Source organism: Homarus americanus, unplaced genomic scaffold (genome assembly GCF_018991925.1).
Source record: "Homarus americanus isolate GMGI-L3 unplaced genomic scaffold, GMGI_Hamer_2.0 scaffold16430, whole genome shotgun sequence".
NCBI lineage: Eukaryota > Metazoa > Arthropoda > Malacostraca > Decapoda > Nephropidae > Homarus > Homarus americanus.
Window position 1 is genome coordinate 93,108 of NW_024729259.1, and position 72,089 is coordinate 165,196.

General features: G+C 41.1%; 3 protein-coding genes across 7 annotated transcripts in view; all 3 read right to left on the reverse strand.

Moving 5' to 3' along the window:
* Positions 1–4,960: 4,960 nt before the first annotated feature.
* On the reverse strand, positions 4,961–15,629 carry LOC121866522 (monocarboxylate transporter 12-like). Its single transcript, XM_042366289.1, has 6 exons — positions 15,547–15,629; positions 11,936–12,231; positions 11,396–11,666; positions 7,231–7,875; positions 5,899–5,994; positions 4,961–5,112 (listed from the first exon to the last, which is right to left on the reverse strand). Exons 2-6 carry the CDS (start codon positions 12,206–12,208, stop codon positions 4,961–4,963), a joined length of 1,437 nt encoding a protein of 478 aa, XP_042222223.1. The 5' UTR covers positions 12,209–12,231; positions 15,547–15,629.
* Positions 15,630–37,856: 22,227 nt separating this feature from the next.
* On the reverse strand, positions 37,857–59,556 carry LOC121866363 (upstream stimulatory factor 2-like). Of its 2 annotated transcripts, none has more exons than XM_042365981.1 (5): positions 59,419–59,556; positions 54,161–54,306; positions 53,473–53,682; positions 50,077–50,309; positions 37,857–39,894 (listed from the first exon to the last, which is right to left on the reverse strand). In XM_042365981.1, exons 1-5 carry the CDS (start codon positions 59,448–59,450, stop codon positions 39,664–39,666), a joined length of 852 nt encoding a protein of 283 aa, XP_042221915.1. In that variant the 5' UTR covers positions 59,451–59,556; the 3' UTR covers positions 37,857–39,663. The 2 variants fall into 2 exon arrangements, with proteins under 2 accessions (XP_042221915.1, XP_042221914.1); XM_042365980.1 differs by having other exon boundaries at positions 54,092–54,306.
* Positions 59,557–68,605: 9,049 nt separating this feature from the next.
* The window catches only part of LOC121866364 (lachesin-like), a 13,598-nt gene continuing 10,114 nt past the window's right edge, over positions 68,606–72,089 (reverse strand). For 2 of the 4 annotated variants that reach the window (XM_042365984.1, XM_042365986.1), the window contains exons 8-9: positions 71,626–71,751; positions 70,797–70,934 (exon numbers count right to left, since the gene is read on the reverse strand). In XM_042365984.1, the coding sequence (XP_042221918.1) occupies positions 71,630–71,751 (122 nt within the window). In that variant the 3' untranslated portion in view covers positions 70,797–70,934; positions 71,626–71,629. Of the gene's footprint in view, positions 70,935–71,625; positions 71,752–72,089 lie in introns of all 4 variants that reach the window. The other 2 variants (XM_042365982.1, XM_042365985.1) reach the window with 1 other exon arrangement.

Consider the following 72,089-nt stretch of genomic DNA (forward strand, 5'->3'; position numbering starts at 1 on the left):
CTGAACCGGAGAAACCCACGACTCCTGGGGACATTCCCGATGGCAAAGAGTAATGTCTATGCTTTTCTATCCCATTCCGTTTGGTGTTCTATACAGTATTTTTTGAGCATTGATTTGAAAGTTTGATGGAACCGTTCCAAAGTAACCTTGGGATTGTGGGTGTGTCGAAGATGTACAATGTCCACACCGAGGTCTTTCATCACCTGTTTGGTTATTTGTCAAATTTGATGCCCCTGATCGGATTGGATCTCTTTAGGAATGCCCACTGAAGTGAAAAGGTGCAAAAGAGGTTTGATTACATTTTTTGAAGTGATGCTTTTAAGGGGAAAAGCCTCAGGATAACGTGTACTGGTATCCATAACAGTGAGCAGGAATTGATTTCCTTTCTTAGTCTTTGGTAATGGGCCCACACAATCCACAACAATCTTTTAAAATGGTGTAGAAAATACTGAGATGGGCTTAATGGGAGCTGCTGGTATACTTTCATTTGGTTTTCCTACCAGTTGACAAATATGACAAGATTTTAGGTACTTTGACACATCCTTCCTAAGTCCAGGCCAGTAATAGTGTTGGAGGAGCTTTTTATATGTTTTCGGGATTCCCAAATGTCCTGAAATACCATCATGGGCAAGGGCAATTAATGCTGGTCTAACTGAGGAGGGAATTACCACTTGATGTATTTCAGACCACGTGTCTAGATGGGTAAGCTCAGGGGGTCTATAGGCCCTTATCAAAACCCCTTCCTGATAATAAAAACAAGGAAGGGTGTTAAAATCTTTACCCTCAACTGCTGCATGATGAAGTTTATTCAAAGATGGATCAGATTGTTGGGCTTTAATGAGCTCATCCTTACTAATGGTCTTATTGTACAGATCTTCTGTGGGTAGGAAGATATTGGAGGTGGTATTAGATGAAGAGGGCCCATTTCGCACACTCTGTGACCGGGTGACAGCACAAGATGGGAAAGGATGAGGAATAGTTTCTTCAAGGTCAGTGGTGGAGTTGACAGGTAAGGGAGAGTCGACTGTCTTTATGTTGGGAAACACTAGATCTCCTACCAAGTCATTACCCAATAATAAATGAATGCCGCTCACAGGCATTGGATCTTTCCTAATGGCTACTTGCACTTCCCCAGTAATCAAGGGACATTGGAGGTGCACTTTAGCTAAGGGATAGGAAGAATGGGATGAGAGATCTGAAATTAGAACACTCTCATTAGTAAATGCGGTAGATATATCAGGAATGACGTTAAACAGGAGGATAGATTGTGCTGCGCCCGTATCACGTAGTATACGAATAGGGGAAGAACGAGACCCCTCTATGATTGAAATTTTTCCCTCATAGGTGAATGAAGAGAAGAGATCCTGATGGGGCCTCTTCACATTGGTATTTGCTATTATTTGGACTTGGGATCCAGGAACTACTTAGCAATTGACACTTTGGGTGTTTCTAAGCAATTCTGGATCGTATGGCCTGCCTTTACAGTAAGAACAAGTAAGCTGGTTTATCGGGGAGTAGGTGTGGACCTCGACTACCACTCACGTTCCAAGGTTATCATCAGAGAGGACTCAACAGATGTCGGGAAGTACCACGTTCTCTACTGCCCAGTGACTCCACCAACAAAGCGGGGTACGCATCAGCCAGCTCAGCAGCACGCCCCTAAATTAACCTCTCCACGCTCCTCCACATGCTTCAAGATGAAATGGCATTCTGTTTTCCACCTCCAGGACTACCAAATTTAACAAATCCTGAAATGGAGGTCTCTGTAGCCTCTAACCACTTCTTAAAACCTAAGCTTTTCTTGAGCAAACTCAACAAAGGTGTGTGAAAATGGTTTGGTTAGCTTACGAAACTTCTGCCGGTATCCATCTGGCGTGATAGCATAAGAAGTGATGATATTCTTTTTTACATTATCATAGTCATCAGTCTGGTCTTAACAGTTATAAGCTCTACGAGCCTTACCACATAATTTAGGAACTAACACCGACACCCACTGGTCCTTTGGCCACTCATTCTTCCCGGCTATTTTCTCAAAAGTCCTAAATGACCCGTCCATATCGGATTCATCAAACCCGGGAACAAGGGAAGAAGCAGTAGCAGGGTTAAAAGCAGCTAGTTTCTCTCTTAATGCCACTTCTTTTGATCTGAACTCCGATGTTAAGGTGACTTCTATCTCTCTTACCTGTAGTTCTTTCAGTCTAACCTCCTGCTCCAACTTGGCCCGTTCCATCATTTCCTCATGCTCCAACTTGGCCTGTTCCGACCTTCCCTCATGCTCCAACTTTTGCTCCAACTTGGTCTGTTCCAACTCGAGTTCTTTCATTTTGATTTGGAACTCGAACCTAGCTCGTTCTAGTTCTAAGGCGTCTATTCGTTGCGTTTCTTCTTGAGGGCTAGCCAGACCTGAGGCAACTTCTGAGTGAGGAGGGGTGGTGGATAGTGGTTGAAGTTTCTTGGACATGGGCGTTAATCTGTCAACAGCGGATTCTTTTAAAACTTCTTGTTGAACCAACACTTCAATCACATGATTTTTTAACATTTCCTTAGTCAGTTGCTGTGAAAATGGGATATTGTAATAGTTGGCTATTTCTTTCCATTCTTTCTTCAGGATATTAACACGTAATTTAGCTACGGAAGGATTTTCAATAAAATCCTGGAGATCAAAACCTGAGGTGGCCATTGTTAAGAAAAATAGGATAACTTAACTAATGGTCCAAAGATAAGCTAAGTGGATAACCCTAGAAAATATCACGGCAGTGGATAACCAGAAAGTCCCGAAAACTAACCAAGTTATACCTAGGGAAATTACACTTATGATTATTGTTCTTCTGAGAAGATCCTTAGATAAGGATAAGAGACTTGAAAGAGGTAGGGCGTATTACGGCATAAATATAAAGATCCGGATTAACAACCCTGATATACTTGAAAGAGGTAGGGCGTATTACGGCATTAATATAAAGATCCGGATTAACAACCCTGATAAATGGTATGATTGACCCTGAATGAGATAATGAGAAGAACAATAATTGAGGCTTTATAATTATGGGGTCCTGGTAGAGCGTGGCGTCCCAAGATATCACTTCACCGTAAACTAGTGACTATGGAACAACCTACTCTGGAGTGAGGGTACGGCATTAAACAGATCCGGATTCTTCCCTACACTCGATAAGACTTACTACACGACTGCCACGTGTAATAACAGGTAAGCCTTATGACACTTGGAACCTAATATCCTACGTCTGTCACTCTTACTGTACGATAATACCAATATATGCACACACATATGAAGGAAACTTTAAACCACCGTAAAGCAATTGTGAACAGAAGTGACTGGGAGGAATAATTAACACTGAGTAACAAGGGAGGAAGGAATATGGTACTTAAGGTCGTATCCTGTCACGGTCGCCATTTGTTACGAGTTGGGGATTTAGAATATAGTTATACGTCTACCCAGATCCCAACAGGTAACAACAATAAAAAAAAACAAAGACAATCGGACTATAAAAGGGTAGACAAAGGATGCGAGTTTTCGTTGTATATAATAGAGTACCATAAATCCCTTAACAAAATATTCAGCTTATAAATTACCCTTAACCAAACTTAACCTAAACATTAACAGTATATACATATTAATAAACATAAAACAATCTTGAAGCAAGTGGACGTGGGGGAGTTAATACAACATATAAGTACTTAAGTGAGGAGCTGAGATGGCTGACGAGTAAGGCTGAGTATTGTAGAAGACGGTAGGTAGTCACTGCACGTAGGTTTAGAGGATAGATGATCCTGTGGTCACTTCCCAGAGCCAAGTGCCTCTCCTCGAATTGGAGCTGACAAAGAAGACTTTGAGGAGGTGACGCAACCCAGGATATGGAGAAGGGAAACCTCGGAGTGGTAACTAAGACGAGTCATACACGTGTCTCGTCCCTAGATGGCGTTGCTCGTGGTGGTGGGTAGGTAGATCAGGACAATAGATGGCGTGGTTCGTAGTGCGGGGTGGAGGGGTTCGTAACACTATACAGACTTCTCATCAAGCTCTCGAGTCCTAGTTGGTAACATGTCATAGCTAGAGATATGAGCCCACTTTGTTATTACCTCATTCGATTTTTGCAACGGGAGACGCGTCTACTGCTTTTACCTCTGATTGTGTGTATGTCCCTTCAGGCTTTGCTGAGTGAGTGTGTTGGTTTACGCTGTTGATATATTTTTCCCGTGCATTTTGTCTAAGTTCATTCACGCGTTCCCGGACTACAGCGAGAGAAGCTTGAAACAGTTTGATCATTTGAGGTGTTCTGAAGTGTTTGTAACCCTTACCAGTCGGCCTGGCTATAGACTTAAGTCTATTCCTGTTATGCTAACCACGTTCCCTCCTCTTTTTGGTAGAGGCATTATTGGGGAAGAATGCAATAAGTCCCAGCTAAAAGATCGCCGTGGAGACTTTGGTAATTGCCAGGCTTGTAATCTTTGTACCATAGATGAAGTCTATGAACTGGTTTTCATGTTCTTGCTTAACTGTGAGTCTACGTCTGTTAAGTTTTTTGCCAGTGGGGGGTGGCATTGGCTACATGTATATTAGCTTGGATTGGTTTGTGATCAGACAAAAGATCTACATCAGAGTTATGAGTTGTGTATGATAGACTAAAGCCAACACACTTGTCTAGAGCCCCACCATAGACGTGTGTTGGTTCACTATTACCAATGAATTGAACATCTTCAGATGTGCTTAGTAATGAGATAAGTCTCCTACCATTGGTGGTAGTGGTGGGGTCATCTAATTTTTTGTGTCTAGTATTCAGATCACCAATTAGGACAGGGGTTCAGTATATACGAAGTCTGAGATCAGTGTATTGAAGCTGATCTGAGGCGTTTAGCACGTCGAGTGTGGAGTTGCCCAAGTGGATAGTGATCCCATGACATTGAAAGTTGGAAGTATTTTTTGATACGAGAGGTCCACGAGATTTCAAATCTGGGTGGACTGACGTGTGTCGAGGGACTTGTGGTCATAGCGGACGGCGGCCGGCATGAAGACCCAGAGCAAAGAGCAGCAGGCGGCCAGCCCGGCCAACACCCACATGCTGACGGCGTAGCTGCCACTGACGTCCCGGATCATGCCTGGGGAGAACAATGTGAGTGAGTGGCTGCCTGTACCACCGCTATTAGTGAACCTGGCATCAACTTGGCGAACTTATGAGGATCTGGCAGAGATAAAGATCTAGACCCAAAAGTATTAACTCTAAAATATTTGAAATGCCTCCACTGCATTTAGCTGCACTTTTTTTAATGTTGTTTATCATTAAACTAGCGAGCACAAAATAAGATGCGGGAAAAGTGGTGACTGCCAACTCTGTTAATGACTCGTAAATACCGTGATGTTCTTTATATCACCACTAAAATAGTAGCCCGTTTAAAACATTACAATGAAATGCACTGGTTAACTATATGTGATATTTTTGGACATATTAAATGGTGTAAACCTGGTGTAAAGCTGTAGATACTTCCATCTCTCTCACTGAAGAATCGAAGGAAGTACTGTATATTCCCTGAAGTAGGGATATAATCATGTAAGGAGCGATAGAAACCGGGCAGTGAGTTCATAAGATATCAAAGTCGTCTTGGTGATGTGAATGTGTAAATCGATGTAGCATCTTTGCTGTTACTCACGATTAAGATTGAAATAGTCTTTCTACTGGACTAGAGCCGAGCCATGTGCAAAGATTTATACATAAAATTTAATTAGGCATGTCCATGGCTCTATTGACCGCCCATAACATGATCAGAGTGTAGTACTGTGCCTTCAGCTATAGAACAGTTCATTGTGATAACAGTGACTGCTCTGGAAACTTGAAAATAATTTTAGTGGAAAAAAAATGGAGGAAGCAGCAGGCATGAGTGAGGGACCATGACTGCTGAAGAGGCCCATGTAGCCGCCCACGCCGCACCCCCACACGCCCATGATCACCATCTGCCACTTGATGTCCTCTACTACACTGAACGCTGGAACATAATAATGACAACTGGGTGATATTTAGCATGAATATGAAAAAGAAGATTAAGTAACAAGCTATATATCCTAGGCACTAATGTTACAAAAATTAATTCCAGTATTTTATGAAGGAAAATTATCTCCAGTTATCATTTTAATAGCATCACTGCTTTTATGCTTTAAAGTTTGTAACATACAGTACTTTTAACATACAGTACTTGTGAAATGAAGCATGGGAATCACACTGATTTAAGGCGATGTTTTGAAAACTCGCCAACTTTGAAGCTACGTTCCTTCAGATTTGATATTTGTACGTAAGTTTAAAAACCAATCATTGAGTTATATTTTTGTTGTGTGGTGTGGTGATAGAGCTGGGGAAGGAAATGTATCCACGAAAGAGTTTACAGGATACTACGGAGTCGGGTGTGTCGTGTCGTGTCGTGTCATCCGTCAGTAGTCTTTTCATCGTTTGGACGGGTTACTTCTTGAAGGGATTTCTGCTATAGGGCATCTTGAAAAGCAGAGGAGTTCGATAATTGGCTCGGCAAAAATTTGGCAGCCACTTTTCTTTCATGGAATTCCCATAAATACCGTCAGTGCATTGCATAGTGTATAAATTTTGCTTGCATTTATCAAAGTTTTAAAAGACTGCTCTGGTGCCCAATAAACGGATTTTAACTGGATTAAGAAATAGCGTTTTTATTCTGGTATGGTCATCATGTAAGGCAAGGGGCGGGGGACGCTTGGATTATATTAGGTGTTTGTATTGAAGCAAACAGACAGACATGTAAATTTTTGTTACAGTTGCGTCTGACATTATTACATCTCGTTTGAAACCTGTTTCTTGGTAACACTGTGACGTGGACTGCTGCATTGTGTGCTGGATCAATGTAAACATGCATGACAATTTTATTGAATATTCATCTATCTATCTATCTATCCATCCATCTATCTATCTAACCTCGACGTCTCCCGGTGTCTCAGAGGGATGACAGGTACTGTATATCTTGAATATTAACAAACAACAGACTTTCTTTAACCTAAGTGAGGAAACCTTTTATTATATATTGGTATAGCTTCGTTGTTTAATAGTGACATTATTGGCTTATTTGATAATTATTTTCTTTGTTAACATAGTTTTACCTATTATTTAGTCAGCTTTTTTTTTAAGTTATCGTAAAGAATTAAAAAAAATATAACATTCATGCTATCTGGTGATCATCTGCGAAAAAACATAAGCGACTCACCTATTATGGAACCAGCAAGGATAACGCTGCTGATCGTGCAACAAGCCTGCATGTTGAACCTGGGCCAGTCTGACAGCATGGACACAGTAAGACGGGCCATCAAGTTGCACACGGCCCCTGTTGTCATGCACAAGCTGGCTGTCTGGAGGGAGTGACCCGCTGCTTGTATAGCGAAGGGCATCAAGGAAAAGAAGTTGAGCCAACAGTTAAGAGTGAGCATCCCTCCCACAGCGATGATGACGGCTCGAGGGGACTTGAGAATGGACAAGTTGGACACAGAGTTGAGACACACACGCACGATAAAACTGTCTGAGATATTACATGATCTCTTTTTTGCTATTTTGTCTACATCTGAAGACAGTACCTTTGGATCGTCGATTTGTATACTAGTGCTGGGCTTTGCTTTAGCCTGTAGAGGACGGAATAGGGAGGCGCCGACGCAGCAGTGAACGTTTATAGCGGCTAACACAAGTGTGGCGCCAAAGAAGCCGAACTTTTCTTGTAGGAACCCTATAAGAATTGGTCCCAGCATCTGCCCCAGGCAGACACCAGCCATCATGCAGGCATTGGCCACGCCTCTCCGCCTCGTGAAGTAGTGCGGGATGATGAGGAAGCAAAGGGTGTTCAGGAAGCCATAACTAACTCCTAAAGAAAAAGACTAATTAAATTTATTATCCCAATAATGCACGTTTATAGCCACTGTACCCCAGCAAGGAGAGTTCACTGAGCCTTTCCTGGTCAGCCTTGCTTATAAAACTCTTACAGATAAAAATTATCGTAACTAAACAGATTATACAGCTGACGTATGTTGATTCATTATTAATCTTAAATTTTTCCATATTTTCCTTTTTGTTGCAATGTTGTTGTCAGCTGTACGTATGATTAAATTCCTAATAAAAATAGCTTTTGAATACAAATTGGTATGGTACACTGGGAAACCATATTCTCTAGCCCACCTGGGTCGGTGCTGGAGGTTAGTACACTAGTACAGTGTCCTTTCTGGACGGGTGCCCACTCTAACTATCACGAGGCAACACACGCACGAACAACACACTCATAGTCTGTATAGATGATATTATGTATAAATATTGTATATGGCATTTTATACTCTGCATTATCTTCATTATATATGAACACGAAGAAAAAATTACCATAGGTTGTAGTTATGAAATTATGAATGGAAATAAACACTTCCAAACCACCCAGTGAATCCACATGTCGTTTACAGCGCTTGTGGCCAGACCACGATGATTCCACCACACCCCATCTATATCTTTTATTTCCCATCATTCGCGTAACTATATGAAAAATCGTGATAAATTTAACTACATATTTCAAAAACCTTAAATTACATGTGGATCAGTCACTCCTCATTTGACATACTTATAGTGTAATACTTTGACCATCCCATCTGGGCACATGGAGGCCCACGGTAACTCTCACGGGGCAACATCCTTGCATTTGTTGAGAAGAGTTATATATATATATATATATATATATATATATATATATATATATATATATATATATATATATATATACTTTCCCTCACCCTAGCAAACTAGTTAACATAGCATAACCAAACAGCCTCGCAAATACCAATTGGTCTGTATATAATGTGTGCGCACGCGCTAAAATGACCTAGTATATTTTACTAATGTCTCATTGTCCATGGGTATTCTTACAGTTTGGCTGTGAGTTTTCCATTTTGTCTACCTGCCAGTTCAACAGGACTACTAACCATCCTCCCAGCAACTCGTATGCCATCCCAGACCCACAGCCTATATGTAGTATGATGCAAGACCGCAGTCCAATACATACAAGTCAGGCCGTCAAGCGTTGGTTTGAGGCGCACCCGCAGATTATTCTATTGGACTGGCCCCCTAAAGGAACCGATTGTAATCCAATAGAAAATCTATGGGCGCATATGGTTGTTGAATGGGATGTTGAGGAGAAAACGAGGGAGGCAGTGAGGAGACACACACATAATGTGTGGGAGGGAATAAGGAGGAGGCCGAACATCTGCAGCAACCTGGTAGATTCCATGCCCACCAGATTGCATGAAGTTAAAGCAGCAGACGGAGGTTGGACACGGTATTAACCTGTGGTCAAGAATTAAATCTCCGCCCACGACGGTGCCTTGTAGGGGGTGGCGGGGAAATTAGCTCTCTGGTGTAACCTCGTTAGGGCCACATAGACTTCGTTTCCTAACTCTCAGGAATTTATCCAGGTATTTTACTATGTGGTTTTACGTCACTTCGCATAAATATGCTTACAAAATCTATGCATTAATATGCATAACTCTTGGGAATCTGTCCAGACATTAAATATATGTTATATACTACAATAATCACATATATATGTTTACAATGTTTATGCATAATAAATGTGAAAAATATTTTTGGGGTTTCAATTAACCAATAGTCATGCCGACAAAACAATCTTGATGCTCTAAGTGCATGTATGTGTTAAATAACGAGTAACTGATCCACATTATCTTGGTAAATAAAAAAATGAAAAGCAAGCACTTAGCCATATGGATACAGTTACACGGAAGAAGAGAAATAAGGATGAACCATGGTTTTGATGGAAACAATGTGCTCTGGGACGATGCTCGCAATGACTAATGGGAGAAACCTCTGTATTAAACATCTTGCCTACTAAGGATGAAGCTTAATGTTACAGAAAACACACACACACACACACACACACACACACAGTGTAACTTTGTGTGACGCGTTGTCTGACTTGGGGTGGCTTTGAGAGAACCATACACTTGATATTACAATTTATGTATCCTTCCTGTCCATGATTTACAACAATAACTGTAAGGAAAAGGTTACAATATTATATTAATAACACTGTCATGTATTGATACTATGACTAGTTACCAAGATACAGAGCACGCTGAACATAACATGATAATGATAGTGAAGCCTGGAAGGGTTCATATCATAACGTGTGTGTTCGTGCATATGTTGCCCCGTGAGAGTTACCGTGGGCCTCCATGTGCTCAGGTGGGATGGTCAAAGTATTACACTACAAGTGTGTCAAATGAAGAGTGACTGATCCACATTTAATTTAAGGTTTTTAAAATATGTAGTTAAATTAAACACGATTTTTCATATAGTTATGCGAATAATGGGAAGCATCGTGGTCTGGCACACACACACACGCACACACACACACACACACACACACACACGTTGTGTGGAGTCACTGGGTGGTTTGGAAGTGTTTATTTCCATTCATACTTTCATAACTACAACCTATGGTATTTTTTCTTCGTGTCATATATAATGAAGATAATGCAGAGTATAAAATGCCATATACAATATTTATACATAATGTCATCTATACAGCCGTACTATGACTGTGTTGACTGTGTGTGTTCGTGTGTGTCTTGCCTCGTGATAGTTAGAGTGAGCCCCCGTCCAGAAAGGACACTGTTCTAACCTCCAGTACCGACCCAGGTGGGCTAGAGATTATGGTTTCCGAGTGTACCTTTTCTATACCATAGAAAAGAATATTCTACCTGGGAAGGCTTTATAAAATGTTGTAAGGAAGGAGTTACGATGACGCCAATTTCCATAGTAACAGTGACCGTTAGATGTGTTGGGGATGCTCAGTCTGCCTCTGTTAGGGGAGCCAGGCTTATAATGTGGCTTCCCATCACCTTCAGCCGAGTCACAGTTTGCTATATTCCTAATTAAAAGTAATGAAAAATGGAGGAGAGTATGGATAGTGTTGCATCATAGCCAGGAAGTTTGAATTCCTCGAAATGACGAAGGTATAGAGTGAGGTTCATGTTCATAGCACATGTGAATAGTTATAAGGAAGATAAGAGTGATGTACTTTTAAAGTATTTTATTATATATTTTTACTAATTATGCAGCTATGCATCCTCTCTTCCTCGTTTTTCTTTTGACGGCAACAGCCAAACACGAGGGCTTGTTTCCTCCAGGATTAGGAGCATGAAACTTTACTTTCTTAACTTGATTATTGGCCTGTCATTACTGTGGTGAAGGCTTATGAACTGATCTTTATATATGACCTATAAGGGTACACACCATTAACAAGTAGCTTTGAATGTTTCAGAACTGTTTGTAAATAGATATGGGTCTCTTGATGGGTTACTTAAAATCTTAACCTCTTTAAGACTCACCGCTGAGGATGGAAAACGAGAATAGGAGGAACCAGGCAGAGGTGGCGAAGGCGGAGAGGACGATGGAGGAGAAGTACACGAGAGCCCACACCATGGCCACTTTCCTCCAGCTGTACTCCTCAACCAGGGGACCAAGAAACAATCCACAGGTAAACCAAAGAAGCGTCTGGATGTTGAAGATCCAGCCGATAACGGTGGAGGATGTGCCCAGCTCCAGCAGGAGGGGGGAGAAGACGATGCTGAAGCAGGGACCCACCATATTGATCATCATCTGAAGATAAGAAGAATTATTAGTAAAACCAAGCACTGTACGGAGGCAATTGTTCTCATTTCCTCTTTCGATTAATCGTATATCCTGTCACTAACTCAGACGGGTTACACGTGATGAATGTCGTATTGATCATGAATGGTCATATGCCAAGGAATTAACACTCTTTAATTAAGCCTAATTCTCGTTTCTCCTCTATATGTGTTAAACATATAAGATACTATAAGCTAACCAGACTATAGATGTAAAACAAAGCCTCGCCCACCACTCACCATAATGATACAAGCTCCCACAGCGACGGCCCAGTAACAATGAGAGGTGGGTGCTTCACTGCCCTGACCTGACCTCTCCTCCTCCCAGGGGTCACCAGTCAGCTTCTCGCATGACTTTTTGATGTTAGTTTCGTCATTTTTGTTTCCTAGTCTTTCTTGATTCACTTCATTGATATTTTCTGTTCTTAGTCTTTGTGTGCACCTCAACAGTGTCTCGTGTTCACTGTGTTCATCACTGTGCCTGACGACTTTCCCTGTTGCGTTTTTTTCCATTTTGCAAATGTCACCGAGTCAGACTGTAAATATAAAGACTGATAATTATATAAGACAAACATTACGGCAAGTTATCATCTACATCTCTAAGAGGACATGTCGACTGCTGTTTGACACACTTTGGGCAGATCAAGATGTGGACACTCCCAGTACTCTGTGTAGCAGCGTTCTCGTTTACACGATCAGTCTCGAAGCGTGTTTTAGAAGCATGGTAACGAAGCCGTGCTCGGGCAGTGATCGTGTAGACGGCAACACTGAACCACCAACCTTTCCCGGGCAGTTACATGTGGGAGCCTAATAGTTGCGTGGCCACCTACGTGTGTCCCTACCACTTATAGAGTCATTCATTTCTGTATCCATCCTGGAAATATGTGGACGTACTTTATCCAAGTATGTGTGGTACATTTCAGGGGTTATGCAAATGTATCGCTGCACGTCCTGTGTCCCCACGCTGCATTTCAGCAAAGATTTGGTTATAAGTACCACTCGATTTGTTCCTTAACCAGTTTTTCACCCACACAATCCGTTTTCTTGTTTGTTTTTTTCTTCAGTATCATCCCAGCGGCCAAAACATACAACAGTGCGGCCGTCCATAGCCGACTCGTCTGTCTGGGAGCCATGAACCTCTTGCCCAGCAGTCTACCACACACTGACCGGTAACGACGGTGTGGCAGTTCCGTGTAAACACACCGTCCACTAAACAGTGGTTAATACCCTGCTCTGACCCCTTGCTTCGCCACGGATCCAATGCGTGCATGACCACCATACTTGGCAACTGATCGTGTAAACGAGCCCTAAGATGCCAGCTCATTTCAGTGACTATTAATTTTCCCCAAGTGGATTAATATACGTCTGAAAACTTCATCCACAACAGACTAAAATAACGGAAGTAACATATGTCAAATAAAAGCGTATCAGACATTAGAGAAAAAACTAGAATATACACAGAAAAAATACTTCGATACTCCTGCATCCACATAATGAACGAAGACAAAAATATAGTTCTTTAGTTTATTCAAAGATGTCGTGTAGTACAGAGACCAAGGTTTGGCGAGTGGTACTTGATAACCCTGGCAAGGGTTAAGTTTAACCTTATCTGCATCCACCTATGGCCGTCTATGCACAAAATATATCCTTCCTCTACCATGTAAAACATAAAACAACACATTAATATAATCTACAAATAAACACAAATGATACAAAAGTAGAAACTAATGAATAAACTCACCTATTATTGTATCCTAATTCCACTTGCTAATCTGAATTGACAACAACATAACCCATATAACACACTGTCATGATGGTAATGACGGCTAACCTGAAAACCCTAAGGACTCATATTACCTTAAACGTCCACAAAACTATCTGAGTCCCCCAATGGAAACGTCCTCAGTTTTCTGTTTCTTTGATGACGTCATCGAGATGTCGTCTTTGACTGAAGGGAACCTTTTGAATCTGCTCCTCGGGTTTGTAGCAAGGCCCTGTATGTTGGGAACTGCTGCCATCCAACCTTTTGTAATAAATTTAATTCTTGCCTTTGATAGCCCAGTCAGAGCATTGTTTGTGAAGATAATAGTAGGCAATGAAACTGAGTTCGTAGTCTCAGTTTCAAACGTCAGTGTACAGTAAAGTAATTCAGCGAAATAGTTAAGTAGGTGGAATCCACGACCTAGTTTGAGTGAGAATGTGGCGGGCATTTCAACTGTTAGTAAGTTGACTCGTCCCTGACCCACACAGGTAGGTCATTCCACTCCCTGTTGTAATTCGCCATTCTTTAAGTAATTTGACCCAATTAATAGTTGATTGTGCAAATGTTAAAGTAACGTAGTTGATGTGCTTTGAGTGAAGTAATGTTTACATCCTTAACGTCCCTTTGTAACGTGATGTCGTTATCACCGTTAGTAAGTGCCTCGTCCCTCACCCACACAGGTCCCTAACGCAGCCTAGGCCGTGTCTGTAGCGTGGATGTTGCATCCACTAGTCTGGAGAGATGTCTGAGGTCCAGTAGGATCAGTTATCTCCGTGAGTCCCGACCGTCAGAAGCTCCAGTACTACCTATGGGCCCCATAGCTGGCCAGTCTGACCCTAACGCTCGGCCCACGGGGTGACCCTGGATCACCAAGCCACGAACCACTACCAGCCCCCATCATTGGTGGATGAGTGCCTAGCTCAGTAGGGCTATTTGTGTGGTTGTGTTATTCCACTGGGATCTTCAGAGTTCGTTGGAAGGTGCCCCGTGGTGGCGGGACCCCATGGCGGTCACTTGAGTATCACTCCTGGCGATTGAGTGCTGTATTGGCAGTTGCCCCTGGTTTTAATGGTGCTAAGGTGCTTTAAGAGTTTGTGTGTTATTGTGTATGTTCACCCAGTCGTGGTGTGAGTATTTTGAGCCTGAAGGCATGGTACCAGGAGTTCGTCTTTTGGTACATATAACTTTCTCCTGCATCCATTTTAATGTTTGAATAAATATTGTATTTGTATGTTGTGTCTATTATTCACCTACAGTGTCCACCGTTATTTCTTCCCTATTGCTTGATACTATAATTACATATACCCATGGGCCTACCTCTCACGTCGCTCTACCAAAGGTTACAATATTCAAGTAAAAGATGTTATAAGAGGCACAGGCCCTTATAAAATGGTGGAAGTGTTGTATCCTAATTCCACTTGCTAATCTGAATTGCCAACAATATAACCCATATAACACACGACACACAAAAAACTCCTCACTATACAACAAACACACCCACAGAGATAAACACAGTGATGCTCATGTTAAGTGATAGATCGAGAGAGGCTCCCCAGTCCACCTATATAGATAAGATTAAGTACGTAATGTCTCAAGGAGGACAAGTTTATCACTGAATTTCGCCGTAACTAAATTTACCAAGAGTGTGACAAAGTATTGTGTGTGTCCTGTCAACCCAATGGGCAGCTGGTCTCGGAGCGTCTTGAACGTTTTATCTCTGTTCTGTGAGTAGAATCAATACTTTTTGATGGACTTGCATTTTGTGTATCCTATTGTATTCCGTCCTCCTCCCCAAGAGTGACCAAGTGCCTTGTTATACTGACCGTACTGCTACTAGTTTAATAATAATAATAAATAATAATAATCAATAATAGTAATCAATAATAATAATGCCAATAAGAGTTCACCTTCACCTTTATAAAACCACAAACTCATGCCGTCGCTTCCCGACGTCATTAACTTATCCCATTTCCTTTTCATCTTCTGATATCTTACCACTGAAACCATTTACAGCATACGGAGTACCTAATTACCCTCATCTCACGTCATCATATAGTGGAAGGAACAACCCTGGTGTGTTTTTACTAACTCTAAATAGAAGCTTCTTGTCTTAGCGTTTCCTAGCGTCCTCGGGGAGGGAGGGGAGGACGCCGAGCAGCCACAGTGCACACCAAAATACGACTGGTCAGCCTTCTCGGTCTCAGGGTCACCAAACGATAAAATAATACTGTATCAGATGATTGCATAGCATGATTATACATCTTGACGATGATTTACACTAACTACCACGATTACACCTGAGATTTGAGAAGTGGTTGGTGACATGTGATGACCACAATACTCACATCCCAACACATCTTTTTGTTTACCTTCTTGTTGCTTTCTCTTGAATAACTTGATCTCAATGACCATGGACCACTTTTTTCCAAAAACCTTAACGCTGGAACAGACCCATATATGTGTGTATGTATCTTCAAGCCCCTTAACTGTATCCGTTTTGCACCTATGGTTGTAACAGACACGTCCTTTTATTAAATATGAGGTAGATACAGGTATATATAGTTATTACTAACCTAACAATCTAACCCAACCTTTACTTGTGTAATCTAGGTGTTGTTTGGTTGCTATAACAGTAAACGTCTTAGTGAAACCAAGCAAACTATGCCAGAGACGAACTTATTTCCAGTTGAGTTTTAAGCCTAATTGGGGCGAGTATCCTCATTTGGCGTGACTTTAAAGACCAGATCAAACATCGCGGCTCATTTTTCGTGAACAGTTTAAGATCTTTGCTACAATTCCGCTAGACTCGTTCCTCCATTAATGTATCTATAGTATATTGTGGTATCGGTGGCCTGAAGATTCTGAAACTTCTATTGCACTAAAAATTTGAACCGAGGACGTAAAAGGTCTTCCCTGGAAAGTGAAGTGGAGGTAATGTGTCAGGAAATATCTTGAGTAGTTCTATTGAGGAAAGTAAATGGATAGTGACGGAGCATAATGTATGGTGGAGGCATAGATCTCCCTGTGTTGTCTGCATACTTGGATTATTTTGAAACATAGGAGTTAATTATGGTTTTATCCTTAATTAATATTGTGAGTGATAAATGGGGAATCAATAAATGTTATGATTGTTAAAAATCACTGTAGAGAACATAAAATGGAGTACTTCTGGACAACATGGCTGCCAACATACAATAACAAATGTGGTCAATCCAAGATGGCGCTTGGCTCTACACGGTAAATTAAGAATATATTTTAAATACTTATTTATATTATATGAATTTATTAGGACAAAATTCTTACAGTACAATCATACATATTGAATATATAATGAGGATTGCAAATAAATTATTGGTAATATTGTACTTACTGTATTAAGTTATTTCCAATGTAGTCCTCGAAGCGTGATAAGGTGGCTAGTGTAGAGCAGTAAAGATCGGGAGGCATCGTGTGGTGAGCCGAGTGAATGTTCAGAGCATTTGAAATTTTTGTAATGTCCCATTTTTCTTTGTTTTTTGTACTTTCACAATTGTTGACAGTATGTCTTCATATGATCTGCCCAGACACTACAGACTATGGTTATGACTTCCCTTCCAGTCAAACGTCAACATCAACATTGTACAGTAGGTGCCCTTCAGTGATCTCACACGGCCTGTCTCTTCACAATCAGGGAGAATAACTTTTAATATTTTTAAACCAATACAAAAATGTGTACGATATTCTCTACAAATATAATATTGAATGTAAAATTAACATCAGGTTTTGTACACAGGTCAACAATTAACTCTCAGAAATGGAATGGAGGGTTGATACTTCAGGTGGAGTGGGGTGGGGTAAAGATTCTTCAGGTGATCCGTTAAAACTGGCATTGTTGCACTGGACGGCGTGGTTGGACGGACATGATTTGAGAAACTTGTTACGGTCGTAGCGGACGGCGGCCGGCATGAAGATCCAAAGCAAGAAGCAGCAAGCGGCCAGCCCGGCCAACACCCACATGCTGACGGCGTAGCTGCCAGTGACGTCCCGCATCATCCCTGGGGAGAAAACGCGCAAGGACAATCTGAGTGAGTGACTGCCTGTACCACCGCTATTATTGAACCTGGCATCAATTTGGCGAATGTTTTAGGATCTAGCAGAGGTTACAATTTCTTTTTGTCACAAGGAATAAAAATATATCTTCGTAACATTTAACATGTCCATGAATGCCCTTTCTGGCGGATTTACTAATTTCAGGGAAACCATTTTCCCCTTGTTGGTTTCAGCTGTTAGGCTTAAGATTTTTGTATCATCTGCCATTATCAACACGTTGACACCACTTAACAGCGAAACAATTAGTGAGTATAATAAACTTATTTCCGAGCCATACAGACAAGAACAAGCTAAAAGCATTAAGAGACTTCATGTTGTCTGGGATCTATAGTTAGAGCGGAGTTTACAACGGGACACTCGAAAGCAAGGAGTCAGGAAGGCGAAAGCTCACTCTAACTACCACCATTACAAGTAACTGGCAGTCTTCTTGAGAAACGACGTCACCAAGGCTGAAGTGTTGGTTTTCCTGATCACTTATGTTGCAGACATCTAAGCTCAAGAAGGTACGGACATAATCAGCACGTGCTATATCTATCGTCCACATGAACAAGGCTGCCACCCGTATGATCTTGCACGCATCCAGGCGGGGTTATTCCAAGATAAAGATGAGGACAGTAGATTTAGACATCGTGGTTCTTGCTGTTACATACGCCACAAAAGCGAAAATTTAGGATCTATGGGTTGCCCTTGGCACTGGAACTCATTACCCTTATATACCAGTACACACCATTGTTTGTAATATGGGACCTACCATGCGTATGGCACTACCATTCTTCCACTCCCTAACTGACCGTGACACCGTTTCACAATTGAGAAGCATTGGCAAGAAAAAGCCTTTAAACTTGGTGACCCTTCCCTGATACCACAAAAATTTTCGCCACATTGTCCAACCAACGTGATAACATCTCGGAAGAAGTGAATGTCATTGAAAGATTTGTAGTTCTTCGGTGTGCCTAATTTTACCTCATATCAAAGTCAATTAAAGTAGACAAACCTTATTTGCCTAAGGAAACAGATTGATAACAATTATACCACCAACACAGGCCGCTCTCCACCAGCGTGTCAGTAGAACAGCGTATCAAGCTAGCAATGTTTGAGGAAGACTGGCGATGACAACCCTCTTCTCGTGGATGGTCTTCACTATGGACAACGTAGCCAGAAGCTTTAGATGTAGAAGTAAAATATACAAGTGTGTAAAGGATAGTCTCCCTTGCACAGCTCTATGATTGTGCAAGAACGTGCAGCACAAATTTTTAAAGGGAAGTGTGATGAAAATTTCTAGTAACATGTTGAACTTGAAAATAATGTCTAAACATTATGAAAATTAACGTAGTGTAAAGAATAATGTAAAATAATTAGCACATACATTTTGTTACTCCTGCTCTGAAACAACGTATCTAGTTATGGTAATCTCATTAATATTCTTCACTGACAAGGACACTGCGTGAACCTTGACGACTCGCCTCACAGTTACGGTCCTTTGCACATCACATAATCAAGTGCCGACTACCTTACCTACGATGGGTCCGATGCTGATGGAGCCAAACCCAATGAGCACGAGTGTGGCGCCCATGGTGGGAGCCATTTTGTCGAGGCCCATGTAATGAACCATGATCAAGTTGAAGAGGCCCATGTAGCCGCCCACGCCGCACCCCCATCCGGCCATCGCCACCATCTGCCACTTGATGTCATCCACCACACTGAACGCTGAGTACATAAGACAATTTTGTTATAAAAAAGTCAAAGCTACAAGCAACGCATTTTATATACTTACACCGAAAATTTTATTTATTCTGTCTGTGTGTGTGATCCCAGAAATCAGTCATGACAACTTTGTATCCTTACATGGGAGTATTTTTTAAAGGGAATTTTCTCATGATTTCTACTTGGAAAACTCATCGTATTTCTATAATATTCGAACCAATTTGTTTCAGATTCAAGGTATAGAATTGCTTTGCATCCCTTGCTACTCAATTTGTTTATAGGCGAAATGAATGCTACTCTATATGTTCAGTTCATCGGCTCAAGTTAACATTACTTATATTAGCCCCCAGCTTATTCCAGCTTATTATTAACCACTCTAACGCTAACCTAACCCTCTTCAGGTATCTTTGGGATTTTTAATCTTGTGAAGAGAGTAATTTGAAACTAAATCTGGTATTATAATATTATTCTCTAATGATGAAATAAACGTATCTGGTCAAGGCCAAGTCTCAATGCAAATTCAAGCGAAATTATCATCACAAATCTAGAACAGAGCTTAGCGTCTTGTTCCTCATTTAGTGATGTTTAACAGTTGTCAGTGGAGTGGTCGCCTTCTGACCGAAAATAGAATGGGTCGCTTATATTTTAGTGCCGAGTAAGTGAAGCATCAGTGCGGTAGCGGTGCTGTCTCCTACAGGACCCACTCTCACTTTACATTATCATATGTACATAAAGTTCTGATTATTGTATAGTTTTGTTTAGTTTTGTGTATCATTGATAAAATATCCGAATGTCAATAGTTTTTACCAAGATTACTTTTCAAAATCCGTCTGCATTTGAGTTCTGTAGTTTGTGATGGTTTAATAGGGAGAGATGATGCAGTCTTTATCACCCATCTGTGATCCAAATATGGGACAAAGGTAATTTTTACTTTCCTAACGAGATCATAAACACAGTAAGAACCTCGTGGTTTGGATCATTATAATAAGCGATGTTCTGAAGGTTTCTTATTAATCGTGCCAATTAATTTTCCAAAGCAGATCAGACACTTCCATCCAGAAAAGGATTGTATAACCTAAGTAATATACCGTAAGAGGATATGAGATGACTCGCTTACCTATAGTGGAAATAACAATGACGGCGGTGCTGGTCATATAACAGGCCCGCATACTGAACCAAGAAAAGTCTGACAGCATGGACACCGTTAGACGAACACCCAAGTTAAACACGGCCGACACTGTCATGTACATGCTGGCCGCCTGGAGAGGGTGACCCGCTGCTTGTATAGCGAAGGGCATCAAGGAAAGGAAGTTGAGCCAACAGTTAAGAGTGAGCATCCCTCCCACAGCGATGACGACGGCTCGAGGGGACTTGAGGATGGACAAGTTGATCACAGAGTTGCGACACACACGCAGGAATACATTATTGGAGATACTGCATATCCTCCTCTTTGCTGCGTTGTCACTACCTGAGGATTCTACCATCGGATCATCAGTGTGTACACCTTTATTAAGTTTTACCTGAGCCTTCCTAGGACAAAGGAGGGAGGCGCCAACGCAGCAGTTAAGCATGATAGCGCCTAAGAGGAGTGTGGCGCCGAAGAAGGCAAATTTTTCCTGCAGGAACACGATAAGAACTGGTCCAATCATCTGTCCCAGGCAAGTGCCAGCCATCATGGAGGCGTTGGCCAGACCCCTTCTCCGAGTGAAGCTGAATGGAATGATGAGGAAACAAATGGCAGACAGCATCCCGCAGCTGAGCCCTGCGACACAAAGATAAAGTAAATTGTATGAATTAACATTGGATGTGTTCATCTTCACACGTTAAATTCCATAAAAAAATCTTTTGTTTTTTAGTCAAGCATAAAGAAGACATCGAAGTAAACACTAACCGGTCAGGATGGAGTAGGAGAAGAGTAGGAACCAAGCTGAAGTGGCGAAGGCGGAGAGCACAATAGACCAGAAGGTGAATACGGAACACACCAGAGCCACCTTCCGCCAGCTGTACTCTTCCAACAAGGGGGTAAGAAACTGTCCAGACAAACTCCATATACACTGCAGGATGTTGAAGATCCAGCTGATGAAGACGGAGGTGGTCTCCAGCTCGAGCAGGAGGGGAGAAAAGATAAAGCTGAAGCAGGAACCAACCATATTGATCATCACCTGAAGAGATTAAGACAGACCTTAGAAAGTGACTATAAGGTACCACCGTTTTACTGCAGCAACAAACACAATTGCCATCATTATGGTCGAGGGTTGGCGCCGACAGTTACTCCCATCAAACGTATTTTCGACTTTATTATTCCTGCCAGACTTTGTAGCTTTTAACTTCATTTATCCATCACAATCTAGTTGGTTCATGGAAGACAAATGTATCAAAACAGAAACAATATTAAGGTTACGGTAACTCTGAACTTCTGCAATGACACGACTCGTCATTGATATTTCATCCACTCCCACCTCATCCACCCATCACTTACCATGATGATGAAAGTTCCTCCGGCAACCCCCCAACAGATAATGCCGGATTCTTCCTTGTCCTTCTCTGTCTCCTGCTCTCTTACGGGTTGATGTACTTTATCGTTGTCTTCTACTATTCCGTTGTTTTCATCACAGGAGGAACGAGCATTGTGTCTTGGGTCGTTATGTGTTAATGTCATCTCTTGAGAGTGGCTGGCCATGGTTCTCCCAGTAGTGATGGTAAAATGTCCTATCACAATATTTTAAAAGCTCGACAACTTATCTCCTCACTGAATCTTAAGTTATGTAGAATAATGACTGAAAGAAAAAACAAAACAAGATATTAGGGAAAATTATTCAAATGATAATACTCCAATGTAATACATACCAGCTGTATTGAGTTACAGTGATCCATAGATAAAAGTACACACTGTACTCTCACTTTGTGTCCGAGAGAACATGTTCAGGAATCATAGGGTGGCTCCTCTTCTGTCCAACTGTTAGATAGGGCGGAATCAAATGCATTTCATCTTATTAACTCTCTTCCTTTAGTTGATTATATGTCTTCCCTTTCTCTTCGCCGCAGTGTTAGGACAGGCCAGGAATCCAATGCTCTGTTTGTTCATTTGAGGGATAACAAGCATTGCATTGACTGGGATAATGCCTCCTCAATATTACCATGTAATTCAATTGATAGTAGGAACATCATGGAATCTAGTCTTATTAAACATACCGAAGCATTCAACATGAATTTGAGTAACGGCATGTACAAGCTGGACAATTTTGTAATTAAGAAGATTTGTGATCAGGTGAGAAGGCCGGGTCACTTGACCATCTGACCTGACCACCAACCGTTGTGTGCTATTTAAAGATTAGTAGGGTCATTACCTAATACCTGACCATTGTGGACCTGGTCTCACCCTCCTCTGCATATATACACCTTGATTTGTATTACTCTCTCTCTAGTCTGTACTCACCCCTGAAGATGTGAATTACACGAAAGCGCTTGGGAACTTCGGGTTTTCTTCTTTCCTTGTGGTTATCAGCATATATATATATATATATATATATATATATATATATATATATATATATATATATATATATATATATATATATATAAGATACAGTACATCTGGCTAGACAGGTAACACTTGTCCAGGCGATATCTTAAGACACTTTATAAGCCAGAAGGTCAACTTTCAACACGACCATGTAAATCAGGCGAAGGTTTTTTATTTATATTTAATTCATAACACGGCATGGGTGGCGTTGTGCACTAAATATATCCCAACTTGTTATTTTGAAAATTTGTAGTCAAGTGAGCAGATGAAGGTGACAGTCCTTCAATATTTGATTTCTTTTTAGCATCAACCAGAAGCTTAGAAAACAGAGTTGGTGTGATCGTGTAAACAGGCTTCACACAGAATGTGAATAAGAGGCACCTCGGATGTATTTGTAAGCTTGAGGGCTATGCTTTAATTCGCAGTACTCATTGACCTGAGCCATCATCTTCAGTGGGTTAAGTAGTCCTCTGGGGGTTAAGTGAACACAAATTAGAATTACTATATAGAACAATTCGTCACTCACCATGACTTTTCTGAGTCCACCAGGACAAGCGTGGGGCCAGACCACCTAGCCAATCTCAGTCTGGTGGCCCTCCTTTGGACATATTTAATCAACTGGCAGTCTCCAGCATATCTCAAGGGGATTATCAAGCTCGTTGCACAACTCTTCACACAATGGGAAGCACACTGTCAGGGCCACAGCGTCAGTGATGAATCAAACAATTTTGCCTCAAACGTGGGAAGGTTGTTCGGATCCCTTCTTGTGAACAGAGGGAAAGAATCGATTTATTTCCTCCGCCTTGCCCTGATCTGAGTCTACGTAACTTCCATCTTCAAGTCTCTGATCTGATACACTCACGTGTCTGTAGTTTCCATTTTTCATTAGGGTTAGACTTGGTCTCGTGTGTGTGTGTTACTTACAAAGTGCCTCTCACATAATTCAGAACACATCTTTACTTCTTCATCTCCTCATATTTAATATCAATTCCCCAGCCACCTGTTCTCATTCCGTATCGCAGACCTCTACTAAAGAGAGATAGTAACAGTAGGGTTGCCACATTACCCCATAATCTTCAACCAAGATCTGAGACAACAAAGAACAGACCCACGAGCTTGTTACTGTAGTGGTCCGCCATGTCACTTGACTCTTCTTACCAGGGGGAAGCTTTATACGTATTCGCAATCTCACTCACTCAGACTTACTTTACTCAATAATTTTTTACTCACTCACGTACATAATAACTCACTTATTCACTAAACCTTTTACCGCTCAATAACCCACTCAATAACTCACTAAATAAATAACTACCTAATTCACGGACACTCGCGAACTCGTTGTCTAATTCACTTACTCAACTCACTAATTCGCTAACCAATTTCCTCACGCACTCACTAATTCACTCCTTCACTTTATTTACCTAATGGCCACTCAACTAGATGGTGGTCATGCAGAAGGACAGCTGTGACACCACACGGCTGGTGAACTACTCCTATGTACTCCTGGGGATGGTTCCTCGGAGGACGGAGGCTTCGCGATCTTCACTAAAGTAGGGGAAGACTTGGGGTAGGCGTTGCGAGCAGACGTCCAGTTGTCGGCAAGACGAACAGCTTCTCCAAGCGTCGCTGGCTGGTGTTCTTTGATGAAAATTCTCAAGTCTGGAGGTGAAGAAGACAAAAACTGATCTAATATCATGAACTTAGAGACTCAAAGGTTTCTTCAACCTCTGATGCCTCTAGCCATTGTTGAAACCAACGACCCAGGTGAATCGAAAACTGCTGGTACGTTTCTCCTGCTCTAATCTTCGTTCTGCGGAAATCAACACGATAACCGTCGGAAGTCTTGTTAAATCCTCGCAAGAGAGCTTGCTTCAACAAGAAGTAATCTCTGGTGATGTCGGCAGAAAGTGACCTGTAAATCTCTACCGGCTTACCACTCAGTAGGCTGCCCAACCTTACAGCATAGCTATCTGGGTCTGCACCAAGCAGGTCGGCTACCCGTTCAAACCAAACACGGTAGGAGGCGATGTCTTCTCCTTCACGGTACACAGGCAAGCTGGGTTTTACCACATTGTCTTGTATATGGCCAGAGGATTCTGGTCTACTTGAAGCATTAATCCTAGCTAGTTCTAGGTCCTTTTCTACCTGCAACTTAGCTAATTCGAACTCTTTCTCTCTGACGTTCCTCTCTCTCGGCATTCTGTTGGGTGACCACATACTGACCAACCTCAGTACCTGTCAAACCCAGGGCCACCGCTTGACCTTTCAACTCCTCAAATTTATACATAATGATCCGAAAGAAGACGAGCAAAAAAGAAAAATACACAACTTACCCAGAAAATAGCCAGAGGTAACTCACCTAGTGGCTCAATCAGACCAATAATTGATTTGATCCGACTGGAGGGAACCTTGTTCCGCACCCAGCCCAGCTGAATCACTCTCAGGGTAACGAAACCGTACCAGGTGAAACAACAACAAAAATGCTATGACAGCATCCACAGTGCACCGCAACCAACGCTAACTTCCCCAAGTACAAGGGAGAGCAACAAAATTAGCACACAGACAGCAAGGTGGCGCGCTCACGGCGACTTACAACAACACCGGAACGAATTTTAAACCTCAGAAACCAAAGGTCAGAGACTGTAAAGGCCTGGGACTTATGGATGGAAATCCCTTACCAGGCTAATCAGGATCTTAATAAAGGAAAGTCAAGGACCATGGTTTTCCGAGGAATAACAAACAACCGTTTGAGATTGGCAACTCTTTACTATAGAAATATAACAAAACTCTGACACCACTCAACAAACATCAAATAATTACGAGAGTCAAACAATTAAGGCAGTCAACAGATAATGGGGTCAAACAATTAATGGAAGCAAACAATTAAAGGAATAAAACAAATAATGGGAGTCAGTAATTAATGGATTCAATCAATTAAATGGAGTCAACAATTGATAGAATCGAACAATAAAGGGGAGTCAGCAATTAATGGAATCAAACAATTATAGAATCAAACCATGAACATATATTACCTACGGCAGTGGCCCTGGTGGAAGGTTCTGGAACACGGTGATGCACACTCAGGGTACGGAAGCGTCTATCCAACTCCGCACTCGAGCGACGTCTTGAAATGGCTGGAAAACACTGGGGCACAGATGGAATGAGATGAACTGACGGTAGTGGTATGCGGTAGTGGTAGATGACCAGAGAGTTGGCAGTTGATAGGTGAAGGTCTGGGAACACAGCCCACGAGTCCAGGACCTATGATGAGATCACAGCCAGAATTTGACGGGCAGCAGGGTAGCTAGATACTGACTGTATGACGGCTGGGTTGAATCTGCCAGTGACGCAGATAGTCGCTGCCGTCTCACCTCTGTCCAACCACCCCAAGTGTCGTCTGCACCAGCAAACGAGCGAGTTAGCAGCGGTAACCAGCCGGAGGATCGTTTCCGCCCTTACACAGCTCCCCCAACAAAAATCTACTGTAAGGTAGATTAAAACTTAAGATTAGTACACAAAGCATAATCATCTTACAACAAATGCTTAAATACACATTGCACATTAAAGAAGGGTCATAGATAAGAATAGGTGGTAACTTGATGTCCAAAACGTAAGGCCGTATCAAGGAACTGCACGTGGGGTTCACTTCAGTCCAAGTTTAAGTTTGGGCCCAATTCCAGTCGTAGAGGATTCTTCTATCTCGTCAGGTGTTGGCAGCAACTGGCAACCGAGATCAACAGACTCTGGCGTCCGAACTCCACAGGAACTCTTGCAGGGTAGTGCCTCGACTAACTCCAGCTTGGGGACGTCGTCAAGGACACGATCAATGTGGGTCCTGCAATTATATTTCCTTAACAAATTAGCTTGATGTAATTTAGGCTTCTTAGAGGAAGGGGGCGAGAACGGTCCAAGAAAATCTATGGCTTCCCGAGAAGATGGTTCTGCAATGGGTAAGGGTTCAAGTGGAACAGGACGGACTCTACCCTTGGCGGACATACGTGGGCACTGATCACAACTCCTACAAAAAGCTCTAATATCAGCTCCCATACCTGGCCAGTAAAACTGATCAGCAACCTTCCTATAAGTTTTCCTACGAGAACAGTGACTTACTAGAGGGCTCTTGTGAGCTACAGAGAGAATGTTACTACGACAATCAGCAGGGACAACAAGTAAAAACCGACCTACTTTAGCTGGTCGCTTGGATGAAACACAAGACCTGTGTAACACCCCATTAATAGAAACCAACTTATAAACCGACCCATCTCTCACCTGATCCTCCTCCCCGGAAGTCACCTTCTCCCTTACCCGCTTCAGAGTGGCACACGAGTCTTGAAGCTTGGCGAACTCCTGGGGAGTCACAGTCAGTGGCAACAAATTCGGCAGAATCAGGGGATGCGGTCGTTTCACCTTCGCCGTCCGTGTCTCTTCAGCTTGGACCTTGGCTGCAGGCGTGGCGGCGTGTGAGAGTGGCGAGGCGACCTCGGCTGATGGCGAGTCGTCGTCAGGTGGCGTGGGGACCGTTGCTGGTGGCGAGGAGACTGGTGCTGGCGGCGAGGAGACTGGTGCTGGCGGCGAGGAGACTAGTGCTGGTGGCGAGGAGAGTTTTAAAGGTTCCGGGTCGTTAGGGTCCCGAACACCGGGCACATTACCAATGAGGACACTAGCAAATTTAATGGGAGCTCTTCCCACATTAGACCAACCAGTGAAATAGGGCAACGCAGATAGCACCTAACAATAGGGAACTGGTCAACACGACCTAAATAATCAGAGACACTAACCTTCGGGCAGCTGGAGATGTCAGTGTCAGGCAGGGCACGAGCAACCAGTGTCCCTGATGAAAGCAGATGCCCTAGACCCATTTATTGTACCACTGACACAATAACGGGGGCAGCTCCTGTCTTCCAAACAGAATCCGACCTTGTTGCTGGGCTGATGAGTGTCAGCAGTCTTGAAGGCGGGGGGATTCCTGTGAACCTGTGGATTCCCAGCATACCACCCCAAATGAGTAGGAACAAATAAGGAAACGCTTGAGAAACTCCACGGTCGTCACTTGGAGCGACATAATACCAGGAGTAGAAACAGTACTGGTATGTCTCTTGGTGTAGCCCTCTTCTCTACCCACCGAGGGCTGTGTGCAAACGAGGTGCCTGATATGTACACCTAGAAATTACAAGGAGTCCCATACTTGCAGGTGTGGTGTGTCACAGGTATGTTGAGATGGTGCTACAGGGAGGTGAGATGGTGCTATTATGTATGATAACCTACGGTGCTATATTCCATACAGGTGGAGCAGTCTGACTTGTTAAGGGGTAGTGTAAGAAGGAATGACCGAGGTAAGGGGGTAACGGATTGCTATGCAATAAGTAGGTGGATGACACGCAATTAATGTAAGACGTCTAGTGACGAGCGGGGTAACCAACATCTTCGTTGTTCTTCTGAGGAAGGCCAACTCGTATTGTTTTTACAGTATGTTTTATAAGGAATAAATTAGTTAAGACATACTATGGTTTCACCCTTCTTTCCCCTTATCATTCTGGTCAATGAAAAACCTAACTCAATGCCTAGTCCACTCTGCCCGCTACCTAACGAGCTACATACTGTCCAGAGGGGGTTTGGTGGCAGCAACCCTTAAAAGTAAGACTATAGTTAAGTTTTCCCCTTAGAATTAGTGGCGCCATTGGAGAGACTGAGTTCAAGGTCGTCCGAGGGAAGACTGCGCTCTCGCACGTAGCGAGAGTTTGTGAAACTAGGCCTATGTGATACTAAATGTAATTAACCGAGACGATCCAGGACTGTTTCCTAAGTCAACATATAACCGAACCCACACGGGGTAATAATATACTGGACTTAGTTCTGTCGAACAGAGAAAACCTAATTAGCAATGTCGAGGTAGGGAACGAACTTGCAAACACCGATCACAAAGAAATTCGATTCCAGTTAGATTTTCAGGGCAGACGTAAGGAAAATTCCACTAAAGTACCAGATTTCAGAAGGGCAAACTTTGACAGTTTAAAGAGGCAGCTCAGAGAGGGGGTGTCGCGCTTGGCCGTGAACCTGACAGATGACACCGACCTGATAACGAGATCTGAGATTGCTGAGTTCCACGACAATTTAAATAGTGAGTTACTTAATGCACAAAGGCAGAACATACCATACAAAAAACTCAGATCAGACAACAACGACCCTAAATGGATAAATAATTATTTAAAGAACATCATTGGCCAAAGGAAGGCTATAGGTAGAAGGATAAATCGTGGCGAAATTCACCTCCGGGACTATTATAGGGTATTGGCGAGTAGGGTTAAAACCGAGATAAGGAAAGCAAAGAGGAATAATGAGGTAAGGATAGCAAGGGAGGCGAAGACAAACCCCAAAGGATTCTACCAAATGTATCAAACTAAAACACGAAAAAGATTGGACCAATACGGTCAGACTCCGGCGAGCTCACTGATAACGACGGACAAATGAGCAATAATTTGAATAAATATTTTTCAACAGTTTTCACCACCGAAAATTTAAACATGATACCCAAGGCACCGACTCTATTCAGAGATAGTGAAGAAAACAAATTAAGTGAGATAGTAGTGACTAGTAACAATGTTAGTAAGCAAATAGACAAACTAAAGCCTAATAAGTCACCTGGTCCCGGTGAGATATTTGCCAGAGAATTAAAGGAATGTAAGGAAGAGCTTAGTATGCGCTTAGCAAAGTTGTTTAACATGTCATTAAAAACAGGTGTAGTACCTGAATCCTGGAGGATAGCGAATGTAATACCGATTTTCAAGAAGGGGGATAGATCACTATCCTCTAACTACCGCCCAATCAGTCTAACATCAATAGTAGGCAAATTACTGGAAGCAATCATTTCAAACTCTATTCGAAATCACCTGGAGAAGCACCGATTGATCAATGATTCCCAGCATGGCTTCACAAGTGGCCGATCTTGCCTAACTAATCTATTAACATTCTTTTCATCAGTTTTCGAATCGGTGGACGAGGGGCACAATTATGATGTGGTATATCTCGACTTTAGCAAAGCCTTCGACAGAGTCCCCCACGAAAGACTAATTAGAAAGGTAGAAGCTAATGGCAATCAAAGGGGACATCCTTAAATGGATTAGGGCGTGGTTACAGGACAGGAAACAGCGAGTGAGCATTAACGGCACTAAGTCCCATTGGAGCAACGTCACAAGTGGAGTTCCCCAAGGCTCAGTACTTGGACCATTATTATTTATTATATACATAAACGACATAGATATCGGCATTGACAGCAACATAAGTAAATTTGCTGATGACACTAAAATAGGACGTGTTATCAAATCTGACGAGGACTCGGCAAAACTACAGGAAGATCTAAACAAATTTTTCGAATGGTCTGAAAAATGGCAGATGAAATTCAACGTCGACAAATGTAAAGTACTCAGTATAGGAGATGTAAACAGGGAAATCAGATACCAGATGAACAACGATGCCATAGAGAAATCCGACTGCGAGAGAGATTTAGGAGTAATGATAAGTAGGAACCTTAAACCAAGTAAACAATGTGTTTTTGCTCGTAACAAGGCTAATAAAGTACTTGGGTTCATACAAAGGAGTGTTAGTTACAAGACTAGCGAGGTCATCCTAAAACTGTATCTTGCTCTTGTGAGACCACACCTGGATTACGCAGTTCAGTTCTGGTCACCGTATTACAGAATGGATATAGAATCCTTGGAAAAAATTCAGAGGAGAATGATAAGACTAATCCCGGGCATTAGGAACCTTGGGTATAGAGACAGGTTAAAGCATCTTAATTTGCACTCCTTTGAGAGACGTAGAACGAGGGGCGACCTGATAGAGGTGTATAAGTGGAAGGCAGGGCTAAACAAAGGGGACATTACAAAGGTACTCAAACTATCTAACCAGGGACGAACTCATAACAATGGTTTTAAATTAGACAAATTTAGATTTAGGCGTGAAATAGGTAAACACTGGTTTGGAAACAGAGTAGTGGATGAATGGAATAAGTTACCAAATATCATCGTTAACTCGAATACGCTGAATTGCTTCAAACATAGGTTGGATGCTCATATGAGCAATAGGGGTTGGGTGTAAACGGGACTGCCCAGTATGGGCCAATAGGCCCGCTGCAGTTTCCTCCATTCTTATGTTCTTATGTTCTTATGATCTCAGATAGGGGTTAGATAGGGCAGTGATAGAGTTATCAAGAGCTAACAGTGAGTTAATTTCAGGGTTTCCGTCAGAACCCACTTGACTGCGAGAGATTGACTGCCGTTTGAGACTGCCGTTGATGATTGAGGATTGGCGATTGTCGCCGTTGGAACGATCAGTGTAGGCTTGTCACTGTTTAGCGGGGTAGCAAAGGATCTCTTGAGTGGACGAGTGCTCCCGACAACTAAAACGACACGGGACCAGCATCAGCATTGGGTGATCAGTTCTTACCACGTGGGTGCACAACACCACGTGCCCTCGGTCAGCTAGAAGTATTACCTACTGGCCATGGTCACCTGCGGGCGTTCTCTCTTCCCACCCATGGACGCACTGAGAGTACACTGAGGCAATCTGAGTAAATAAATGGTCACACACTGAGACCAGGAGTCTAGAGGATACCTAGAGGAACATTTTATCTCCCTTATTACGGGTGTATGTTGAGTTGGGTGGAGCATGGTTCACGGGTATTGGTGGACCCAGTAACATCTCAATAATAGTGACAATATTTTTGTGTGTAGTTAATACCATTTTTCAGTTACTGATATTATCTTGACGTGTATAGTAATAGTTCCTAAATGATTTTGATAGTATTGTTTTTTTAATGTTTGTGTCACTAAGTGGAACCAGAGTGATACTGTGATTTAATTCCTATAATGCATCTAATTTTTCTTTATAATTCCGATCTCAGGTATAACCTTTGTTCCCCAGAGTAGTGGTTAAGTTAGGTTAGGAAGTGTGCATCTGTTGGGGTGATATTATTTTGTTGAAAGCCCTTAAGGCCTGTTTCATGTGTGCAAGCAACATTTTTTAATACTTTAAACTCATTGTCCTCTAATGAGGCATTGCCTGAGTTTCTAATAATTTCAACATCATGTATAACTTTTATTCCCCAGAGTAGTATTTTAAGTTCAGGTTAAGAGGTACGCATATTGGTGTACCATTATTTGATTGTGTTTGTAGTGTTGGAGGGAATATAAGTGTAAATTTTACAGTGTGTCTCACTCATCCCAATCACAGACGCTATCTTTCCACGGGTCACGGACAAGTCATTTTGTTTAGTAAATTTAAGTGTTCTTGTGCTGGTTCGGGATTTCTCTCAAAGGGGCGCTTCCACTGCAATTACCATCTAATAATCTTTAATAAACCCCAAGTCAAGTGAGAAATTAAAGTCCAGTAAATTCCGACCTGTTATATATATATATATATATATATATATATATATATATATATATATATATATATATATATATATATATATATATATATATATATATATATATATATATATATATACAGTAATACCCCGCTTTACGCGGTTCTAGTTTACGCGTTTTTACATTTACGCGGTACCCCGCCAGAACCGGAATTCCCGCTTTACGCAGTGCATCTACTCATATACGCGGAGAGGGGCTGGCGGTCTTCCCGCGCCGCGCCATTTTTGGATTCAAACCTCCCGCCATCTCTCCCGCCATGTTGGGTAAGCGGCGCGAGTAGGTTGCGCAGAGTATGTCTTTGTTGCGTTATCGGTGACGTCATATAACGTATCGGACTGTGAGTGGGCCATGCATCTTTACCTACCTCCCTCCCCGCTAACTGTGATTGGTTTAATGTAATATGACGTGCCCTGCCGCGGGAGGGATGAAGCCCCTTGACCTAGCCACGTCAGTTACATCCCTCCCGGCTACACCGTGTATATAGATATCAATTGTTCCATAAGAATGGCTGCCACCGGACCACCACCACCACAGAAAAACCTTGCATTACCTGGACCCAGCCGCCCTAAGCCAAAGAAGATACGACGTGCCCTAAGCTACGAGGTGAAGTACAAGATCATCCAAGAGTTGGAGAAAGGAACAAGACAGGTTGATTTGACGCACCAGCATGGTGTGAACGAATCTACGATCCAGACGATAAAGAAGGATGCAGCCAAGATAAAAGAACACATGAACATCACAAAGTCTGCAGGTGCTTCAATGATCAAGTACTGTATTGCCACAACAAGGTGCTTCTCAAGACGGAGAATTTACTTGTGAGCTACTTAATTCGTCAGGCAAGACGGAACATGGTGGTCGACACGCGCTCAGTTCAGGAGTACGCACGTGAACTGTACGCAGCAGTGTCACGTAAGATGGGAATTGCAGAGCCCAAACCCTTCAATGCTTCCTCTGGGTGGTTGCACAGGTTTAAAACGAGGAACAAGATGGTGAAGAAGCGAGTGTTGCGGCTAGGGATTTTCCTCCTTATTACGGAGGAAGGACAGTACACCGACGACCAGGTGTTCAACATGGACGAATCCGGTCTGTTTTGGATAAAGCTACCTTCCAAGACCTTCGTCAAGTCTGCCAGCAAGTGTCGGGGCCGGAAGTTGCAGAAGGAGCGCATCACCGTCCTCTTTACCACCAATGCCTCTGGTTCCTGTAAACTCAAGTTATTGGTGATCCACACAGCCCGCAAGCCACACGCCTACAAGAACATATACATGACCAAGCTAAATGTCCACTGGCTGACCGCACATAAGGCGTGGATGTTCTCTACTCTGTCCCTCTCCTGGTTTGATGACTGTTTCGTTCCCGACGTGAAGAAATTCTGTGAGCAACAGAATGTTCCATTCAAGATTTTGTTGCTGCTTGACAATGCACCTGGACACTCGCCCCTACTGTTGGATCGTCACCCCAACGTAAAAGTGGTCTTCCTTCCTCCCATCACTACGTCATTAATCCAGCCCATGGACCAAGAATTAATCTGCAATGTGAAAGCTGCATTCTCTGCAAAGAAGTTTAAGTTCCTGAATGACTATACCAACACCAAGGATGAGTTGCGTAACCTGGGTGACACCAATAGCAAGAGCGATAAGGACCAACAGTTGGCAGTGCAAGAAGTTCTTGTGAAACACTTTTGGAGGAAATTTAACGTCAAGAAAGCTGTGGACTTCTTGGTGGAGGCATGGGATCAGCTGTCTGTAGCAACAGTTCGTCACGCATGGAGACATGTGTTGCAAGGTATCCCAGGTGGGAGGCAGAGTCAACCTGTGACTGGTGAGGTTCAGATTGTTGCAGTAGCAGTGGACCTTGCCAGAGAAGCTGCACAGTGTTACAGCTGCAGGCTTCTCCGAGACCACCAACGACGACATTATGGAGGTGATAAGGGATCCTGATGTGACTGTCGACGAGATGTTAGAGGACGATCACGTCAGTGAAGAGACAGGCGGTGCGTCATCCCGAGAAGAACACAAGTTATCGCATGGTAATGTAAGGGGTGCCATCGAGTATGTAGAGAAACTGAAGCTCATCCTTTCCGAGGACCCTGACGATCACCGGTATGAAGTCTTCACTACCCAGCTGTTGCAGACTATGGAGCCCTACATCAAGGTGTATCACGACATCAACACTAGCCGTCAACAAAGCATTACCGAGTTCTTCGCCCGCAACCCACCACAGCCAGCCCAAGCCAGTGATAGTGACAGAGACAGTGATGGTGACTCACCTGAGGGACAGTAGCCTGCCCTCTGCCTCGGAACCAGCCTCCATTCCCGTAAGCCGACCCATCTCTTCTACGGACATAAGTGTTAAACTTAACCTTGATTTTTCCTAACATAACCTAACCTTATGCAAGTGTTAAGCCTTGATTTTTCCTAACATAACCTAACCTTAGGTTAGTGTCAAACCTTGATTTTTTAAAACATAACCTAACCTTACGTAAGTGTTAAATCTTGATTTTTTCTAACCTAACCTACCATGACGTAAGTGTTAAACCTTGAGTTTTCTTTTACCTGGTACAGTATATTATTCTCTTATTGATATTTCTCTTCTATATTATGTGTGTGTGCATACCATCATAAAGTTAAGATGTTATTTTTACTAAAACGTACGTATTGTGCCGGGAAAAAGTGGAGTTTGGGGATCGGCCCAGTCTCTATTTCAATTAATCCCATATGTTCTGTTGTTCCATTTACGTGTTTCCCGCTTCACGCCGGCCTCCGTGGGTTCAATTGACCGTGTAAAGCGGGGTTATACTATATATATATATATATATATATATATATATATATATATATATATATATATATATATATATATATATATATATATATATATATATATATATATATATATATATATATATATATATATATATATATATATATATATATATATATATATATATATATATATATATATATATATATATATATATATATATATATAACCACAAGGAAACAAGAAAACACGAAGTTCCCAAGCGCTTTTGTGTAATTCACATCTTCAGAGGGGTGTGTATGTTGACAATGAGCTGAAGTTCTTGGGCCATAGCGAGAAGAAGGTAAATCAGGCAAATAAAATATTGGGTCTTATAAGAAGGTCGTTCAGATATCTAGATGGTCTGTCCCTCGTAACGATCTTCAAGAGTGAAGTGCTTCCCCATCTGGAGTACTGTCACCCCATCTGATCCCTGAGATATGCTAGGGACTGTCAGTTGGTTGAAAATGTTCAAAGGAGGACCACCAGACTGGTGCCTGCACTTCGGCACCTCAGCTACCCTGAGAAATTGGAGCGCCTGAACTTGCCTAACTTATAGTACGGATGGACAAGGGGTGACCTAATTGAGGTGTATAAGTATCTCAAGGGGCACTACTCAGTCGAGTGTCCTTACTTCGGGCTGACGGACGCTCGCCCCACAAGGGGTCACAGCTCAAGATTGAAGAAGCCGCAAGTCCAGAAAACTGCGAGGGCAAACTTCTTTGTAGTGAGAGTTGTGAACTCTTGGAACAATCTACCAGAAAGTGTTGTGACGGCACCGAGTGTGAGCCCTTTCAAGACAAGACTTGACCAACACTGGAGCAGGTTCAGGTACATTCAGGAGCCGGTGCATGCCCAGTACTTGCCAACAGTGCTTGACAGAGACGTGACCGATTGCCCAAGCGGCTAACGAGCCGATCTTTTGGTGAAGAGGATAAAAGAAAAGGAAAAGTAATCAGAGACGTGACCGATCACCCAAGTGGCTAACGAACCGATCAGTGGTGAAGAGGATAAAAGTAAAAGCAAAGGACCTCCCCACCAGCCCTCCCCCCAAAAAATTGGGTGGGCTTGCTGTGCTTGCCATGTCCCCCCACCCACAATTTCTTGGGCCCCCCTATTGATATTCCTGGATATGCCCCTGAGGTTTCTTGTGGAATTTCACTTCATATACCTAAGAGTATATGTACTGCAACTTATCATCATTTTGCGCCTCCTTTCCAGGCTTACGTGGGTTAACCAAGTATTATTATAAATTCCAATTTTTTGATGTGTGAATGTGTCTTTTACATTAACAGCAACATGTATTAGAGTTTATGAATAATAATTCTAATTGTTAGTGGTGCACACTACTGGCTGCTGTTATCTCTTTTGATATTGTTATTTATTCGGGAACAATGGAAAGTGGGAGATGTTATGAGTATCTTGATAAATAGGAACAAGTGGACAATGCAGTATACAAGACATTCACATGTACTAATACTCTTCAGCAAGGATGTGAAGTGCTTGAACTTGCAGGGAACATATGATTGAAATACTATACCCTGTATGTGGGAATAAAAGATGTCAATAACCTTTTTATCTCATATCCTTAAATACTTAAGAATGGACAACTGCAACAAACCTCAGCAGCTTACATAGTGAAAATAAGTATAATTCAAAGACTACATGAATTTGTTAAGTAACTTTTAAATATTGCTCCTCAATTTCACTTTGTCTATGAGGTTTTACCTGTCTAGAACCATACATACTGTACAGGATACTTACTTTTTTCAATGGCGTAGTCCCTCAAAATTCTTGTAACTAGACACCCAAGCGATGTCTCAAGATTGTAGCATTTCCATTTCTGACTCGTATCATATGCATTCCACTTCTTTAACTCTTCCCTTTAAGATTCATTAAAAATTTATTATTTACGAGTACAGATACTCCTCGACTTATGACCACCCGAACATACGACCGCCTCAGTCGTACCAAAATTTTTTCAAATTAAGTATTTTCGAATCCCGACGTTAGTGATTGTGCTGTGTACTGACAAAATTTTCGTTTGTAATTCCCTTTAAAATGACTGGCAAGCTTAAGTGAGAGTTTTATGGTCCTGAGAAGAAAAAGAGAAACCCATTTTAGATTTTCTATGTATTATTTTTGCATTTTCGACCTGGATTTGGGTCCCTAACCCCATCGTAAGTCGGGGACTGCCTGTACTGGTGTCAATCCTCATTTTACAAACATTATACCACAATTTTAAGGAAATTTTGTTACTAATGTCATATGGTAGACCCTGCTGCCATATGGCATCACAAAAATTGTGACCAAGTCCCAGGTTGCGGATCTTACTTTCTGCCTCATTTACACAAAATTGCAGGGTCTCAATTGTTTCGCTTACTTTAACACAACATACATATTGTTTCTCATGCTTGATCTTTTTATTTTTTTATTTCTATATCTATTTTTGTTTTAATTTATTACATTTTTTTCATCCCCCAGAATTTGATGTGGGTCGGTGACCTGTGCTTAGGTGGGCTAACCCCCATATATGTATATATCCCCGTATATATGCATTTTATGGTTTAAATACAACTAATTTATTTTATAGGAATGTGAGCCAATCGTAAAGGAGAGCAATGCGAATTAATTTTGTAAATAAAAGTTATTTTTAAGATTTTGTCCACTATGTACACCTAAGAAAATATGTAAGACAGACAGGTTAGGTTTATTCATAAATATATATTTAGTGATCACAAACACTGACTTAAAGGATTCACCTCGTGATCAACAAAATTTTAATCCCTTAAGTTAAAAAATCCAACAAACTGTGATCTTGAAAAACATAATTTGTATTTAAGGATTAAAATAAAATTGCATATCATCATGTTTATTAAGAGATCCTCAATCTGCTGGACTCGTTGATAACAACTGTTGAATAAAAAGAAGTGACCCCACCTGAGTCACATATCTTATCAGGCTCACATTTCATGTAGTACAGTACATGTACCTCCAACTCTTTCCACACATCTGGTTTTAGTCTTCCATGACTAAGCTGATGTAGTAGGCTTATAAAAGAAAATATCTGAACATAAATTGCAATTAAAAATTCAACTGCTTGTAAAGCAGTAACTATTCACAACTTTGCAGTTACAGCAAGAATCCTTGATTCCTTCTTCACAATACTTTAAGTATCATGAAGTTTTTTATTAGCCCATTGTTATATAGAAATATGCACTGCCATGTCTCCATCAGATGCTCTTAAACTTAGCAGGTCAATCAGAACACTAACTCCTTCTTTACCAAAAAACAAAACCGAGGTATAACTAGTGTGGGTGAGGTATACATGTACCAAGGTTTTAGTCTTTGGTAAAGAAAATGGCACACCAAGTAAAGTACAGTACAGTACCATATTTATAAGAAACTTTAAAATAATTTGGTATTACTGATCTATGATAAACTAGTACTAGAACTTATCAGACCTGACAATCCTTTGCACAAAAGACTGAAGTGGTAGTGATGATTTTAAGGTTAGCAAAACCATTGAATGAAAATACAGTAATACAGTACCTAACAGGATTACCTTTTAAGTGAAGAAAAACAATTGGAGGGAGAGAGAGAGAGAGAGAGAGACTTTGGACTTTCAAACAGCATATCACAATAACTGGCATATAACAATTTAATTAACATGGTGTCTAAACTTGTTGACTCACACAAAACTGTCAGCAAGTATCATTTTCATGGAGAAAACATCTGGTAAGGCAGCAAGGAAGAATGGATGTCACAAAATGAAGAGTATGTTATTATTGATTCTGAGCAACTTCTGCCATAGTGTGGAAGAACTTGCAAGAATGAAGGATAAATCTGTTTAATTAATATGAATTTTTTCTGGCAAATAGGCAGTGTTTATTGACCCACAATTGTATGAAGAATTCAAAAGTACAGTACTGTATATATACATTTTACTCTGTGTATAGTTAAAGTACTGATTCTCATAATCCAAGTTCATAAATAAGATTAAATTTTGTTTTTCTTATTTATTCTTTGAAATATCATCCAGACTTTAAAATTTTAGGTAGTATTTAAAAAAAATCATATAGGCCTTTTTAAATTCAAAGGCTAACAAATTCTACTAGAATAAACTTTTAAGAACAACAACCAAAGAGATACGAAGTTTTAACATTCATTCTATAATTACTGATACAGTATATATATATAAAATGACTTACCATTATGCCCTTTCAAATTTAATTTTTTCCACACCCAAACTCCATTATATGGATATTTCCAATTAACCTTCTTAGCCCTTTTTATATGAAATTAAATGACATCATTTATTCCTAATTCAGGGTTACTGAGGTGTATTCCTTGCCAGGCATATGTTCTGAAAGGAATTATATAATAAATACTACCTGAACACTAGGAAATGTTGTCATTAATCAGTTATCATCCGGAAACATCATGAAAGAAACAGCTGAGTGGATTCCATATAATTTCACCATCACATTTTCCAATCCAAGCCCTTTATACACACCAAGGCCCAACATATGAATTTAATTTAACTAAAAATTCTTTCATTATTATCTGAATATCACAATATGCAAAGAACCTCCCATGACCGCAGCTTATCAACCAGAGAATGAGATTATGGCCATGAAGTTCAATGATGAAGGCGAAAAAATTATGGTGGCAAATCCCCGAGGAGTCCTTGCTGTTGCATTTGGGCACGAACAAGAGCATTTTCATTTTTCAAAGCAGCATTCTCATTTTTCAGCACTTCAACTTCTTGTTTGAGCAACTCAAAATCCATCTCTCGTCGCTGAGTTTCCTTCATTCTCTCAGTCAGCTGTTCATTGTGGATTCTTAGTTCCGAGATATAATCACAGGCTTTTGCTAAGATTCCACCTTTACTCTGTGAAAAAAATGACTAATACAGTATTGAGAAAGTTTCATTTTCCATATACAGGTACATTAAACCCTCAATAACTTGACACACTAAGGACCTAGCCTTGCCAAAATAATGAATGGACAAAATTAGCCTAAAAATCCCAATTTATACACAATAGTTCATTTATATTTATTCTTACAACATATTTTTAGCTTGCATGGGTGTAAAGTAGCTGCATACAAGGTGTGTTGGTGAGTCAGGATACCTATTATTCGTTGGGGTTACTTCCTAAAATATAGGCAAGAATACTAAAATCCCTAATAACGGTAAATTTTCCCCATAATAATTAATTAAATAATGAGGGGGGGGGGGTACTTAATATTCAATGTTATCACTCATACGATAAAAAAAGTGGATTTTCTCTCCTGGCTAGGATGGTCCTCGAGTGCTTATGGAGGTTTCCAAATTAGGTAAGAGTGATTAATGTTTCTTGTACTGTACTTCCATGTTGTACTGTACTTGTCTCTTTGTGTAAATATATGCCTATCTTGTGCATATTGTACAGTTGCTACAAAAAGTATCTGCAAAATATTTGGCTAGACAATATGACACAACGGACGCAGGATTATGACAACCCCACCAAAACAACAGGAGTCACGGAGTTAATTTTGAAAATCATCGGACCCCACCTTGCAGATACTTCCTGCGAGTGTACATCGGTTTTTCAATCGACCAACAGTGAAGGCAGAGGTAGTGTTGTGATTGGATGTTTTGACCAGTTTGATGATCTCATTATTCCAAGGTGCTGGTTCTCATTCCTTTTTAGCTGACTAGTAGCCCTGAAAGTAACCTGTCGAAGTAGTGGAATCCTGAACGATTGATTGCCAAATTAATGAGCATTCATGGTACAATGGTAACAGGGACATTGTAACCTCTATGTTATGAATTCTGTTTTTCTCTACTCCTAAAGTTACGTGAAATAATAAGTTTCGTATACAGTACATACCATTTCTGACAAATAGAGAAATTTTAATCTAAAGAACACCATTTTTGATGATACATTATTAGCTATATATAAGGAGAATAAGCACCTGAAAGTTGATTTATTTGTAGTAATAATATATTCAAACCAACTGTAGCTCACCGGTACTCAGCTGTGTGGCACCTTTTCCCACTAGACATAATACTGTGCCATTACCTGGAAAGGCCTTTGCCAAAACTTGAAAGTACTGTAACTACAGTACTGGATTTTGTCATTAAATACAGTATGTGTATACATTTTTTTTATGATCTTATACCCATAATACCAACTGGTGCACTGAGGAATTTGAGATGTACAGTGATGAGGACAATGACAGTGATTCTGATATTACCCCCTGGGCTTTGGCCATCACCCCCCTCCCCTCCCCACCCCCAGGTGAGTACATTTGGGGACATTAAAGAAAACAAAAAAGCAATTCTAGTTTTACATACTGGCCATGCATTATAAAAACAAGAAATGAATAAATGTCCTTAACACAGGTTAGAGAGAGAGAGAGAGATGACACTAGACAATTTGCAAAATTAATTGACTTTCTTACTTTTTTATTGACGATTCGAGACCCTGCATATACTTAAGCGAATACAATTCTTTCTTACGCAAGTAAGATCGCAATTAAGACACCTCGTACTCCCCTAGCCAGGACGGTAACACCTGTGGCCCCGGTTCAACAAAGAGTTCCCAAGAACTCAGGAACAAAAGTAAAAAAAAACTTTTAGTATATAAACACTGCAACATGAATGGTAATAAAATTTAATTTCGTTACCAGCTCTAGCAAGGTGGTGTCAAACCCAAACACCACATACCCCCTAACACAATCCACAACTGCAACAAGACCCATCCAAATCTTATTCAGCAGTTGCTCAGACCAAGTCTGATACTGAACTGACAGCTGATATGTTGTGTGTGTATCGCCAGTCTGCCTCCCATAATTCCGAAGACTGTCAAGTTTTCCAACGATATCGGGATATAGAGTATGAGATGCCCCAGGTATCACAGCAGCGGACATCACGTCGTCGCTATCATATGAAGTCGGAGAAGATCAGCACCTTTCCCAGAAAGACGTAGAATAGGTAGAACAGTACCAACTCACAGCAGCACTTCTGTTTCAGCCTCGTTAATAGTGGCGCTGAACAAAGCGGAAGTGTTATCTGTTCCGGCGAGGGATGATGTAATCAAACTTGCACTAGATATAGATACGGGTGCATATGCAAATGTACTCTCATTAGCGTCATATCAAGAACTACAACGACGATCCCCTCACCGAGATTTTAAAATTAGACATACCGACACCAATCTCTCGGGAGTTTCAGTGCCCAGCTGGACATTACGGGAGTGGTGACACTACCATTATGTTTGTCTAGACGTGGTAAATCATTTTCTACAGTTTTATGGAGTCAAGTCCTTTAACTTACCAGCTGACAGATTAATTGGTCTCCAACTCTTAAACACAACATGATAGATGTCCAGCCAAGCCAACATACTATCACTGTTAGTGGTGTTACCTATCGTGCCATGGCCAAATCTGTACCATTGCTCTCCGCAAGGGTGAATGTTTTGTCCAACGCTCCTACTACAAGGAAGATGGACACCAAGTCCAAGCGAGTCCCAGACCCCACAGACTTATTTACCGAGGGTGATTATAGCAACAAAAGTTGGATGGTTGTACATGCAGTCTTAACAGATACTCTCCATTTTCAGAATGAGGCCTTGTATGTGAATCTACATTGAGTACGATTTGTCCTGGTGGTTTAACAGGAGTCCTCATTCTCAACAGAACAGGTGCTCCCAGAATATTGAAAGAGGGATGTTACCTGTGTGATTATCTAGTTTACCATAATAATGTTGCCCTACAGCTTACTCAATTCCCAATTGGTAATGTTACACATTCAATTACACAAACCAGACAGGAGAGGATAGATCAAATAAAGCCACATGTTAAGGTAATTGATCACCCTCAAGGCAAGACTAGGCTCCTAGAGTTGCTTGCCGACTACAGAAATATTGTAGCCTTACCAGGGGAACAGCTCGGTCAGACAAGTTTTATTTTGCATTACATACCTTTAAAACCGGACACAAACCCAATTTACATACCAGCTTATAGACTACCTCATAGCCAGAGTGCTGTAGTGCAAGACATGGTTCAAAATATGTTAGAGCAGGAATTTATCACACATTTAAAGTCTCCTTTCAATATCCCACTGTTTTTAGTCCCTAAGAAGGATGGAGGTTAGCGCCCAGTCATTCATTTTCGGTGCGTCAACGTAAATACTATCCGGGATAGGTATCCAATGCCTGTCCTGAGTGATATTTTGCAATCTTTAGGCAAGGATAATGCTGTGTTTATCAACCCTGATCTACTTTGCGGATATTGGCAATTTCTCTTCCGAGAAAACTCGTGAGATTACTGTTTTTAGTACTCCTTTGGGCCATTTTGAATTTTTACGGATGCCATTCAGTCTCCAGAATGCCCCCACTGACTTTTCAACAAATGATCAACACTTTGTTTGCTGGTTTAATAGGTACCACTGTTTATGTTGATTTTGATCTGTTTCTTTATTAATTTAGACATGCTGATTATGAATCTGCCATTGGTTTAGCCAGGCTGTCAATATTTTTTTGAAAAATTAACATTATCACACTTTTTCTCAATTTTAATGCAATTTTGGGGTATTTGTTAAAAAGCACAGCGATTTCAAATGAGGACTTCTCATCTTCTGAAGAGGGCGAGGATGTTGACTTTAATGTAGCACTCAAGCAAATCCCCACATTTTCCTAATCAGCACGAACTGGATGACTTAGTCAGGGATGTAGGTCTTACCAAGGAAACTGACGAGGTTTTGACACCTTGTCTCAAGGAGTGGAATTTACTAGATCCTAGTTGCAAGATACGTACACACAGGAAAAGGCATCTAACTTTAACACCTTTATTCAAAGTTTTGGAACTCAATTAGCGGTGTTACTGCTCTGATGTCAATGGCCTTTTTGGCGAAATAGACATTGAGTACAACCCTTCTGATTGGCATCTGTTTATTGACAGCTCAACAAAAAGTCTTAAAACTGTGTTGCTTCACAATGGGAATACACTTCCATCAATTCCGGTAGGTCATTCAGTTCACATGAAAGACTATGAAAATGTAAAGATTTTGTTGGACATGCTCAACAATACAAGAAACAATTGGGATGTATGTGGAGACTTCAAGATGATAGGTTTCCTGCTTGGACTACAAGGTGGCTATACCAAGTATTCTTGTTTTCTCTGTCTATGGGATAGTAGAGCAGATGACAAACACTATGACAGAAGAGATTGGCATGTCAGAAGCGAATTTACTCCTGGTGCACACAATTTATGTGACAATGCTCTTATTCAAAGAGAGAAGATATTGCTGCCATCACTTCACATAAAGCTAGGGCTTGTGAAGCAGTTTATCAAAGCATTAAGCCCAGAAAGTAACACCTTTAAACATGTCCACTTAATGTTCCCAAAATTGTCTGAGGCCAAAGTCAAAGGTGGCATCTTCATTGGACCACAAATTAGGCAGATGATGGCATCTAAAGATTTGGAAGACAAAATGTCAACTGTTGAAAAAATGCCTGGCAAGCATTTCGGCTTATAGTACATGGGTTTCTGGGCAACCACAAATCTGAGAACTACAAAGACCTGGTGGAAAATTTAATTGTATGTTATAGAGAACTTGGCTGCAGAATGTCACTGAAGTTACACTACTTGCATTCACACTTGGACTTCTTCAGACCAAACTTGGGACACGTGAGTGAAGAGCATGGTGAACGGTTTCATCAGGACACACAAACTATGGAGAAGAGATATTAGGGGAGACGAGATGAAGCTATGATGGGTGACTACGTGTGGAGTTTGATTCAAGTTGACCCTAAGGAACACAAAAGAAAATGTCATTCAAGTGTTCATTTTAAGCATAGTTTATTGTTCAATTTCATTAGTAACAAGTGTAGAAAAGGAATGTATTGTTTGATCATGTTTTATGCTTTCAATATAACAAAATTGTGTTCTCGTTTCATTAATTTCATTAGCAAATGAAATGTATATCAACATTTCACTTTCTGATTTCTGGTTAAATTTCAGAGATTATAAAAATTTAATTGCTAATTTCTGATAAAACTATTGATGCTGTAAAAAAAAACTGAAGTCATTTTTGGAATCATCGTACTCGAAAAAGTATATAAACGGTCAAAAATTCAGATAAACAAAACTTTCCCTAAAATTTGCTGCACAGTAAGTCAGTAAGGATGTAGACAGTCATAATGCCAAATCCAAGAAGTTTTCCAGAAACTTTCAACAGCAGAACTTAAAATTAAACTTCCTAAATGTGTATTTTTAAAAACTGACTACACTCAACCAATTACTCTGTGTACCAATGCCTTAGGACAAGGAATCGGCGCTGTATTTACGCAGCTGGACACACGAGGAAAATTTAGAGCAGGGGTGGCCAACCTGTCGATCGCAAGATCTTCTCTAGTCGATCGCATGGCAAAGTTAAACTTAATGATCCATCCTTCTTAAGCTGCCATACAAAAATTCTCTTCAGATTTTACTCATAATCATTGGGATATTATATTTGTTTAGATTTTTTCAGGGAATAGATTATCATTATGGACACATCAGAGCGGTACATAAAAAAAAAACTTCAACTGTGCCATGCTGTGTGTGGCGGAACCTGATAGGAAGTGTTCGCGTTCATACGGGCCGGTGCTGGCTGGTTCCTGGTGAGAAAATTGATCAGCAAGTTGTCATCAGTTGTAGGCTAAAACTAGGCAGGTATTTGCTTTTATAAGTTTACAAATACACGTTACCTGGTAATTTGGCAATGAAAAAGTTGACTCGATGTTGAGGAGTCTTGTCAAAGGTAAAGAGAGAGAGAATCATATTTGGCAACCTTGCCAGCGAGCCTACACACTTGTCACCAACAATGCAGTGATTTTCAGTCATCTGCAATACTTGGAAGTGTGAGGTGCTGCCTCTTGTTATGGAAAAGTCTTGGGTGATTACAAGAATTACTGACTTTTTAGCTTAGCGACAGTTCTCGCCGCAACCCTAGAGTAGACAGAAGTGTCCACACTAGCCGATGACAATTGCTTATATAAAAAAGTTAAGAACGTTACACTGTTACGTTAGTGATTCTCATATTCATGTAAGACAAGTCATGGAAAAAAGTAATTCTCGTATTGATGTACGACTTAATCTTTTACAAATACTGTATAGGTTATTGGCCATCAACTGAACCAAAAATGAGTTCTGGACCAAGTACTAAAAATATCCAAATTTACCATTTTCACAATGAATGGGAAGATGACTACTTTTTTACCATGAATAATTTGAAGTGTCTGTGCTTGATCTGCCATGCGTCTCCAGCTCTAGCTAAGAAAGAAAATCCTGAAAGGCATTTCAAAAGTTTTCACAAGAAGGATGATATTGATTTCCCACCCAAAAGTGAGCTATGAAAGAGGAAAGTTCATGAACTGAAATCACAGCTTACTGCACAACAAACTCTTTTTACAGAAGCGAGCTCAAAATCAAGGGTAGCAACCATTGCATCATTCAGGGTGAGTCGAGTGCTTACTAAGCACAATGCCGGGTAACAGCCATTGTTGCATTTGTGCTAGCCAGAACCAAACTTGCACTAGCTGTGACTGTGCAAGAAACAACCAACCATGTGTGGTTTGCAGAAAGGGAAACAATTGCCAGAATCCCCATGGCAGGGAGCCGACACAGGAGGCCACAATGGATATCATCCGGTCACAACCGCCCGATGATATCCTGAATGATAGCATTGAGTCTACTCAACCTGAAACTGTCGTGCCAATAAATGCTGCTCCAACAGTAGCAGATGTCCACGAGGTGAATGACAGACAGCCACCACAGTGGAATGGCATGTCGATGGAAAATACGGACATATGAGTTTAAGAAACTTACCGTACACAGAAATTGTCAGGTGATCACCAGCTAACCTATTTGAACCACCCAAGTGTGCGGCCACCAAAGAAATGATTCGGGAGATGACTCGCCTCATAACTGAGTATACTCAGGACTGCTTCCTTGCCCCTTTAGCTCTTCAAATACTGGCAATAATACCCCATCTATTCTGTCAGAGGACACACAAAGAAAATGTGGCAGCAATGAAGAGAAGATTGACAATGTGGCAGAATGGGGCCCTTGATGATCTCCTATGTGAAGCAAGAACACTGCAGGAGAGACTAAATTTTATAGGAGACGGAAAGCAAAACACCAATGACATTGCCAGAAAGTTTGGAAACAAGATGTGTGTGGGAAAACTGTCTTTGGTGGTCAGAGCTCTCACAGAGGAATCCTCCGGTGGTGTCCTTCCAATAAACAGAGAGACATTAAAACAACTGAAGGAAAAACATCCCCTTACAAGTGAGGAGGAAGACATCACGTTCCAGGGTGACTATATCCCTCCAAATGCTGTCATGTTCGAGATGCAAATGGTTGGAGAGTCATCCTCAGCACTAACAAGTTTGACGACGTAGCAATTGATCTCTGCAATGCCATTGCCGCCCTTGCAAGAAAGCTAGCAACCTCGTGCTGCCACCACCACCTCCATGTTCTGACGGCCTGCCACCTCATTCCCCTGGATAAGAATCCAGGATGTAGGCCTATAGAGGTGCGGGAAGTGCTGAGGAGTGCTGAGGCAGATCATCGGAAAATGCATAATGGAGGTGGTAAAGAATGATGTCAGGGCAACTGCAGGGAACCTGCAAGTATGTGCTGGCCACCATGCTGGAGGGGAAGCTGTTCCAAAACACAATAAAATTTGAAACAACCACAGTCAAGCAAATAGCGTAGGCTGACGACCTTACAGGAGCAAAAAAAGTGGAGGACATCAAAAAGTGGTGGGACCTATGGTCCACAAAATACCACCCAAATGCCTGCAAGTCCTTCCTCATTGTGAAGCCAGAACACTATGAACGGGCAGTGGAGGTGTTCGGTGGAAGTGAGGTCAATATAACAAAGGATGGTCAAAGACACCTAGGTGCAGTAATCGGCACGTAGGACTTGAAGACCGAGTACGTAACGTGAAAGGTAAATGAGTGGGTCAGGGAAATCTAAGCTATGTCGGATATTGCTAAAACACAGCCACACGCGGCTTTTGCAGCATTCACCCATGGAGTCAAGCATCGCTGGAACTACCTGATGTGCACTATCCCTGATATTGGATCCCTCCTCCACCCTCTGGAAGAAGCCATCAGCATCAATTTAATTCCCAAATTAGTGAAACACCTTCACTTAACCCCAGCAGTAAGGTCAATCCTTGCACTACCACCAAGACTGGGAGGAATGGAATTGACCAATCCAGAGGAGATTGCTGCCACCGAACATTAAAACTCAGTCAAGCTCACGGCAGCCCTCACCTACCACATAATAGCTCATAACGCAACAGGTGAGGTGGATACCAGCAAAGTAAACAAGATTCGACGGTCCATTACAACAGAACGACAGCACGGCCAAAGTGATAAGTTGCAGCAACTGATGCTGCAAGTGCCAGAGAATTTGAAAAAAGGTAGCTATAGCGCAGGAGGTGAGTGCCTCGAAATGGCTAACTACGTGACCGATAAGGGTAAAAGATTTCAGTCTTAACAAACAAGAATTTACAGATGTCATTGCTCTAAGGTACGGTAGGTCAGTAGAAGGTTTGCCCTCCCAATGCATGTGTGGCTCTTCCTATGATGTCGACCACGCCACGGTGTGCAAGAAAGGGGGCTTCGTATGCATGAGGCACGACGAAGTAAGGGGTCTCACTGCAAATATGTCGTGATGTCAGGGTAGAACCGCCTCTCCTTCCATTGGATGGTGAGAATTTCCAACCTAAGAATTCAAACACATCCAACGAAGCCCGTTGATGTCAGTGCTCATGGATTCTGGAAATGGGGACAGGGAGCCTTCTTTGACATAAGGATTTTTGATCCCATGAGCGCATGTCACAGCAACCTAGCTCTCGATGCTGTACACAGGAGGAACGAGAACGACAAGATTAGGGCATATAGGGAGAGAATTCAGAATATTGAACAAGGGAGCTTCACTTCTCTGGTGTTCACAACATCTGGTGGGATGGGACCAAGTGCAAGAAGCTTCTACGACAGACTCGCGGAGGTGTTATCCGAACAGAAGCAGCAGCCCAGAAGTTATGTTACAGCCTGGTTGAGGTGTTGACTGTCTTCTCTCTGCTTAGGTCTGCATTGCTCTGCCTCAGGGGAACGAGAGCATCGACCCCAAACCGACAACAGTTGCAGATATTGACTACGAGGTAAAAGTCACTGAATGCCACAAGGATCTGCGGCTCAACTAACTCAACACAGCTAGGGTAGCTACTTATGTATTAGGATAGTTAATTTTAACGTAATAAAATGGTGGCGAAGGTGAGGCTATTGGGGGAGGCTGGAGGCCACGAAAAAAAAAAAGTAGTAGTAGTAGTAGTAGTGTGAGTGTGAGTGTGTGTGTGTGTGTGTGTGTGCGAGACACTGTAGTACGAGGTAAACAACACTAATTTGTAGTCAGTAGGAGGTACAGGACACTTGTTTTGCTATGATATTATTGTTTACACTACTGTATTAACAATAATATCTACTGCTACAGTAATTGATTATGATAATAAACATGTGCTTGGGGTTAAGGTAGAAATACATGGTGAAGTGAGTGAAGTCAAGGGCGAGATGCCTTCATCACAAAAGCTGAGAAGCTACAAAAAGAGACTGGGAGGCTCCCATGTGTGAGTGAGTGAAAGATAAATACCTTCTTGGCAACATAAGCTATTCAGGACTACCCTTTTTACTCTAATAGGCCAGCGAAAGATCAAAATGTTATATGACATGACCCGAAGCTCTCTATAAGCATCATATGCATATCATATGGGTTAAACTTAAAATACAGTACAGCAATTAATGATTGCGAAAGTGATGACAACCAGAAGTGTCTGTTATTAAGGGATTAACAGTGTACTGAAGGGGTAAACCTGTCGTATTCAAGGGTAAAAATATCTTACTCAGTGAACGGATTCAGAGTGCTCAGCAGAAAGACATTGTACTGAAGGATTTAAGGGAAGTTTTGAACACCAACACCACAAATACTTGACTTGTTATCATAATGACTAAGTGGGGGAAATATTCACAATTACCTGTGAGCTCTTTGAGTGGGCTTCAGGACAGTCGGGGATAATCTTGGCCAGACGACATATCCAGGTGTTGATTTTGTCTCGTCTTCTGCGCTCTACCTCATTGTGTGTAACCCGACGCTTCTCCTCACGAGTGGAACCTCCAAACCTCGGGCTCATGACACTTTCACTGGTTCGAGGAGCAAGATTTCTTGGTGTAGTGTTAGTGAGAACGTCACTTATTACATAAAACTGACCTGCAAGTAGGAGCAAAAATGTCAGCTGGAATTCACTCATTTATGAAGCAAATATAATCTGAATGCAAAGGGCCAAGTGGCCGTTATGTGGGGAAAAAGAAATGAAAATAAGAATCAGTAACCTTAAACTTGGACGCTGTATCCCCAAAAGCAACAATAACCCTTTATTATCCTCAAAGACAATATTAATCTCCTGGGGTCTCCAAAGGTAACACAGGGTTGGTGATTTTCTGACTAAAAATTTAAAAAATTTATTCCAGGGTAGTTTGAGTTGATTAGTAAGCCTTGAAATAATTAAATACTTTTAGAATATTTAAAACGTTAATTACACGGTGCCCGTAGGTTTACATCACCTTTACAGTAAAGCCTCTGATAACAATGGTTTGACCAACAACTTTTCATATTTAAAACCCGAGTTAATTTAGGACCCAGTTCAATTTACATCCTAATTTCATTCTTATTTATGACCAAAATATAATACAAATATAATTAAATTTTCATATAAATAATAACTAAATCCTGATATGTAAAAAAAAAATTACTATAAAAAAATGAAGAGCGCCTTGCGCAAAGAAGCTGCCTGGCTAATGAATGTTAAACAACCTTCGGAGCTTGGCGGGCCTTATGTTTTCACACATCTGGAACAGAAACAGGAGAAAAACTTTCTCAGGTTTCTTATAGCATTTTTGCATCCCTATTCAACATGAGCAAGAGAGCAAATGATGGTAGTGTTGGTTCAAAAGCTAATAGAAAGTGTATAAGCTTAGCCGCAAAACTAGATGTGTTAAAACAATATGAAAAAGGTGAGAGGTCTGTGGATATTATATGGAGCAGGCAATGAACATATTTTCTGAAGTGGATACATTAACAGAACAAAACATTAAAATTTAAATAAATGCAAATGTCCTCTACAAAGATGTATAATGAGAAAAGAAAGCAGCTGTGCAAGGTTCTTTCGACAGCTTTATTATTCGAAGGCCTAAACCATTAACTTCAGCTACACCATCAAATTCAGCATCATAAGCAGTTTCAACATCAACTTCAGGTTCAATAACAGTTTCAGCAACAACTTTATGGAAAGCTACAGCTTCAGCCAGAGTTGAACCTGATGACTTCATCATCTGAGTAAAAACTCGCACAATATTCATCGGCTGTCCTTATGTTTAAGACTTTACCACCATTAGTTAGTAGAATTTTTGTTTTACATTCGTAAATATTATTTAAAACATATATGAACAGTAAATAAGTGTTGCTTTCATATGCTCATGTAGAGAAATGACGATATGTTTTCACATGTACGCACTTACTGTTCATATGTTGGCGTTCCCAATCGTCTTGCCTTATTTCTTTACCATTAGTGGTTAGCTACTTCTAGTGTTCCATTTATTAACATTAAATAACATTACTTAAAACAAACATACAGGTATTAATTTTTTTTAATTAAGTTCACTACAACTACAACCAGGGTCTTATTTTCTTCAGTTTCTTATGTAGAACTCACGAAAACAATCCGTTTTGTCTCTTGTGTGTTTTAATATTCTACGTATTAATGAATTGCATTGTTCATTTCGCATATACAGTACTGTATAAACATTAATTCAATCACATACATATTCAGTAATAAACAATAATCAATCTTTTGTACATATTCTTAAGACAAATGACTGTTTCCTTGAGTGCGCATGTACTGTATACATTGGCGTTCCACAATAAGTCTCATTTTTTCTTTAATATCAGTGGTTACTTCTACTGTACATTAAATAACATTAATTAAAACATACATATTTTTTACATTAATTTTACAGCAACAACAACCAGGCTCTTATCCTCTTGTGTTTTAATATTCTACGTATTATTAATGAATTGTATTGTTCATTTCGCATATATAAAGATTAATTCAATCCAATACATATTCAGTAATAAACAATAATGAATCTTTTGTACATATTCTTAAAAAGATAAATGACGCGGTATCCTTAAATGCACACATACGTATATGTTGGAGCTCCCATTCCATCTTTTTTTTTTCTTTGCCATTAGTGGTTAGCTACTTCTATTGTTCCATTTATTAACATTAAATAACATTACATAAAACATATATATTAAATTTTTTACATTAATTTTACTACAGCTACAACCAGGGTCTCATTTTCTTCATTTTCTCGTGTGGAACTATCGTCCCGGACTCCCGGCTGTAAACACAAACGAAAACAATGGCGTCCCATCTCCTCTTGTGTGACCATATTATTTATTTATATTGTATAAGGTGCATTTTCATTAATTATATTGTTTTGGGGGAAAAGAGGGTAAAAAGCCACACAAAAGATATGAAAAGGTCACACTTGGGAATGCATCTCATTATTATTGATTTATTTTAATGGTAATTAATGATTCACAATAAGACAATTCACCTTACACTGCAATATTGGAGGACACATTGACATCGTTATTCGAGGCTTTACTCTATGTGCATTTTTTTTAGTGGCATATGACTACAAAAAAATGGATTTTGTATAAATTTCATACAAAGGTAATCCTTTATGTGCTGGTCAAGGACCTCCATTCAAAATTTTCTAATTACACTTTGGTTCTCAGTGCAGCACTGTCACTTACTGAACACTTAGGGGCACTTTAATGCAGATAAAAAAATTAGTCCAACATGATACACAGCAGAGCTGGCAGACATCGTGGTGAACTTGTGTTTGAAACAACAAAATTTCAGATTCCACACAGTTGTTTGAAATAATTAGTTTAATGCTTGGTGATGATACTCTTTTCTTTTCAAATTTAGTAGTAAAGATGTTTGTGAATAATTTTAATACAAATTAAAGTATAGTCGATAATTATATTAAGAAAAGATTTTTTACCATAAAATTAAACCACCAGTCGACGAAACAGACAATGAACTACTGTACTGTACGCTGTATGACAGAGGTGTCATAAGTGACATACAGTTGGAGAAACTAACCCCAAAAGATAGATATTGTTAAAATTATAATTCATTTATTAGTTTAATTTTCAAATAACAAATTAACAAAAAGATGAATGAGGACTAACCTGTATTTCATGTTTTCTTCTTAAAAAGGCAAAATCTGCTTATTCATAGCAACTTTATTATACCAATTATGTTTAAGTCTATGTATACTTTATTAATACAACTTACCTCCAGAAACCACAACAGTGCTACCACCATCTGAGGGCACGTCACTGGAGGTTATGAGTGCCAACCTGGTTTCTGGAGAATCACTGGGTGAGCCGTTTGGTTGAGCATTAGTCGCCAGGAGGCTGGGAACAGAAGCCTGTACTCCTCCCTGTTGTATACCATCAACAGCCCCGTCTGGGGAAAACTGCACTACTCTGTAAGCCAGTGTACCTGCAACAAAATAAATCTTTAAGTTCTTAAATAATAATTATTTATATAAAATTACCACAAAATTTCAATTATGTCATGAAAACATTGGATGTCTGCACTTTAAATGAGAAAACAGTTTTCTTTTTCAATAACATATGTATTGAATTTACAGGTATTTTTATTCACTTCACTCTGTCAGATTTCTAACAAACTTCACTTTCAGTAATAATACTAACAGTTATCAAGTTTGTCAGGAGACTTTATCGAAAATTTTAAGAATCTAGATAAATATTTACTGTATTCTGTAGCAAAATTCTGTACAGAAAAATGTCATATTCACAATTTTAGGCATTTGTGCTACCACTATGGCTTCTTTGAATACTGTATATACTGTAAACATATGCACAGTACTACAAAGAGCAAGGACTACCTGAGTGCTCTGACTCAGGACGAAGAGTAAAGCCAGGAGCAAGAGCAAGTGAAGAATCCCTCACACCACCTTCATCTATGCCCAGTCGTTGAGCTAGTGCAACCTTCTCGTCCACAATGCCCAGTCGCTGAGCAAGTGCAACTTTCTCGTCCTCAAGGCCAAGTCGCTGAGCAAGTCCAACCTTCTCGTCCTCACAGTCACAATCCTTGTCCCCACTGTAATAAGTTAGAATATTTTAGCTATTGATCTTCAAATTATTTAGGTGTTCATGTACAGGACAGTATATCAATATACAGTACTTCTCACTGGTGATTTAAATTTACTGTTGCAGTATATCAGTCTTGCACACATGACTACTCAACATTATATCATATACACACTGATGCTGTTTCCTACTTTAATTTATAATCATCTTACACTGACTTCTTAGAACAATATGTATGTATAGAACAAAAACTTTACCTTTACTTGAGCATATACATTATCTAATTACAAAATTCCTCAGCGCTGTAATTATATACCATACTTGGAATAATGCTGTCAAATCATGAATGTGTAAAAAAGTACAGAGACCAAAGACCTTCACAAGTTTATCATGGGTTACTCCTTAAAGTTAAACAATACCCAACACATGATGTACAGTAGACAGGCAGAAAATTTTGAGAAGTTTTGTTCACCAAAATAAGAACAGTATTCATTAAAATCATATTTCATTCTTTACAGGAAGGCCACCATAATTTTCACAGCTGTATAATGGCTTAAATACCTTCTGACATTATTATTATTAACCAACGAAATGACCATAGGGTAGATTTAGTTGGTTCGTGTTTTCTGCTACAGTACCAGAAGTGGATTTGGCCTACAGCCTCCAATGCAGATGAAATGCTGTTGTTCCTATAGAGATTTAAACATTCCTTTTGTGAATTCACATTACGATGATAATAAAGGGCACAGCATCAGTGAACAGCCTATTAAAAATCCTGTAAAATTTCAGAATTTTTTTAAGGGATCTTTGCTGTTACGTTTGGTCTAATGCAAATAATACAAATAGAGGGAGAAGCAAGGTGTACTGTATATGGTATTGAGGTGATGAAGTCCATTTTTTCAAAGGTCCATAAAATGCATGTGAACTAGTCTGTTGATGATCACAATGGAGATTATTGGATTAAAGTTTATACCAGGGGTTCCCAAGCATTTTCCAGTGCAATCCCAAGCCATTACATATGCTGTATATATGAGGATTCTTAGAGTAAATACGTACATACATATTGATATATGTATTTAACTATAAAAACAATTAAGGAAAATGTATTACACAACTGAGATGTCTAAAAGTAATCACCGACAGAAACAGGATACAATTCTGTCATGCTTAATATGTGACACTTTTCTTTGATAATTTAATGTTCTATACCTGGGGATACAATTAAATAAATAAGCAACCTAACATACAATTTTCTTAGTTACAACTATGTCATACAGTAAGTATTTCGTATGTGACATGTGTGCATCATCATACAGTAGAAGTCCAAAAATCCGGACTACTTGGGGATTGGGTCGGTCCGGATTTTCGGATTTTCCGGATTCTCAGGCAGTACTTTTAAAATTCAAATTTAAGGAAGAATAAAGAAGAGATGAACAGGTACATTTTGATAATTTATTCATTAGCAAATATAGCATGCTTCAAAATGAGCAGTTTTAAAGAAAAAGCTTTGAATTCTAGAATTTTATTCTTTGTCTTTTTTATATAATAAATTGTAGACTTTCCAATGTGGTATGTTTCCATTAGAGCAGTATTGCTGACACCACGTTCTAGTTTCTTAATTATTTCAAGTTTGTCACTCAATTTCAACGTGTTCTTCTTTCTCTTCACACAACGAAGTTTATCTACTTTAGAAGCCATTATTATGGGCTTGTACTCTGTACATGGAAAGAGTAGGACTCAAAATTACACATGTTGTCACAGTTTGATTGCTCGTTTTAAAGTGGCAACTACGTGGTCGCTTGTAGTCGCTGTGCAGCTGTGGCGCTCACGCAGGCGCACATACACACAAAAGCCCGCTAAAAAAAAAAAAGTTTGAGTTTTCGAAAAGTCCGGATTCTCGGGTGGTCCGGATTTCTGGCATCCGGATTTTTGGACTTTTACTGTATAATTAATTTTCAATACATGTTACATGTCATAATTCATATGTAACGTGTGTGCATTTTCATAAAAAAAATCTTTTAGCTGGGAGTATATGTGATTAAACAACATAGAACACAATTCTCTAAGTTTAAGTTAGATATACGGTTGCGGTAATCATTCTTTTATTAACACCACTGACAGGAAAGCTGCCTCACAGACACAGGAGCTTCCAAATTGTATCAGAACCTTGATAGTTTTATTTTTAATCGCTGAATGTCAATTTGATAAATAACCCAAAACATTGATATGTCATCAAAGAGGGCAAAATTCATCCTTGCCTCGTTGTCAGCCTGTAATTCTGCTATTTCGAGGACAAAAGAGCCACACTGTTTTATATCTGTCGAACAGAAACTGAACAAAATCCAAAGACTCAATAAGTAACTCAGAAATCTAGCACTGAAATTTGCTGCAATTTTTTGCTGCGTAACGTGTTATCAGTGTTCGCCTTCCCTGGACTGACCAGACTTGACAAAATGAGAGTAACTGCCTTATTCCCTTGACTATAATTCATGGTCCCGACTTAACGAGACAGCACCTGGGCCACGTTCTTCAGTCCTTGACACCTGGACTATGAGCTCTATGGGACCCCATCGACCCCATAACCTCTATGCAACCCCTTATGATGCATCTTGCTGGGGTCGCGACCTCATGTTTGGGAACCACTGGTTTATACAGTAAAAAGGTTGATGAACACCTCCACCAAACCTGACCTTTACAATCCTAGTTGGTTGTGATCACTGTATTATTGTTTAATTTCACAAATTATGCATTGTAGATCAGTCCTAAGGCTCACAATGTGATTGTAATTGTCAGTCAACCCTTGCTTTACGCGTTTCCACGTTTACGCGGTACCCTGCCGAAACCGGAATGCTCACTTTCCGCGGTGTGTGTACCCTTTTACGCGGAGAGCGGCGCAAGCAGGGTGCGCACAAGGTCGCCCAGTCATCAAAACATTACCGAGTTCTTCACCCGCCACCCACCACAGCCGGCCCAAGTCAGTGATAATGATAATGATAGTGAGGATATGGACTTATATGGACTTTGAAGGGTTTGACAAAGAGGCCCTGCAAGCCTCTGTGGTGGATAGTGATACAATTGATACAAGTGATACAGGTGAGGGCCAATAATCTGCCCTCTGCCTCGGAACCAACCCCCATCCCCGTGTGCCCGGCCATCTTTTCTACTAATGTAAGTGTTAAAAAACCTAATATTATTGATATTTCTCTTAATTATTAATTGTGTGTGCACACCATCATAAAATTAAGAAATTATTTTTACTACAATGTAGGTATTGTGTCTGAAAAAGTGGAGTTTGGGGGTCGGCCCGGTCTCTATTTCAATTAATCCCATATGTTATGTTGTTCACTTTACGTGTTTCTCACTTTACGCGGGCCGCCATGGGTTCAATTGACCGCGTAAAGTGAGGGTTCACTGTGGATGAGAAGGAATACTGTACTGTGTAATTCATAAGGACAGTTAAATTATGATTTTTTTAAGTTTACAAGGATTTATATTTTGATAAATGTAAAGAACATGCCATAATTAACATTAAAAGTTTACCAATCTCTTCAGAAAAGTGCATAAACTAGATTTCAGTTGGCTTTTCTTAATAACAATCCACAGACCAGCTGTTCTAGTGCAATTCCGAATGTGAGAATTTATTGCCACTGTGTTTACACTATGGTGTAACTCACTCTGCACGCTGACGATGAAAATGTAAGAAAGAACGGTGAGCGCTATTTTTAGACTATCGGAATGGTTCTTTTCACGGAAAGGAATTCTATTTTATAAGAAATATTTAGGAAAAACTGTAATTGTAGTGTTTTAGGCTAGGTTAGGTCTGGCTAGTTAGTGTTCTTCATTTTATGAATAAAAAATTACCAATTGTAAAAATCTTTAGCCAGCTACAGAATATTACTTACATTTTGGGTGCCAATGGCACTGTATTTGAAATAATATTTACCTGAATTTTTTTTCATTAGTTTATGAGGAAACCACTGTCACCAAAAGAAGTCGTTCAATTTTGTTCATTTTTCTCTATCTACGATCATAAATCACCTGTAGTGGGCAGTGCATGAAGGATGAGGGAAATTGTAAGAAGAAAACACAAAGTTCCCAAGCGCTTTTGTGTCATTCACATCTTCACGAAAGCGCTTGGGAACTTCGTGTTTTCTTCTTTCCTTGTGGTTATCAGCATATATATATATATATACAGTCAACCCTCACTTTACGCGGTTAATTCAACCCACAGGGTACCGCGGAAAGTGAGATACGCGTAAAGTGAACAACATAACATATGGGATTAATTGAAATAGAGACCGGGCCGACCCCCAAACTCCACTTTTTGACGACACACAACTATGTTGTAGTAAAAATATTATCTTAACTTTATGATGGTATGCACACAATTAATAATTAAGAGAAATATCTGAGTTGTAGATGTTAGGTTAGGTACATGCACTTGATCTATTAACTCAGATTAAATTAAGTTTACCAATTTTTTGTGACTTTATGACACCAAATAATAATCGAGAAAAGATTCACAGCCCGATTTACGCTTGTACGACCATCATTTGACTTCATTGCGGCTACATTTGGGTAATTAGTCGCTCCCTCGGTACATGCACGCGATCTATTAACTCAGATTAAAGTAAGTTTTCCAATTTTTTGTGACTTCGTGACACCAAATACCAGTCGAGAAGTAATTGGCATTCCGATTTATTCATGTAGCACCATTATTTGACTTCATTGCGGCTACATTTGGGTAATTAGTCGGACCCGAAATTTGTCATAAGTTCTAGCAAAATATGTTGTATATCTTACATCACTTCAACACCATAGTTTTTTCTATGTCTTACAAGAGTTCAACAAGATATACCATACCTTATCTATCAAACTCTCAATTACCTTCTATCATGTAGGCAGCTACAAGTGTACGAAGCTTCTTGAACCCCCTGAGCTCTGACATGTACCTCAGGTGTTAATAATGACGGAGGTAGTTAATGGTGGAGGCTGGTGAGGAGAGGTAGCCTCCACACCTGAGCTAATGACTTAGTCCTCCTCATCACCACCATGGCAGCAGCATAATGTCCTCACCTCCACCACCATCCCCGGGACCAACACGACTCCTACACCCACCTACCTGCTGTCGAGGGTGGTCTCTATCATGTCCATGGAGGAGGAGTGTTCGTGGGTGGCGGGCGATGGTTTGTTTGGTCACGGGACCAGGGAAGGTCATGTGAGCTCTGCCGTCACTGTAATGGTTCACCCACACCACAACATACATTCCGCTCAATAAAATATCCCATCCTATATTACTTTTATTACTTCTACAGTCGTCCATAAATATGCTTAAATTTATTTATTTCATTAAAATATTCTACTTTGAAGAATGTTTTAAAACATTAGTTAATATTTCCATTTAAGTTTGGATATATTGTCATCGGAATAGCGTCCTGTCTGAAGCTCACTGCCAGATGTTTCTTTATGGACATATTTTGCATTAAAGCTATCAAATGTAATATCCTCCAAGGTCAAAACAAATAAATCTGTGTTTTACGATGTCACTATCGATAAAATATACAGTAGATACAAATACATAAATAGATTTAAAATTCCTTAGCAGATAACATAACTTCTCACTTTCTATCAACTATTTGTTCAAGGAGAACGGACCCGAGGCTAGAGGGAGGACCACACTCTGTCTCCCTTGGGGGAACCATTAAACCGATTCCAAAAATTTTCTCCTAGAATGCAGAAAAAGAGCTAAACGTATTAAATCTACATTGAAAGTTTTAATTAATTTTTATATTCAAGTATACACGGTATATTATTTATTTATGAAAGAGATTTGAAGTTTTAAACCAAAGTCTTATTTCCATTGTGGAAATCGTGATAAAACAATAAACGTGTGGGGTGTGGGGTTTCAGGATGTTTGGTTCACACTCAGGATGGGATGGAGAAAGGAAACTCACAATGTGCTCTCTATATACATGTTGTATTGGATGTACAATGCAGCTTGGTGCTGGGAAGGCAGCATGGTTACAAGCGTGATGTAGAGAGAGCTGGTTGGTGAGGATGCTCAGAGGAGGACCAGCTTGTGGGTCGCCCTGCTCGCCGGCGGGAGAGAGGACCGCCAGGCAGGCGGAGGAGGATGAGGAGGTGTTGCTGGCTGGTTGGTGTAGGTAGAAAGAGTGATCACCACGAGGTCAGGTCTTAAATAGCGGGGTAGGCGTGGCTTAGCAGTTGACCCCCGCTCCGTGGTGTATGGCGGCGCTGGTTGACCTTGACCACGAGGCATACACTGGGGAATTGGTGGGGTCGGCTAGGCAGCGACAAACAGCGTTTGTAGGAGAGAATTCCACTACAAACGCATTGCATACTGTAGTCTTGTATTGACTGCTGTTCATATTTGTAATTAATATTATAATTTACCATATAACCATATAACAAAGCGTGTTCGGTATTCGGGCCTTCGTTGTTGAGCGGCAGAAATTGGACAGTGATTACAATTTAGGGTTGCCATACGTCCGTATTTTCCCGGACATGTCCTCCATTTAGGTCTCGAAATCTTCATCCGGAAGTAATTTTTGAAATTCTTCAAAAATCCGGAATTTCAGCTCCCTTTTCTCCGCGGAAAAAAAACATGAAACTGTAATGATGAGAGAGAGAGAGAGAGAGAGAGAGAGAGAGAGAGACTGTGAGAGAGGGGAGGTGGAAACCGAAGAGATCTCGTTCAGTTTTCGTCAGCTGATAAGTCACGTGTACGCCTGTACGGTGTTGTCAACTTAGTTGCTAGCAGTTTTGGGGCTAGCATGAAGTGCCATGATGTACTGCTTTTCCTTGTTCTTCAGCCACGCGCATTATTATATTTTTTTGTATTTAGTGTGAAGGGGATCCTATCCCCTCCAACTGACGACTGAGCCCCCGCGCGCTTACCAGCCAATCAGCGTACAGCAGTTCAAGTTTAGAAGCTCCAAAAGTTGTTGGTAGCGAAAGTCAGAGCGGGGAAGATGACAGAGGAAGGAGCAGGAGGTTAGAAAGGGATTTGTAGTGGGAGTACAGTCAGCGATGCTGGTAGACCTACTATCCAGTGCGGACGCACACGTAGCAACGCCAGGATCAGGGTGCCGGGGGTACTTCCGGCATTCTCCTCTGTGATTGGCTCTCGCATCCCAAATCCTGATGTTTCAGAATTGTATAAATACGGGCGTGGCTAACCTCCTCTCATCATGAACGGTTACGAATACGACAAGGTGGCGCGGATACGCCCGACTAAGCCGACCTGCCCCAAGAAATTAAACCTCCCAGTTCTCAAGAAGTTCTTTGAAACTAAAGGGATCGTGAGGGTTACCAAGGTGGAACGACTGAAGCTGCATGGAGACATCAAAATCACCTTCGCCGAATATGGTATGCCCATGCAACTCGCGGAGATCCCCGACATCAACGGCATCCAAATAGAAATGATTGCCCACGATTGGGACAACCTGAAGCTGGGAGTTATCTCCCACGCCACAATTGCCCACGTGGACCAAGAAGAGCTGGACGAACTACTCAAGGGACAACTCAAATGTGACAAGAAGCTGTCCGACACCACTGCCCTCGTCGGACACCACGAAACCCTACCCAAGGAGGCTCAACTGGGGTGGGTAACTGTGCCAGTCAAGCCTTACTGCAGACCCAAACGCTGCTACAAATGCTAGCACTACGGTCACACTGTCAACAGGTGTGAGACGCAGGAGGACGCCTGCTCCCTGTGCAGGAGCCCCGGACACCGCTACACCATCTGCCCTAACACAGTGAAAAAATGTGCTGCCTGTGGCGGCCCACATTCCTCCGCCGACCTGACCTGCCCCAAATGGAAGGAGGAATGCAGGATAGCCAAGGCTTGTGGGGTACCTGATGTTTGGTTCACACTCAGGATGGGATGGAGAAAGGAAACTCACAATGTGCTCTCTTCCCTCATCCCATTGTAATTTCCCTTGTAATATTTGCACCTTGGCCTGGCCTTATCCTGAACTAGGTAACAGTTACATCTGAATGACAACACCATATGGTGACTGGTGCCAACTGGGGCAAGGTGTTCCAGTTTGGCCACCATACTCTCCTCGTTTGTTATGATGAGGTCAAGTGGCTTGGGTGTCTGCTCCCCTCTGTAATGTGTCGGGTCTCTTACATGTTGGCAGTTGTGGCGTTACCACCCAAGGGGACAGACGTGCCCATAGGTGCTCTCGACTTCCCGATCGTCCCACCAAGGTCCCCTCAGCCGGCAAGTTTTGCCAGCATGGGGGGTCGAAATAAACGTCCCAGAAGAGGCTCTCTCATAGACGCAGACGCAGACATCTCTGATACTGATGCCATTACCAACTAGCCTGGTCATACTGAATCCAACACCCTTCAAGAGTCAGACCCCAGTGATTATGACAGTGACCCTATCACCCTGCCCTCTGCCAAATAAACAAGTAAGCTGAATCTCCACTTCCCCAAGGACTCTCTGAAAACTGTCGAGGAACTCTTTAATTGGATGATGAAGTACTGCAGACAGCACGGTTTCAGCATTGAATTCCGACAAGGTAAGAACCGGAACTTTATCAAGTGTCAGACTTCTGAGGCCTATGAAACACTTAGTACTGTTGGCTTTGATGGGGTCGTCCTTCTGCCCCCCCCCCCCTGTAGACGCGGATGAATGTTGCCACATCCTAGTGAAACGTTTCCCCTTATACGCTGACCATCGAAGATGCGCGTGACTTTAACTCTAGTATACTGAGTATACGTCGCCATTACCGGGGGAGAATTCCACAACCCGCTGTCATTGTCAAGTGGAAGGGAAGGGAGTGCCCAACCACTGTGAATGCCCACCCACTCTTACCCCCACTGTATGCAGAAGCCTATCATCCTGAGCCTGCATTTTGTGTTGTCTGTTCTCATTGGGGTCACAACTTCACTGCCTGCTGTCGTCGTGATCGGCCGAGATGTCGCTTCTGTTCACGTAACCACAACTCCGCCGCCTGTGCCCAGAAAATCAAAGACCACCTTAATAGTGGTGGGGTGGGCTATGTAATTAATCCCAGATGTTGTAACTGTGGCGGCCGGCACAATGCTGACTCACGGCAATGCCCCAATCGCCCGTCTGTCCCAGGGGAAAAGCCTCCCCGAAGGCCAAGTCTACCACAACGCCCCCCCCCCAGTCTTCCGGGCCACACCCCCCTGTGTACCCTGTGTCTCCAGCAACGCCTTCTTCAACAACACCTGCCTCTGCCTGGCCTCATCTGGCTACAACACAGCAGTCCCGGCCGTCTCCTAACTCAACTACTACTGGGCCTCCTCCCGTCTCTACTCTGAGGCTGTCAGGCCTTGTGCTCCCACCGGTGCCCCCCCACAACCCCCCGCCAGTGACATGACACAGATCATATCCCTCTTCCAAGAATTTACCAACCGTATTGAACAACTCTTCGCTACACTCTGTACCACCATCTCCCACCTACTCCTGCCCTCTGTTGCCACCCAGTCACTCCTCTCTGCTGGTTTGACACAAGCTGTTGGTCCCCCTGTGAGCCCCCCCTGCTCACGGCCTACTCCACCGCCGGCGGCCTTCACTACTGGTGTAGCGCCTACCGGGCCTGCCCTGGTGTGTCCTGCTGCCCCCGAGCGAAGTCCTGCCCCATCCTCACAACACTTGGTGCCTCAACCTGTCCACCACCCACCGCAAGCCGCGCCCGCTCCCGTGTCTGAGCTGTCTCCACCAGGGCTACCTGGACCTGAGGACACCACCCCCGGCTACCTGTACCCCACCGACATGTCGACGAACACACCATCACAATAACACTAAAAGGTGTGTCCCTCAATGTTGTCAATGCCTATGTGCCTCCCCCCACCCCTACTGTACCTGCCCCACCACACCATATCACCTCCACCCCCACTGTACTTCGCCACGCCTAGTACATTGGCAACCCTGAGCCTGGCCGCACTGTTTGTAAACTTTGTGGTCAACAGACTCTCACACCCTCTTTCACCACATCCTCATTTGCCCTATGACCTCCCCCTACAGGGGTGGCACCTCTTCCCTCCCTGACCAGATATCCCTCCTCCTAGTGACAGGCCTGGCACTTGACATTATTAGGGACCTGCCACACTTTGCCATAAACAGATAAATTGTACCGGGAATTTTCCCCCCACACACTCATCATTGTCACTTTATGTAACTTACTAACAGTAGATAGATTTTCTACTTTTCGGGAAAGTAGATAACCAATTTTCCCGGAAAGTAGATATTTCCCATTTTTTATGATACAAAATTTCCCGTTTTCTATGATAATCTACTTCGCAAAATTAGGTAATATTTCCCCCAAAATTCGAAAATCAACTTCCCCGAAAAGTCGATAATCTACTTTCCCGAAAAGTAGAAAATCTATCTACTTTTCGGGAAAGTAGATAACCAACTTTCCCGGAAAGTAGATATTTCCCATTTTTTATGATACAAATTTCCCGTTTTCTATGATAATCTACTTCGCAAAATTAGGTAATATTTCCCCCAAAATTCGAAAATCTACTTCCCCGAAAAGTCGATAATCTACTTTCCCGAAAAGTAGAAAACAACTAGTTAGGCGGAGGTAGAGTCTCAGTCCTTTTCTTCCACCATCATCAAACTTTGTTGCTGTTTCTTCACTTTGTCTTCTTTGCATCTTGAGGTAAAATGACATAAAAATACTACTCATCTGTGTCGACTACAACACAACTGGGGCAAGGTGTTCCAGTTTGGCCACCATACCCTCCTCGTTTGTTATGATGAGGTCAAGTGGCTTGGGTGTTTGCTCCCCTCTGTAATGTGTCGGGTCTCTCACATGTTGGAACAGAAAATTATCTCTCAGAGTTTCTACAAAAAGAGTAGCAGGGTTATTCAAGTCATTCAGGGTGGACTCGTTTCTCCAGTCGATGTCGCCATAGTTAAAGTCCCCCATGATAAGGAGGTGGCTAGGGTTGAGCATCGCCGCATTGTTTATTAAGGTTCTTAAGTTCCTTTGATTTAGTGGGCCACAGTTTGGGGATCTGTAGATACACCCGACGATAAGTAAGTCCCCTCCCTTTAATTTAATTTTACACCACTTGGACTCTTCAAAAACATCCTCTCCCTGTACCCTCGCCTGGCTGGCTCTAAGGTCTTGCCTAGCGTAGATAACCACACCCCTCCTGCAAGTTTCTTGAGAAAGCTTCGTAAATGAGTCATATTCAGCAATACTGAACTCACATTCTTCTGGATCGATTCTCCTGTTCTTGTACAACAGTTCTACAACACCTACAATATCTGGTTGGTGTACTCTTAGTAGTGTTTCAAACTCCTCTCTCTTATCAAGGAACGTGTCAGTATTAGTGTACATGACATTCAAGCCAGAATTTGTTCTCGGTAACTTCTCTGCTCTTAGTAATAAACCCGCTCCCCTCCCCACCCCATTCTCAGAAGCTGCATAATTTGCTAAGTACACTGTATTTTGCAGGGTGTGGTTAGAAATTGCCATTGTTTACACGGCGTTCGCCTCCTCCTGTCCGGTAGGCTGAGTTGGTGCCGCCTCCCGGGTGGGGGGTTGAGTGGGTGGAGGGTGCACTGCTGCCCCCTGGCCCTGTGTCGGCACACTTGTTTCCACTACCCTCCCCCTGAGTATAACCCATGCACACCTGTCCCCGTTCCTCCTCGACTCCTCCCTCTTCTGCTTCAAGTCCTGCAGGAGCCTCTGCATTACCGTGCGATCTGGGTGAATGAATACATCCCGAAATGCCTCACTCCTTGCTAAGTTTTTTGCCTGCCGAATAACCTGCCATTTCTCCTCCTCACTCACTAGTGTGATCCTGAGGGGGTGAGGCGTAGCCCCCTGCTTTTGTCCCAGCCTCCTCACACCCTGAGGGGTTGATGGAATCTTCAGAACCTCTGTACAAATATTTTGAAACAGCACCTTATCGTGTGTTTCCTTACTCGCAGTTCCCTCCGCCTGGCTCTCTGGGACTCCAAAAACTATTACATTGTTCCTGCGCTGGAGACGTTCCTGGTGTTCCTCCTCTCCCCTAACAGTAGGTCGTTAATTTTCATTCCTTCGACACACTTCTTCAAAGTCCCAAGCTGTTGTAGAACCTGTTCTGATCCTGCATTACTCTCCGCCCCCTCCCGTGGCCCTGCTAATACGTCAGCATAACTCCTCTTAGCAATCACCTCCATTCTATCGGCTACTTCCTCAGTCTTAGCAAGAATCTCTTTCCCAACTTGCTCCAGTTTGGCAACCAGCAAGACTCTAGCTTCATCTATTTTCGTCCCCAGAGAACTCGTTCCCTTGTGGCTTGCAATCGCTTCATTCACCTTGACTATGCAGCCAGGGCAATACCAGCAACAGCCATCATGCTTTACGGCAGTTAGTATTTTCCTAAACGTTGCATTAGTCAGGCCTGTGTCGTCCATATGCGGCGTCTCCCTGCAGTAATCACATATCAAACTCATGGTTGTTGTTGTGGGGTTGGGGGGATGCAGACTGTGTATAGATCTACACCTATTTAAAAAAAGTAAAGAAAGAAAAAGAACAGTACTTAGCTCCTCTCTGTTGCCTATAGAGTTGTCTTCTGCAAATGCATACACTGTATCTCCCTGTGAATGGTGTATTGTAGGCACAGTTTCAGTTCCTTGAGAAAGCACACAAACAAAATAAAATTTAAAGTCTCTGTGGTCCCTATAACACGACTTGGTTTCAGCTGGCACGGTGCCTTTCCAGTTTGCTTGCTAACTAGCGCTCACTTTAAGTTATTTACAACTTCCGTGGTCACTGATGAACTATCACTGTGTACACTGTATCTCCCTGTGAGTGGTGTATTATAAACACAGTTTCAGTCCTTGAGAAAGCACACAAACAAAATAAAATTTAAAGTCTCTGTGGCACCTATGATACGAATTGGCTGGCAGTGGTCCTTACCAGCTTGATTGCCAATATGTATTAAATTTAAGTTATTTACAGTCTCTTCTGCGGTCACTGATGACACTATGAACTGGTTTACCTAAAATCACAATACTACACTCCCTGGTTGGCCTTTATCACAGCTGTGACCACAACTCCTTAAAAAAAAAAATAAATAAAAGCTTTGTCATGTGGTTATAGGCCTCGTGACCTTGGCTGTACCTCCAACTCGGTGGAAATTGAGTTTTCAAAAATACAATCGCGTCTAGCATTAAAAGTCCTACATCGATTTACACTTTCACATCACTAAGACGATCTTGACAATCTTATGTAATCACTGTCCAATTTCTGCCGCTCTACATCGAAGGCCCGAATGCCGAACACGCTTTGTTACAGAGACGCAACACGACCCGACCCGCCCGCCCGCTCTCTCTCCTAGACTCAGTGTGCTAAATGACCGCTCTACTTCGCAAGTGGAGGCTGAAAGTGTCAGAGAGATCAGTAGGTCTTCTCGAATAGCCCACTACAGGTACTTCAGAAGATCCATCAAGGACCAAGTTACACCAGAATCAAATGCAGTTTTCCTCTATGAATGTTGACGGTGTCCACATTTCAACCCAGGTCTGTAACTTCCCAGCAAAATTATCGATGTTATGGATATCTTTTTACCGAGCCACTTTTTTCTTATACAGTATTCTGCAACCACTGGATCTTTTCTCACATTTCCACCATAACTTGGTTTGAATACCATAAATTGGTTACCATATCGCCGAGTGTGTAACTTACAAGGAGCTTTGAGTATCTGAATTGCAGAAATGCATACTTCACGAACATAATTTTCAATATACAGCTGCTCCCCGACTTACGACAGGGGCCCATATCCAGGTCGTAAGTCGAAATGGTCGGAAGGCAAAAATGCTTAAATAATACATAGAAAATCTAAAATGGGTGTCTTTCTTCTCAGCACCACAAAACTCTCACTTTTAAGCTTGCCAGCCAATTTAAAGTGAATTACAAACAAAAATTTTGTCAGTACACAGCGCAATCACTGACGTTGGGACTCCAAAATACGTAATTTGAAAAAATTTTGGTACGACTGAGGGGGTCGTATGACAGGGTGGTCGTAAATCAAGTAGGTCGTAAGTCGGGGAGTAGCTGTACTGTATTTTTCTACTAATAGGGTGCTCGTTCCTCCTAATACCCTCATTATCACTCCATGACTTTCCAATGACTGTACTATACTGAAACCTGAGTCTTTCAAAACTTTTTCAAAGTTCTTGCTAACAAAATAGAATGAATATTTTACGATCTGCCAAATTCAATTCTGACAACAGAGGGTGAACAAATGTTCTGTAGCTGAAAATGTTTTAGAGGTGAATGAAACAGCATACTGTAAATAAATATATTTTTTTAGTTTATTTACTGAAAGGAAAACATACAAAATATTTTGATTCATAACACAATTGCGTGATACGATTCAAACCACAACATATAGCCCATTTACGCATACATAAACATTCTCTCAACTGTAAACTACATATACATCACACTTGAAAATTGCACTAATTTATACAAATACAGTCATCAATAAAATGCAATGTGACAAACACTATGGGTTTCATCATGTCCTAGCCTACAATTCTTTTCTAAATAATTCTTGTAGATATAAATTTAAAAAATGATAAAGTTCCAACAGTTATAAATACATTTTACTGAATGAAACTAAATATTCTGCCCACTCAATTAAATTTGGCAAGTCTTTTAGAGTAAAGAAATCTGAAAGGAAATCCATAGGATGTGTTTCCAGTAAAATTTTTGTATGTTTTTTTTTTCTTTTAACCGTCTCAATTTAGCTTCCTGAGTGTGGTAAGTTGTTGGTGAAATGACATATACACATCTCCTAATCACCAATAATGATGGAAAACTTCAAATTCTTTCAATTTTCTAAATTGTAAAACTGTGCATTTGTTAAACTGGTAGAACCTCGTCCTGAACCAATAGATCTTTTCTATCAACTACAACAGTGCTTTAAGACTCGTCCTTAATAAACTCAATTGCATTCATGTCTTCAAAATATCACATAAAATGGATCATAATTCAACTGGTTATTTCACGTTGATTCATTGACAGTGAAATTATTATAAGTTCCTATTTCCACAAGTACAGTAATGTCCGCCCTGGTGAAAAGTTTTAGTTAAATCTGACCTCCCTACTCAACGCAATGATCCTCTGTGACCACTCCTCGTAAGTAACACATGACCAAGAATTAAATCTTGGAATTTTAAGTGATAAGATTACTATAGCCCTACAAATAAGTGGCAGTGCCAAGAAAACATTATGGGGAGGGTACACTATAACCTGTGATGGCATACTAATTAACATATAAATATTCATGTACAGTACCTTAGTTAACTGTCTAGCATACCATTACTACACTTCTTAGTTTTAGAATATCCAGACTCACAGAACACTGCAATCTACAGCACTCTATTTAGAGCTACGTCCTCAGTCAATTTTGGAGGAAACGTGAACCCCTTCCCCATACACTGCTACCTTACACTGTCCTTACGATACAAAATGACTTTGTGACTGTAACTTCTTGTTTTGGTTCATCGTAGTTCTTCACTCTACTTATAACAGTTTACTCAAGGTTTCAAACAATCATTGCTAAATTATAGAAGAAAAAAAAGATTCTCAATCCATTTATGGCTAGTACTGTATGTACATACTGTATAGGACAATTGTTTCACATCTGTCATTACCAGATACAATGGATGTAAGAGGATTAGAATTAATTTATTCATTACACTGATAACTCAGAATGCAAAATACTGTTTATCCAATATGCCATCTTATCATTTAATAATTCCGGGAGGGGTTTGCACTCCCCTGTATTATAGTACTGGACCATCATTGTTAACTTCTACACCTTCAGGATATCTGTAGTAGAATAATATATCTAGAAATGTGTAAAAAACTAATGCCATCATGAAACTGATGGATATTCATGAATTATTGGTAAAATACATTGAAGTTTACTGCTTCAAAAATAGTTTAAGAAGTTATGCTACTTATTAATCACAAAAACTGAGAAAATTCAGACAGTGAAATGACTGAAGGTATGCGTTGTTGCAGTTTCCAACATTATTATAGGCATTATTCTGCCTATTAAAATGTCCATAAACTCAGAACAAAAAAGTATTAAAAATGTCATGAATTGACTAAGGATAGAAATAAAAGTTTTTGATGAAACTTAAAGAACAACATCATAGACCGTAAAGGGGGTGATTCACTTTTTCTTTGTGTTGGACCTTGTAAGTTAGTAAAATTTATTTTATGAAGTATCAGTGATGTGAGTTTAGTTTTAAACATGCAAAATGTGTTAATGTGGGTGCAGTTGCAAAACTAACTTGTGAATTCAGAGTTTGCTGGTGTTACATGGTTCGCTTAACCTGATTCTTGTTAAATATACTGATGAAAACTATTATGGGTTAAGTCTACATGGTATCTACTGTAGCTATCATTGATCGGTGAATGAAAGAGTACAGGATGTGGAAAGACTGGTGATAAGAGTGATTGTTAGATCAGACTGACTAAACCAAGAGCTTATGGGTGATGGTGACGCATACACCACACAGGAGGGACCACAGTAGAGCGTGAGGGGTGAGGCTACCTCCTCCTGCCGTGTAGAGCAGCACACCTCGGTATCGGATGTTGGGTACTACATGCTCTGGAAAGGAAAGAGAAATTTTAAGTCAGCGTAGGATAAAATCATTTTATTCAGAGTTATATAAGTACAATTGATACTGTACTTCAATGTGTCTCAGAGGTCAAATTTATTTACTGTTTTCAGTTTTTCACTAATGCACTATTTTTCAATTTAAATTTTGAATTGTGTTCTCTGTAGAATGCAGTTGTATTCATATTAATGTATCTTTCAGTGATCACTATTGGTTTTTTTTCAACTGTATTTGTTTTACCAAACTCTGAAAGTAGTACCCTGTTTTAAGGTGGACGATTTCTTTAGTGAATATTTAGATTATAATGTTTTCGTATCATTACATGGTCTGTATAAACTTGACTGCTTTAGCTCAGGAGCACTGTCTCAATGTAATTTATGTTATTTTTGTGCTGTAGATAATTTGAACCAGATTATGGGCACTCTTATCTCAGAACCTTTATGAACCTGGACCATGGTTCCTCAACTTCTTACCTGGATGTCTTCCTATTCTGTACTTAACTGTATATAAGTAATTCTGTCCTTGATTTTAACATTGGATATGTATATCAAAGACATTCTTGGTGCTCAAAGAGTTTCCATGCATTACATGCTCTTGACAAACAAATTAAAGAGCAATCTAAAAGAAGAGACTACAATATAAATTACATGTTGCCAGCTAGGCATTCTAGATGCTGCCTACCTCTTTAGTTCCTGAGGAAGATAGCAGCAAAGAAGGCGAGGATAGCCAGGACGGAAGGCGTGGGCGTGTGGGCAGCAGAGTAGCCGAGGTGGCCACACGCCGGCGGGCACACGGGCGTGGTGGTCTCTACAACAGCCACAGAAATACAAGTCAAGATAGGCAAGACACAGGTTAACTATGGCAACTCTCACATGACGGCATGTTGATACACTAAAAACCTTGTGAGCTTACAGATACAGTGAAGAGGCAAGAGACAGATTATATAGCTATGGCAACTCTCATGACTATGGCATTTTCATACACTAAGACCCTTGTGAGCTTACAGACTGTGCAAGTGTTCTTAATGAAGGTTGCAACACGTGAGGTTTTCTTTAGCGTGCAATAAATTTGAATTAAGTTTAGGTGAAATGAGGTGTATCTCACTGTCAGTATCATGTGAGGCAGATGTCAAATGAAACGTGAAT

What these genes read in the sequence shown, in the direction of transcription:
- LOC121866522 (XM_042366289.1), bottom strand. Translation starts at nt 12,208, where the DNA reads ATGGAAAAAAACGCAACAGGGAAAGTCGTCAGGCACAGTGATGAACAC. An exon ending in CTCGTTTTCCATCCTCAGCG is followed by an intron (nt 7,876 to 11,395) that starts GTGAGTCTTAAA and finishes CTTTTTCTTTAG; the next exon opens with GAGTTAGTTATGGCTTCCTG. An exon ending in CCTTGCTGGTTCCATAATAG is followed by an intron (nt 5,995 to 7,230) that starts GTGAGTCGCTTA and finishes ATTATGTTCCAG; the next exon opens with CGTTCAGTGTAGTAGAGGAC.
- LOC121866363 (XM_042365980.1), bottom strand. Translation starts at nt 59,450, where the DNA reads ATGGACATGATAGAGACCACCCTCGACAGCAG. An exon ending in TCCTGAGTCAGAGCACTCAG is followed by an intron (nt 53,683 to 54,091) that starts GTAGTCCTTGCT and finishes ATTTTGTTGCAG; the next exon opens with GTACACTGGCTTACAGAGTA. An exon ending in CCCACTCAAAGAGCTCACAG is followed by an intron (nt 39,895 to 50,076) that starts GTAATTGTGAAT and finishes TTTTTTTCACAG; the next exon opens with AGTAAAGGTGGAATCTTAGC.